The sequence below is a fragment of the Bombina bombina genome, chromosome 3 (assembly GCF_027579735.1).
Source record: "Bombina bombina isolate aBomBom1 chromosome 3, aBomBom1.pri, whole genome shotgun sequence".
NCBI lineage: Eukaryota > Metazoa > Chordata > Amphibia > Anura > Bombinatoridae > Bombina > Bombina bombina.
Window position 1 is genome coordinate 105,249,782 of NC_069501.1, and position 72,089 is coordinate 105,321,870.

Below are 72,089 nucleotides of genomic sequence, written 5' to 3' on the forward strand. Positions count from 1 at the left end.
AAATTATTTAAAGGGACATGAAACCAAAAATTTTAGTTTCATAAATAAGCAAAAACATACCATTTTAAACTTTCCAATTAACTTCTATTATCTAATTTGCTTCATTTTCTTGGTATCCTTTGTTGAAGCATGTTCGAGCCAATAACATGAGGAATATATGTGCAGCCACCAATCTGTGACTCCTGAGCCTACCTAGGTATCCTTTTTAACAAAGGATACCAAGAGGACTAAATAAATTAAATAATGGAAGTCAGTTGGAAGGTTGCTTAAAATTGCATGCTCTTTCTGAATCATAAAGCAAAAATAAATGGGTTTCATATCCCTTTAAGCTATCCAAATGACATTAACAAAAGCACAGGAGAATCTGGTTAAACACAAGAAACATTCACAGCCATTTCACATGATCCTCAGGGGAGGTTGTCAGGGTTTTTTATACCACAAAAGCAAATGATAAATAGTCAAAGCAAAATGTAATCATTATGGTCAATTCAATATCGATAATCACTTCAGTATAAGATATTTCTCACTTAACTAATAATGCATGGAATGTGCGTTAACATTTGTATATGATTTTGAGTCATTTTATAATTAATAAATAAAGATTCTGATGATTTCAATCATTGCAGTTTAGCTGAGTACCTTTTATAGTTTGTGTGATTTATACTTTTTATTACACAGGGATAGTTTATGTTTATAAAAATGTGAACTGAAAGAAACTCCATGCAAATTATTATTATTCTTTATTATTATTCTTTATTTATAAAGCGCCAACAGATTCCGCAGCGCTAAGATATGCAGGTGAAACTGGACAAAAAGCATGGTTTATATTTGCTTAGGACACTGGTTTTCAAACCTGTCCTCAGACCTCCCTAACAGGCCAAATTTTGAGGATATTTGACCTAGAACACTGTCACAGGTGAAATATTCAGATGATTAGTAAACGTGGTTATTTTGTCTGCTCTCATCCAAGAAAATCCTGTTAGTGAGGCCTTAGGAAAGGTTAGACATTGTAAAATCTGCTTGATAGGGGATAGAAGGGATAAAAGCATTTCAGGATTCCATACACAAATAATAAATAAAACAGGTAAAATATTAGCAGGAAAAAAAGCTTATACTAATGTTCATAGTCTAGTTACCCTGTGTACTTTTGGCTTGAAAAAGATCTAGTGCAATACATTTTAATTCAATGGAAGCATGAGAACTGCATGACTAATACATATTTGTTAGACAATGCACAGGGGGGGGGGGGGTACCACAGTCTGCTTGTTGAAAGAGAACAATTTTTACACTTTCCTAAAACTGAAACTACATTTAGATGACAATGGTTTGTGTGTGCAAGACTTTGTATGCTGATGCAATTTGAACAGGAACTTTAACTGAACACAGTAACCTACAGGATTTGTTAGCAGAGCTGCTTCTAAGCAATAAAGCAGACTAAAACCTGAACACAGGATTGCAGCTGATACTTGTGTCCTGATGAAATAAGATTTTGCTGAACAAGCTTCCACAAAGTGTTTTGTCACCTGATGAGATGAAGTTCCTTCTGAATGTGATTACTGTGATCTACTTACCTACCCGTGTATTCTACCTTTAACAATTACCTACTTGAAGCTAATGAATGCTCAATGCTTTGTATTAGTATATGTTTTTGATAAAAAGTGATCTGATTTCCCAGCATTCCAGTGTCCTCCATCTTTCAGCAGTAATAGGAATACTTTGCTGTCCATGGTGCAAATGGTATTTCTGACTGGCTGTAATATCGCTGTGAAATCTTTAAAACCTCACCAGCCGCTTTCAGGAGTTGCGCTGATCAAGCGCTGTTCTATTTAAAGGGACAGTCAACAACAGAATTTTTGTTTTTTAAAAAGATAGATAATCCCTTTAATACTCATTTCCCAGTTTTGCATAACCAACATAGTTATAATAATACACTTTTTACGTCTGTAATTACCTTGTATCTAAGCCTCTGCAAACTGCACCCTTATTTCAGTTCTTTTGACAGACTTGCATTTTAGTCAATCAGTGCTGACTCCTACGCAACGCCACGTGTGTGAGCACAATGTTATCTATATGACACACATGAACTAGCCCTCTAGTGGTAAAAAAACTGTCAAAATGCATTCAGATAAGAGGCGGCCTTCAAGGTCTAAGAAATTAGCATATGAGCCTACCTAGGTTTAGCTTCAAACTAAGAATACCAAGAGAACAAAGCAAAATTGGTGATAAAAGTAAATTGGAAAGTGATTAAAAATGACATGCCATATTTTAATCATGAAAGTTTATTTTGGACTTGACTCATTCTCCCTAGTTAGGGTCCGTGCATAGGAGTATTCCTGGTTCTTGCTTCATATGGCTTATATTACTGTTGCCGACCTTAGCTTGTTTTCTGGCCCCTGCTTTGGACTGATTTAATTTCCGCTATTGACTTTGGCCTGGACTTTAACCTTTCTCATTGGATATTGATTTTTCCCTGTTCTTGCCCACACAGTATTGACCTTTGTCCTGGATTTTAACTGGGCGTTTAGTGTTTCCATCTTTAGTTGTCACGTCCTGGGCTTCACCCTCTGTGCTGGGGCAGTGTGTGTATTTGCCACTTCCCAACCTTAGGATTCTTTTCTGGACAGACTTTAACCAACCTCATGACACCCCCTACTTAAGGGATATTAATCCCTCATAAAGGGCTAGATTACAAGTGGAGCACAAAACCTTTTTAGAACGCCCTATACTTGTAATGGATAGTGCAGGAAGTGATATTAGTGCGCTTATTGTGCTCGTATCATTAGTGGTAACTAAGTTACAGAGTGCAGTTGAGCACAATACAAAATACCACTGAGGTAAACATTATTATAAATAGTTTGTGTAGCATCACCTTAGCACGCCATTGGTTTAGAACTCAAGTGATATCCAACATGAATTTTACTGCACGCCCCCATAGAAGTCCATTATGTGATGGAATAAGTGCAATTACTCTATTGCTTGAGCACTGAAAAATGAGCACAAAAATAGCAGTGATTGTACTCAAGTGATGTTAATGCACAATAACGTTAATATTTTTCAGCCACAATGTTTAAAGGGGCATCAAAAACAAAATTAAAGTTTCATAATTCAGACAAGTGGTGTCACCAGAAAGTATATATAGGGGGGGGAGGACTTCCTGGAGTCCTATTAGCTTTTTGTGGGCGGGACAAAAATGGGAGGGACAGAACTGTAGAGTCAGGGCATGCCATGGGCTGGACTGGGTGGAGAAAGGGTGATTGGAAAACCAGCGTTGATCACATTTGGGGGGCTAGTGCCTCCTTGGTTCCCCCTGGCAACACCACTGATTCAGATGCAGTGTGCAATTTAAATATAAAAATCCAATTTACATCCATTATGAATGTACTTTGTTCGCTTGGTATCTTTTGTTGAGCATATCACACGTGCCCTGGGATGTGAATGTGTCATGAGCTTTAAATGGCAGCAGTGTTTTTAACAATCTATAGCATTTTATTCACTTGAAGAAGCTGGTTGTTTAGTTGTTGGTATCTGTTCTAGAAGAGCTAGTGCAAACAAACTAATGTACAAAAACAGCTGCACATTTTTGGAATGTTCATACAGCTGCACACTTTCTGAGATACCAGCTCTACTGAGAAACATATATACATATAAGTCAGTGACAGGCTGATGGAAAAGAAAGGAAACTGTTACATTTGTCTGCATACAGTTCAGAATATGTATTATTGTTTTGTCTTTATGCATTTGTTGATTATGCAGTTCTGCTGTATTTAATTGTGCTCTGTGAAAAAAACAAAAACAATATACTTTCATTTTTTTTATTTTGCCTGCTTTTACTGTATTTTTTAATCACAGTTTTGTTGTTGCCCAGAGAGAGACAGGAGGTTACAAAATACAGAATTGTGACCCTTTAACATGCTAAAAAGTAATTACTTGATCAGTGATGGAGCTCATTTATATCCATCCATAAATGACCAGAAAAAAAGAAAATGTTCAGGCTCTGTGTCCCTGCAAAACAATGCAAAATTTGCTAACACAATTACATTTTTAAATTAGTTTGAAATACAGGTAGCCCTCAGTTTACGCCGGGGTTAGGTTCCAGAAGGAATGGTTGTAAATTGAAACCGTTGTAAATTGAAACCCAGTTTATAATGTAAGTCAATGAGAAGTGAGGTAGTTAGGTTCAAGGCCCATCTCAAAATTGTCATAAGTAACACCTAATACATTATTTTTAAAGCTTTGAAATGAAGACTTTAAATGATAAACAGCATTATAAACAGTATCAAATAATCACACAACACAAAATATATAATTAAACTAAGTTAAATGAACAAAAACATTTGCTAAATAGCATTATAAACCTAATAAAATAATCACAAAACACAGGCTTCACTTGCATTTTTCTGCAAACAGTTCTTTCTATGCATTCCAATCTGGACTGATTTATAGACAGGAAGATCTTGTTCCTTTGAAGATCTTGTTCCTTTGAAATCTGCTCGATAGCTAAGGTCTAGTTAAATTGATTCATTTCGGCTTGCTTTGCTTTGCTGCAACACAAGCGGACAGCTCCACCTACTGGCTATTTTAATCAATGCACTGCTTCTCAATGCTTTTCAATAGCAGTCACATGACTGGAAAAAAAGGTTGTTATTCTGAAACGGTGCAAATTGAACCGTTGTAAACCGAGGGCCACCTGTACTTTATTTTGTATGCAGTTTTTTTTGCAGTGATACCTTTCTGATGTTGATAACTTTAATGACCATTAGCATAACAGATTAAGCTCTCTTAGTTTACTTTGTAAAACAATTATTAATATTTGTAAAGATTTACAAAACTCTGCAGCACTGAATATATGATTATTGGGGTACACAAGGAGACTTGCTAATGTAATTTATACAGCAGGAGGAGAGCCGTGCACTGAAGACCACATTATCTAGGTTAAATGGACATGAAACCCAACATTTATCTTTCATAATTTAGATTATTAAATGTACTTCCTTCTCATTGCATACTTTGTTGAAGAGAATATCTAGATAGGTAGCGTGCACGTATCTGCAGAACTATATGGCCTCAGTTTTGCAAGAATGCACTAGATGGCAGCTGCCTGCACCATGTATAACATTGTAAAAAGCATTCTTGCAAGATTGCTGCCATATTGTGCTCCTGAGACGTGCATGCTCCTGAGCATACTTACCTGTTTTTCAACAAAGGATTCCAAGAGAAATACAATGTAAAATTGAAACATGAAATAAAAATGTTGTGTTTCATGTCCCTTTATCTAATGTCTTGATTAATTACTGTTCTAGTGTTAGTTTTCATTGTTAATTTATGTTGCAACGACAAACAGAAAAAAGTATGATTTTCATTAAAACTGGAAGTAAGTCATATACTCTAACCCTCAGCAAATCACTACAAAATGTCCCATAACGATAAAAAAACTATGTATTCAGTGTGCATGTGTGTTTGTCTGTTAACCCTTTGAGTGCTAATGACGGTTCTGAGCCGTCACAGAGTTTCCCACTCTGGTGCTCAGAGCCGTCACTAGCACTCTCCCACCTTGAGGGAGATCTGGGGGCTCCCACCTGCTCCTACCCTGGCGATTGTGCCTGTAGAGTGACAGGCATCGCCGGGGCTTTCCGTTTTGCGTGGTGACGTCACGCGCAATAACGTGATGACGTCACAGCGCAACTTTATTTATACTTAACAATGTAAAGTATAGGAGCAGAGGGCATGCTGCTTAGAAGCCTGTATCTCAGGCATCTAAGCAGCTATAGATCCCCAAGACCCACCATTGGAAAGGTAATCGCCTAACCTTTCCAACAGTGTAAGTCTTGGGGGGTCTGAAAAAAATAAAAAAAAAGTTTAAAAAAAAATTGTTTAAAAAAATAAAAAAAAAACATTAAAAAATCTTAGCACCCAGGGGGGAAAGTGCTTAGCACTCAAAGGGTTAATGTTGATACCACAACAATATATAATTATGATGATGTCAATCTCATTACTTAATTTAAGGTTTACTAGTTGTTGTGGGCTTGCGGCTGCTGCCTCATTATAAAAGCTAAAGAGCAAAATGACAAACTTGTTCATGTTCTGGATACAGTTACTGCCAAACTGTTCAACCGCAGTCAGTCTGTCGTCTCCAAAACAGCCACAAAGTTTCAGGTAACTGTGGAAACAAAATTTTGTCTGCATGTTCAGTCTCTCGTAGGATAACAATCTAGCTGTGTGTCACTGTGATGCTCTGACAGAATTTCCACTGACCGAGGGATAAATTCATCTCATATCGGCAGCCGAGTGATACTATTCCAATCAACACAACTACTGCAACTCAGCAAAAACAATTCCCAGTTCATGAATATTTAAACATGGAAATTTTATGGAAAGGGAATTTTAATGTTACTAATATTATTTTATCTGTGCAACATATTTCATTTAAACTCCGGCAAAGTAAAATAGTAGTTTTTCAGTGCAGTTTAAGAGGAAATGGAGGCTAAAATTAAACTTTAATGATTAAGAGAGAGCATTTTATTAATATATATATATATACTGTGTATATATATATATATATATATACACTAGTCCTAAAGCCCGTGTACATGGGCCATTTTTTACAGTACAGCGGTCCCACCCCTGGCTCTCTCTCTCCCCCTCTATTTTGCTCCCTCTCTCCCCCTCTCTTTTGCTCTCTCTCTCTCTCCCTCTCTTTTGCGCTCTCTCCCCCTCTTTTGCGCTCTCTCCCCCTCTCTTTTGCTCTCTCTCTCCCCCCTTTTTTTGCTCTCTCTCTCTCCCCTCCTCTCTTTTGCTCTCTCTCCCCCCTCTCTTTTGCTCTCTCCCCCTCACTTTTGCTCTCTCTCTCCACCCTCTCTTTTGCTTGCTCTCTCTCCCCCTCTCTTTTGCTCTCCCTCTCTCCCCCTCTCTTTTGCTCTCTCTCTCTCCCCCCTCTCTTTTGCTCTCTCCCCCTCTGCTTTGCTCTCTCTCTCCACTCTCTTGCTCTCTCTCTCTCCGCTTTCTTTTGCTCTCTCCCTCCTCTCTTGCTCTCTCTCCCCCTCTCTTGCTCTCTCTCTTATCCCTCTATTTTGTGCTCTCTCCCCCTCTCTGTTGCTCTCTCTCCCACCTCTCTTTTGCTCTCTCTCTCTCCCCCCCTCTTTTGCTCTCTCTCTCCCCTCCTCTCTTTTGCTCTCTCTCTCCCCCTCTCTTTTGCTCTCTCTCTCTCTCTCCCCCCCCTCTCTTTTGCTCTCTCTCCCCCTCTCTTTTGCTCTCTCTCCCCCTCTCTTTTGCTCTCTCTCTCCAGCTCTCTTTTGCTCTCTCTCCCCCTCTCTTTTGTGCTCTCCCCTTCTCTTTTGCTCTCTCCCTCTCCCCCTCTCCTTTGCGCTCTCTCCCCCTTCTATTTTGCTCTCTCTCCCCCTTCTCTTTTGCTCTCTCTCCCACCTCCCTTTTGCTCTCTCTCTCCCCCTCTCTTTGGTGCTCTCACTCCCATCCTCTCTTTTGCTTTCTCTCTCCCCCTCTCTTTTGCTCTCTCTCTCCCCCTCTCTTTTGATCTCTCTCCCCTCTCTTTTGCCCCCCCTCTTTTGCTCTCTCTCCCACCTCTCTTTTGCTCTCTCTCACCCTTCTCTTTTGCTCTCTCTTACCCCTCTCTTTTGCTCTTTCTTACCCCTCTCTTTTGCTCTATCTCCCCCCTTATTTGCTCTATATCCCACCTCTTGTGCTCTCTCTCTCTCTCAAGGCAGGCGGCCGCTCCTGCCCGGACCCGCCCAGCCCCGCCATGCTCGCCCAAACCCACCTTGCCCCCCAGTCCCATCATGCCCTAGGTCCGCCTCATCACGCCCGCCGGCCATGCCCCCTTCACGTCCAGCCAGCTGTGCCCCCTTCACGGATCAGGTGCCAGGTCAGTTTGTTGAAGGCCAGGTGTGTTTGTCTTTGCACAGCCTCTACTGCGCATGACAGCTTCGGACAAACCCACTTGGCCTTTTATATTATAGGATATATATATCTATACTATAATGGCATTTGTAAAGCATCTGTCGATGTTGCCAAAAAAAATTTGGCTGCACGAGGCAGCCAAAAGAATGTTTGCTGCGCACGCAGCCAAAAGAATCAACCCAGTGGATTTTGAAAATGGCAGGGGATTGCGGGGATTCTTTCACCCTTCCGGGGATTCTTTCACCACTCTGCCATTTTCGGAATCCACCTGGATGCAGAGTTGGCAAACCTGAAGCCTTAAAAAAAACGCAACCGCCCGCACAAAATATAAAAAAAACACGTAACCGCCGCAAGAAATAAATAAAAAACACATAACCGCCCGCACAAAGTATAACAAAAAAAAACCCTAATCTCCCGCACAAAGTATTAACAAACACCTAAACCGCAAACCCCCAACTGGATGCAGCGTTGGCAAACCCGAAGCCTTAAAAAACAAAACAAAAACCACGTAACGGCCCGCAGGAAGTATAACAAAAAATACCTAACCTCCTGCACAAAGTATTAACAAACACCTAAACCGCAAACCCCCACAACGCAAAATAATAAAGTAATTAACTCCTAATCTGCAAAAAACATAATTAAAATATTAACCCCTTAACCGCCAACCCCTCACATCACAATAAACCTAATTAACCTAATAACCCCTAAACCCCCACTTCACAATAAACCTAAATAACCCATTAACCCCTAAACCGCCAACCCCCACATCGCAATTAACCTAATTAACCTATTAACTCCTAAATCAGCAAACCCCCACAACGCAAATAACTAATTTAATTACTAAACCCCCTAACCTAACATCCCCTAAATTAACCCCAATACTAAGTTACACTTAAATAAAACCTAACATTAAATTACAAAAAAATAATATAAAATTACAAAAAATAAAAAACAAAATGATCAAAAATAAATAAAATCAAACCTAATCCCTATGAAAATAAAAAAGCCCCCCAAAATAAAAACACCCCCTAAACTAAACTACCTATAGCCCTTAAAAGGGCCTTTTGTATTACAATGCAATAAGTTAAACAGTTCTTTTACGTTTAAAGTTACTAAATCCCCCCTAACAGTAAAACCCCCCACCCACCGAACCCCCCAAGATAAAAAAAACTAACACTAAAAAAACCTAAAGAACCCATTGGCCCTAAAGGGGCATTTGTATGGGCATTGCCCTTGAAAGGGCAATCAGCTCTTTTTCATCCCTAATCTTAAAAAAAAAAAGACACTAAGCCCCAAATAGGTACTCCCCCCTCTTTTGCTCTCTCTCCCACCTCTCTTTTGCTCTCTCTCACCCCTCTCTTTTGCTCTCTCTCACCCTTCTCATTTGCTCTCTCTTACCCCTCTCTTTTGCTCTCTCTCACCCCTCTCTTTTGCTCTATCTCCCCTATCATTTGCTCTATATCCCACCTCTTGTGCGCTCTCTCTCAAGGCAGGCGGCCGCTCCTGCCTGGACCCGCCCAGCCCCGCCATGCTCGCCCAACCCCGCCATGCCCCCTGTCCCATCATGCCCCAGGTCCGCCCCATCACACCCGCCGGTCATGCCCCCTTCAAGTCCGGCCAGCTGTGCCCCCTTCACGGATCAGGTGCCAGGTCAGTTTGTTGAAGGCCAGGTGTGTTTGTCCTTGCGCAGTCTCTACTGCGCATGACAGCTTCGGACAAACCCACTTAGCCTTTTATATTATAGGATATATATCTATACTATAATGGTATTTGTAAAGCATCTGTCGATGTTGCCAAAAAAATTTGGCTGCACGAGGCAGCCAAAAGAATGTTTGCTGCACACGCAGCCAAAAGAATCAACTCGGATGCAGCAAAGCTGCATCCCGGTGGATTTAACCCCTAAACCCACAAACTCCCACATCACAATAAACCTAAATAACCCATTAACCCCTAAACCGCCAACCCCCACATCGCAATTAACCTAATTAACCTATTAACTCCTAAATCAGCAACCCCCCACAACGCAAATAACTAATTTAATTACTAAGCCCCCTAACCTAACACCCCCTAAATTAACCACAATACTAAGTTACACTTAAATAAAACCTAACATTAAATTACAAAAAAGTAATATAAAATTACAAGAAATAAAAACAAAATGATCAAAAATAAAAAAAATCAAACCTAATCCATATGAAAATAAAAAAGCCCCCCAAAATAAAAACACCCCCAAAACTAAACTACCAATAGCCCTTAAAAGGGCCTTTTGTAGGACAATGCAATAAGTTAAACAGCTCTTTTACGTTTAAAGTTACTAAATCCCCCTAACAGTAAAACCCCCAATCCACCGAACCCCCCAAAATAAAAAAAACTAACACTAAAAAAACTTAAAGAACCCATTGGTCCTAAAGGGGCATTTGTACGGGCATTGCCCTTAAAAGGGCAATCAGCTCTTTTTTTATCCCTAATCTTAAAAAAAAAAAGAGACTAAGCCCCAAATAGGTACTCACCGTTCCTGAAGTCCGGCGGAGAAGGTCTTCCAGGCGGCTCCATTATCTTCTATCTTCATCCAGAGCTAAGGCGGGGCGGAGCGGAGGTGTGGAGCTGGCTTCCCCGATGGGTGGATCCTTAGCGGCGGTGCTCAACGGGAGTGGTCTTTGGCAGCGGTCTTCGGCGGCGCTGGTCCTCAGCGGCATGGAGGCTCCTCTTCATGCGATCGTCCGTCGCACACTGAAGATTGAATGCAAGGTACCCCATATTTATTGGGGTACCTTGCATTTCCATTGGCTACATTTTTTAAATCAGTCAATAGGATGAGAGCTACTGAAATCTTATTGGCTGATTTGAACAGCAATAGGATTTCAGTAGCTCTAATCCTATTGGCTGATTTCAAAATTTCAGCAAATAGGAATGCAAGTGTAAGGTGTTGGTTTCATGGGGGGAGTGTCAGGTCAGGCCAAAGCCTCGGGCTCACTGTATCACCTGGAGCAGATGTAGATTACCTGATAAGGATATCCTTAGTACAAACTCAGACCACGCAGCAATGATCCAAAACTATTCGGTTTATTGCAAGTTGAAAGGCACTTTTTATAGCCAAGAGTTACAGAATATCGGGTTAACAAGTGACATATTCATAATTACATAATTTTACATAGTATTTCTGCAAGAACAAAGAAACTCATTTAAAATATAATTGGAAGAAAAGGAGTGTTAGGGAGTCATTTCTACAGGCATACCTAACTTCAGATAGCAGTTACTGGGCCTCATAGCCCAGCACAAATAAAAGCCTTTTTACATCTTGTAGAGATAACAATGCATCCAAGCACATCATCAGGGTCATTCTCAGGTCTATTCTATCTATGCAAGTCTCCCTAACATCAGCATATTTCTCACTACATAATAAACCATTATAATAAAAGATTAATTAGACAAGATGGATGCCTAAGACAAAATGGCGGCGAAGAACAAGATGGCGTTAGTCATGCTAACAATAATTCCTAACATACCACCCTTTTATTCTAACAGAATAACATAAAAATAGACAGGCGCAGAAAATTAGTAAAGCCTTTAACAACAGTATAAGCTTAATACTACGGTAACAGGACATATGTGAGAATACTATAGAGCAAAATATTCACATGTCGTGTTATTATTTTATAGGCTAATAGGGCACAATTTGTCACTGCACATAGGTGCGGCCTCTCCAATACTCTCCGTCTACCCTCCAGCATCCCCAAAACTACCGGTCTATCTGCACAAAGACCCAACCAGTCCCCCATCTACCCCCAAACAACGTTGCATCTTTTATTTCTCCACTTGCATTGCTAGCACCCCCCAATATGTCCAACAGTTCTTTCTCCACAGTAAAGCATGACATGGTAACAGCACAACTGTCTCTAGGTGGCCTCTGATCACTTTAAGAACAGTCTTTGTCCTCCTAGAGTGCTCCATCTTCCTCAGACACTTTGCATTAATACAGTTCATTTGCAGTAGGGGTGCTTATCCAGTGTTCTTCCACAGGGAGATGCTGGAAATCTGATGGTTTGTTCATGGGGTAGACAAGGCAGCCAGTGGATCCCCATAGCATGCAGACGCTCGAGTCACAAGGAGTCTACGAAGGGAACAGAAACAGCACAAGATGAGTACACACCCCAATACAATCACAATTATGTCCATATAAATCTTTTTTTTAAGCATCACAATTCCTTTAGCTTAACTCATCCTATGTCATTTAAAACCAAGAAAAAATATTGTTGATATATAATACAAACTAAATACATTGCTACTTTACAGAGAATAATTCACAGCTTCTCTATACAATTTAAACAATACTTCATGAATACTAAGCAAGTGAAAACTGCTAGACTTCATCAAGAGGCTGAATGTCTATGCTAAAACTTATGCTAAGGCCTGCCTGTAGCAAAAATGGAAAAAAATAAAACAGTCAATACAAATATTTTCTTAAAAAAAATGAATCTCTTTACATGGTTACTTGGAACTACAAAAAATAAAAGAATCTAGTGTTGCTTTATTCTGCACAGCTTCTATCTATAATGTTTATAATTCTCCAACTATGATCCTAATAGTCATTGGTCAATAATCTTATCTGATATAAACACTACTAGTTTACTAATTATTTTATGCAACCTAAATTATCTCACACTCCTGTATGAGGAAAGAATACAATCATAACATTATTTAAAACTACAAAATCTCTTAAAGGTAAACACATCTTTATGGTAAGATAAATCCTTTCTTTGACAAACATCTGGAATTACCAAATTCAAATTGCAGATACCATACCATAATAAAATGGAAAAATACATTTGCTTTCATAAACTATAATTATGCTGCTCCCTAAATAAATATTTCTCTGTATGATTAATATAAACTTCTAGCTGAGACATGTCCTCATTGTGTTCTATAGGGTGAAGGGTCTAAAATATTCTGATATATTGTAGCATTTTCTTTAAACTATAAAGGTGCAAACATATTTGTTTATACTCAGTGGGCCATTCAATAGGTTACAATACTGCAAGGTTTAGAGTGACGCTTATCTAAAGGGTTACTTTGTTTAAATACATAAACTACAATGTGCACTAATACCAATAAGGCATGCTTTTCTGTAGACAAAACTATATGACTTCTTATAACTAATATGATCAAGAAAATATAACACCAATACAAGAGCATACAAAACAAGAAATATAAGTACACGAGTTAAAACAATACTCCCCTAATTTAATTGGTTGACCCTGTAACAGCATAACAGGTCCTCAATATCAACCGGCATGCACAGTCCAGAGAAGGATAGTCTTTATGTTCTGACGACACACATCAGAGGAAACAGTCATGGATTACCCAGAGTCCAGTTCTGGGGCTGGTACCAGCATGCAAAGCAAAGAATGGATCCAAAGATAGTTCAGCAACTTTTACTGCAGTATGGTGGTTAAAACAAGCTTGACAAAAGGTCTTTTATCTTAATTTTTTCTCTTTAAAAGGTTTACTTGCATTCAATCTTCAATCTTTGGAAGAGTGCACTTATGGAATTTTATCTGTACAGATTTTACCTAAATATAGAAAACTCAAAAATAATTCAGTTAGTGTCTTTAATCTCTGGATACAGCTGCATGATCTCATCCTGCAAATACAAATATTGTGTTAAGAACAAAAATAGAAAAATAAAAACATTTTAGGTTCACTTTCTTACTTAAAATACTTAAAATAATAATCACCTAACTCACACAAAGTTACTCATCAATACTTCACCTTTGTTTACGTGAAACATCCCATGTGGCACGCAAACACAATATAACAATAAACTAAAAGATAAATCATGCACTCCACTCATGCATGCAGAATACTATTCTCAATAGCAAGCAAAATCAAATACACCTTACTACTCAATATGCCATTCATACAGCACGCTTCCCCACACAGTCACAAAAGAGAAAAACATAACAATCTCTTATAAAACAGTTAAAACCACTTGTCCATTCCACACAACAAAACATTAACAGCCGACACAAACTTTAAACAACCACAATTAACCTGAAATTCAACACATATACTGACATTCACTGAAACACAGCACTCGCAAAACACTACAAATAATTAAAATCCTAAAAGAACCATCTATACCCTGGTTTGCAATTTCTACTATGCACAATACTATGAGATCATACTAATGATACAATCACTGCAGATGCTCAATAAACTCCAGTTGCATATTTACAAATAAAATCCCTAACCATAAATTTACAAAGGAACACACAAATACCTAAGTATCCTATTTTGGGAAAGATTAGATAACAATGGTACAGCCACTGTTCTATATAGCTCCTGCTCGCATGCACCATGCAAATCCACTGTTAAAGGGACAGTCTAGTATAAATTAAACTTTCATTATTCAGATAGGACTTTAAATTTTAATCAACTTTCCAATTTACTTTTATCATCAAATTTGCTTTTTTCTCTTGGTATTCTTAGTTTAAACTAAACATGGGTATGCTCATATACTAATTTCTAAGCCTTTGAGGGCTGCCTCTTATCACAGGCTTTTTACATCTCTTTTCAACACAAAGAGACAAAGTACATGTGGGCCATATAGATAACACTGTGTTCAGGCACAGGGGGTTATTTAAGATTTAGCACAAAACAATGCTAAATTTAAGACAATAGATAATAAACAGTCACAGTCATGTCATCAGGGGGCTGGAAGAAGGTTCTTAGATACAAGGTAATTACAGAGGTAAAAAGTATATTAATATAACTGTGTTGGTTATGCAAAACTGGGGAATGGGTAATAAAGGGATTATCTTTTAAAACAATAACAATTATATGGTATACTGTCCCTTTAAATAAATCAGGTGTGGCACAAATAATTTGTGAAAAGCTTCTAGAATCCAGTCTATACTTTTACATAACCAAAATTTTAATAACAACACAATTATTTGATTTAACTTTGTTTATAATCTGATATTCACCATTCTGCAGCTCTCTAGCCAAATGTAACAAATGTGTATAACAAAAAAATAAGCTTTCTACTAAAGACTAATAATAAAATTTCCCTTTTAAATTGTTCCCAATGATCCATTGGCCTTACTTATAACAAAAAATGTATACTGACGTTCATTAAATAGCCTAAGCAAGCATAACCAGCATAAAAACACACTCACAGTGGGGTGTAGGCTAGTTAAAGGGACATTTTACCAAAATTAAAAAATTATCTTTAATTGAAACTGCTGACACAGTTAAATATACTAGTGTTAGGCTTACAGTAACCCTTTAAATATTTTCTCTCCTCTTTTTTTTTTATCTCACAGATCACAACACTAAGATTGTAGACAACTTAGTAGTTCAGCTTGCATTACAGAGAGAATTAAGTTACACTGCGTGAATATCTGCTATCTAAACGGCAGATTTAAAAAGAATCATACAAAGAAAGGTCTCAAAAAATTATATTTTGCAAACTACTAATACAGTGCTATTGCTGCTCATGAACTCCTTTCACATGAGTGAACTGGTCCTTAAAAATAAAATGGCAATTTCTATTGCTCTGTCTAAGCCCTAAGCTTCGGTTTTACAGACAAATATAACACAATAAAATATACTTATTACCTGAAATTCAACCCAGTGCAATAACTGTGTCTTGAAAGCACAAAACTAGCTACTTAATCTACACAAACAAACTCATAAATACTATTCAGCTTGTATAACAAGCCATTGACAATACCTTAATATCAAAACTATGTTACAGTGTACTGTCCCTTTAAGGACTAACCATTTATCACGTAACACCCATGTATATTAAAACTTCTACTGAATTCATTTACTTGCAACAGAAATGGACCCAAATACTTTTAGATACATTTAATGATATGCAGCCTATAACCATATTTTATCTTTTCCACTAACGCTGTGCACAGATCTTGCAAATACAATGTTAATCTTTTTTCATTTACATCAATCAAACTTCAAATACCTCATTACAACGTCTGATTTCTTAGTTAATAAACTAGCTTAAATAATTATCATACAGAAAGCAATACATACACACAAGCTCATCTCCTCTCACATACCAGAGATACACTCCCTCTTTCCTTCCTTTCATTCTCAGGAAAACATATATTTCATAACATACTAAAGATATATCAAAATACAATAAGATTAAGTTTCCACCAAATTTAAAATGTATTTGAAAGTGTCCGAATTTGCAGAGAATGGCCATTTCCCCACAAATTAAGAAAAACACATTTCAAACAGGATCAAAAACATCCTCCGTTCTTCTCTTTGTTTTTTTATTTGTGATCTAAATTCTTCTACACGTGGTAACAGACACACCACACATGACACATCAAAATATACAAAATTTCCTTTTCATTACTGCAAACAAAGAAAGAGTTTTACAAACAGAGCTGCTGTAATAGTTTTTTTTCTGTTCTCTGATCTGTGTGTGCGCTCGGTGGCCCCCCTTCTTTTGCCCTCAACATTCTTTAACACAGAGTTTTCTCTTTGAATCTACACAGCAGTGCTTACTGACAGTATTTTTATGATCCCCCTCCCTTTCTAGAGTGGATGTCTCTCTGCTTGAAATGTTTCTGTCTTTAACAGAAACTGTTAACCCTTTGTAGAAATTAAATTTGTAATCTTCTCTGTGCATTATTATCTATTTGCAGACCCCATTCCTCAACACAATAATAGCAACAATAATAAAATGCATAGCCACTTAATATTTTCTAAGCACAGCACAATTTTATAGCAATAAAAGCAAGCAAGCAAAGCAAAGCATCAGATATCAAACATTAGATCCAGGTGGGTAACAAAACTCTATTATAGAAATGGATATGGACAATTTCAACACACGTGGGACTCAAACCCACGTATCACAAAGCGATGCCACTTTCAAGTGCATGCCAACTTTTATCTTGCACGGTTACCAGACAGGACTACAATACCTGTCTTAAACTAGCACAGGACTATTAACCTGTCTAGAGGGATTATCAAAAATGCAGACAGGACTGAAACCTTCGCACAAACCCTGCTTCTTTCTTTACTGCAGGAATCCCTTTTAACCCTTTATCATATATTACCAACACCTATTAGAAGACTAAATTTAGGTTCAGATTCCCAGAGGGAAAGCAGAGTAAAAAAACACTCATACTCACCAACTGCGAATCCCACGAGCTAACACCAGAAACTGTAAGGTGTTGATTTCATGGGGGGAGTGTCAGGTCAGGCCGAAGCCTCGGGCCCACTGTATCACCTGGAGCAGATGTAGATTACCTGATAAGGATATCCTTAGTACAAACTCAGACCACGCAGCAATGATCCAAAACTATTCTGTTTATTGCAAGTTGAAAGGCACTTTTTATAGCCAAGAGTTACAGCATATCAGGTTAATAAGTGACGTATTCATAATTACATAATTTCACATAGTATTTCTGCAAGAACAAAGAAACTCATTTAAAATATAATTGGAAGAAAAGGAGTGTTAGGGAGTTATTTCTACAGACATACCTAACTTCAGATAACAGTAACTGGACCTCATAGCCCAGCACAAATCAAAGCCGTTTGACATCTTGTAGAGATAACAATGCATCCAAGCACATTGTCAGGGTCATTCTCAGGGCTATTCTATCTATGCAAGTCTCCCTAACATCAGCATATTTCTCACTACATAATAAACCACTATAATAAAAGATTCATTAGACAAGATGGATGCCTAAGACAAAATGGCGGCAAAGAACAAGATGGCGCAGCAAATTGATTGCGGTACCTTGCATTCAATCTTTAGTGTATGATGGACATCGGATGAAGAGGAGCCTCCATGCCATCGAGGACTGCCGCTGAGGATCCACACGTATAGGAAGACAGCTCCGCACCTCCGCTATGCGCCGCCATTGAGGACCGCCGCTGAGGATCCACGCATCGGGGGATGACAGCTCCGCACCTCCGCTCCATGCCGCTGGTGAAGACTGCCGCTGAGGATCCACAACTCCGCACCTCCGCTCTGCGCCACCTTTGCTCCGGATGAAGATAGAAGATGCTGGAGCCACTTGGAAGAAGACCTTCTCCGCCGGACCTATTTGGAGCTTAGTGTTAGGATTTGTTTTTATTTTTGTTTTTGTGTTTATTTTTAAAATTAGGCATTTAATGGGCTGGAAAAGAGCTGATTGCCCTTTTAAGGGCAGTAAAAGAGCTGAATGCCCTTTTAAGGGCAATGTCCATACAAATGCCCCTTTAGGGGTGATGGGTAGTTTAGGTTTTTTTAGTGTTAGTTTTTATTATTTAGGGGTGTTTGGTGGGTGGGGGTTTTTTACTGTTAGGGAGTAATTAATAATTTGTTTAGGTAAAAGAGCTGTTTAACTTAGTGCAATGCCCTACAAAAGCCCTTTTAAGGGCTATTGGTAGTTTAGTATTAGATAAGGGGGTGTTTTTATTTTGGGGGGATTTTTTTTATTTTTATAGGGCTATTAGTTTAGATTTAGATTTTGGATAGCTTTGTTTATTTTTTTTCTGTAATTTTACATGTTTTATTTTTTGTAATTTTAGCTTGGCACTTTGTTGAAACATAGATCTTATTTATGAGTGTACTGAGTATGCATATGCATGGTGCTGAGATTAGCAGCTTGTGCACACAAATGATGCCAATGTCTGTGCTGACAGGGGTACTGACTGGCAAATATATGTTGTGCACAGTGCATATCCAGCTCTCATGTAAATGCACTTTGATGGTTATGGATTAAATGTTAAAAAAAGGCTTAGTGAAGTTTTTAAAGGTACATTAAACTGTTTGGCACAACTATAGAGATGGGGTTATTACACACTATACTATTGTTTTACTTCCTGTGCCAGCAGATAGTTTCAAATAAATTCTCTTATTTTACCTCTTAGTGGCGGCAGTTGGTCCAGATCAACATTTTGCTACTGAGTTTCATATTCATGTATTCTATGGCAGAAAAAAATGCACATTCACAGATTGGTGATGTGGCAGGCTTAGGGGGTTTCTTGTAGTGGGGTTAGAGTGGTTTAGGGGTTAATAGTAATGGGGGTTATGTCTGTTTAGGGAAAATAGCTGTAGAAATTATGATGATTTAGGGGTTAATAGCTGTAGAAGTTAGGGCTGTTTATGGATTAATAGTTATAGGGGTTAAGGCAATTTAGGGGTTAATAGCTGTAGGAGTAAGGATGGTTTAGGGGTTATTTTAAGTTTAAAGTAAACGCATTTGCTAAACATGTATGTTTTAATATATATATATATATATATATATATATATATATATATATATATATATATATATATGGGTTTATATATATGAGCATATATTTATAAATACATGTGTACATACATATATACACAAATAAACACACATATACACACTTTTGTGCCCTTCCCCTCAATCACCTTAAAATATGAAAAGTAATTTTTAATTAATTTTAATATTTAACAATGGTTTTTGCTGTTTATTTAATGTAAATATTTTACATTCCAATGTTCTGCACATAGTAAAAAATGTTCTTTGTATTTAAAAAAATAAATAAATTTTATATATATATATATATATATATATATATATATATATATATATATATATATATAAACTGTATATACATATATACCTGTATATATTCATATATTTAGTATATATATATATATATATATATATATATATATATATATAGTTATAGATATATGTTTTAACATTGGAATGTATAATATGTAGAACTACCTTCAGGTTTTGCGCTGTAGGTCTACTGCAGTGTTAGGTTATTGCACAAACGATAAGTGTTAGTTTTATTTTTAATAGTGTGCTCCATTGAAGTCTAGATGAAGAAGATTTTAATGCGGTTGTGATATCTGAAGTCCAGCTGTTTCTCTTGTGTGCAAACAATTTAGTTTGAACTTGTAATATGAACGATAATCTGCTCGCGTTAAACGTTTACTTTGGGTGTTGTTTGCGTGCAATCGAAAAATGTATCTAGCACGCCACATAACTGGGGTTAGTAATGCAAACATTAAGGCTGTGATTACAGGTGGAGCACTATTGATACAGTGCCCTATTGTGGGCCGTGCTCGGATTAGTGCACCATCTGGTATTACAAGTGAATGGTAAAGCAGTATTACCAGAGAATGTTTAGCGAGGTTGACATCTCTATAGCACATTCTATGCTCTCAATGGATAGTAGTTAGTTATGTATTGCTCCCAAGGGGAGACCTGAAGAAAAGTGTGAGGGCTAACAGAACACATAAAAAACATTTTAAACTAAAGTATTGCACTCATATATACACATACTCATATAAACACTCATATATACACATATGTAAATTATTATATATTGTAATTATTGAACTTTATATTTAAAAATTGTTTTAATATGATATGGTATATGACTGTATTGGACTGAGAAGGGCTCAAAGGTGTGTGTGTGTATATATAGAGATAGATAAATAGATAGATAGATGATATATATATATGTGTGTGTGTGTGTGTGAATTGCTATGTACATATATGTATGTGTGTGTATGTATGTGTGCGCATACATACATGCACACATACCAATACATACACGCATATATATATATATATATATATATATATATATATATATATATATATATATATATATATATATATATATATATATATATATATATATTTGAGCCCTTCCTAGTCCAGCTCCTTGCCATATACCATATAATTTTAAAATACTGTTAACACCACTTTTAGTTTCTTTCTTTTTTATGAAATAGTTTAAATGCCTTTGTTCTTCACTCAGAAGGAAATGTTATATCTATCTATCTATCTATCTATCTATCTATCTATCTATCTATCTATCATGGATATATTGATATAGAGATACAGTGAGGGAAAAAAATATTTGATCCCCTGATGATTTAGTAGGTTTGCACACTGACAAAGAAATGATCAGTCTATAATTTTAATGGTAGGTTTATTTGAACAGTGAGACAGAATAACAACAAAAATTTCAAAAAAGTTATAAATGGATTTGCATTTTAATGAGTGAAATAAGTATTTGACCCCTTTGCAAAACATGAATTAGAACTTGGTGGCAAAACCCTTGTTGGCAATCAGAGAGGTCAGACGTTTCTTGTAGTTGGCCACCAGGTTTGCACACATCTCAGGAGGGATTTTGTCCCACTCCTCTTTGAAGATCCTCTTCAAGTCATTAAGGTTTCGAGGTTGACGTTTGGCAACTCAAACTTTTATCTCCCTCCACATATTTTCTATGGGATTAAGACCTGGAGACTGACTAGGCCACTCCAGGACCTTAATGTGCTTCTTTTTGAGCCACTCCTTTGTTGCCTCCACAACCCATTTTAAATGCCCTGGCTGAGGGAAGGAGGTTCTCACCCCAGATTTGACGGTCCATCGTCCTTTTGATGCTGTGAAGTTGTCCTGTCCATTTTGGAGAAAAACACCCCCAAAGCATAACGTTTAATCCTTCATGTTTGACGTGGGGATAGTGTTCTTGGGATCATAGGCAGCATTCCTCCTCCTCCAAGCACGGTGAGTTGAGTTGATGACAAAGAGCTCAATTTTGGTCTCATCTAACCACAACACTTTCACCCAGTTCGCCTCTGAATCATTCAGATGTTAATTGTCAAACTTCAGACGGGCCTGTACATGTGCTTTCATGAGCAGAGGGACCTTAAGGACGCTGCAGGATTTCAGTACTTTACAACGTAGTGTGTTACCAATTGTTTTCTAGGTGACTATGGTGCCATCTGCCTTGAGATCATTGACAAGATCCCCCTGTGTTGTTCTGGGCTGATTCCTCACCATTATTATGATCATTTAAACTCCACGAGGTGAGCTCTTGCATGGAGCCCCAGACCGAGGGAGATTGGCAGTTATTTTTTGTTTCTTCCTTTTGCGAATAATCACACCAACTGTTGTCACCTTCTCACCAAGCTGCGTGGCAATGGCCTTTTAGCCCATTCCAGCCTTGTGTAGGTCTACAATCTTGTCCCTGATATCCTTGGACAGCTTTTTGGTCTTGGCCATGGTGGAGAGTTTGGAATCTGATTGATTGCTTCTGTGGACAAGTGTATTTTATATAGGGAACAAGCTGAGATTAGGAGCACTCCCTTTTACGAGAGTGCACCTAATCTCACCTTGTTACCTGCATAAAAGACACCTGGGAGCCAGAAATCTTGCTGATTGATAGGAGTTCAAATTATTATTTCACTCATTAGAATGCAAATCAATTAATAACTTTTTTGAAATGTGTTTTTCTGGATTTTGGGTATAGATATGTATTTTGCATGAAAAATACAAGAAAAATATTTAAAAATATATTTTTATAAAGGCATATATAAGTGCATTGAAGCCCTTTGCAGTTAAGTAGCTAAAAACATGTAAAATCATTTTTATGCACTATTCATATTTTATAAAGTGTTTAACGGAATTTGTAATGTAAATATTTCACATTCCAATGTTCTTAACATAGATGAATATGTTCCAAGTATTTTTAAATAGATATTCCTATATCTCAATATATCTATACCTATATCCAATCATATATATATATATATATATATATATATATATATATATATATATATATATATATATATATATATATATATATATATATATACAGTATATATTTAGTTGTAGACATATACTGTACCAAAAAAAAATCATATATATTTAGAAATATATATTTATGAATAAATAGAACATATTCTGCTATCTGAAGAACATTGGAATTTGAAATTTTAATATTTAATGTCAGGTTAGCACACTTGAGAAAATGTGCATACTCATATTTAGATATGTATATGTATGTATGTATCTCTATGTTAATGCCGTTTGCAGTCATTTTTTTCCCTAACACCTCATATCTTTTGATCCCTTATAACTTTTTATTGCAATATTATTTTTCAATTATTTTTCAGGCAGTGTTATTATGAGTGTAAATGCACTTTTAAATGTATTTTTTATGTTTTTGTGACACTTTTTATTTGAGCAGTTAACGAGAGCTCTGCAGTCACTCTAACCCAACGCACATTACATTAAATTGAGCTTGAGGTAACGTGTTTACTCTCAACTAATACATGCACTACTACTGTAGCGCACAAACACCCGCGATGATCCCAGTATCGATGCGCGCGACAGCACGCCACATGTAAACTGGTCCTAAACTGCAAGTTTCTTCTACCATGCGGATTCAAAATAAAAGTATAAATCTTGTTAAATTGTTAACGGATAGCAAGACACCATTTAAAAATTAAAACATTCATAAAGTTATATTTGTATTTATATTTTTTGCTGCAATATATAGCAATCACATATTTCTAAGTACTGTGTTCTATTATTTTGCTAGCCTGAAGTACATGCATATGTATATTGATAATCTGCTATCAGACTGCCCTAAACAAATCTCTAGGATCAGTTCATGTAGAGAAATTGATCTTGGTAGGTTTGTGGTTATGCTTTTGATACTCAAACAAACCAAATCTTGTTAGTTATCTATATGAGAAACAGAATAAAACAATATGTCAATAAAACCACAAATGAAAACCAAGCGAGGCCTTTCCTGAGGTAGCAATGAGGTCAAGATTATTGCATCATGAACCAAAGAATGAAAATTATTTGATACTAATTATATTCTCTTTAAATAACAAATTATTAGCATCCACTTGCAGGGGATGTGTAGTGTTTAGCAAGAATATACTGTTTTCCTGATAGTTTTAATATCTTTACTGTGACAAAAAATGTGTAAATCAGCACTGAAAAATAAATGAACCATCTATATACCTATATACTATATTAAAGAACTGTTTAGTTGAACACATTTTTATTGTGTGATGAGATCATCATGATTTTCCTACACTTCTAATGATGTAGTATTTATTTTGGTTTTGAGATAAAAATATTTTTTTTTCCATTTAACAGGAATGTGTGAAGGGAATACTTGGGTTTTGACTGCAGGGAAGAACCAAAAGTCCAATGTCCATAATGTATGTATGAGAATGTATGGAAGAAAATGAGCACTAGACAAACAGTGTGGGAGACTTAGAATGTCTGTGATGAGCATAAGGGGCGCGATCCGATATAGATCGCAATTTGCGGCGCAAGCGAGGGAACCGGCGTCGCCCGCAGTTTCAGCTCGCAACTCGAGCTATCCTATATAAGTCGCCGTCAGATGCTAACGTGCCGTAAGTCTGACAAACCAGCGATGTCCAGAAATCTGCGCAAGTACAAATTTCTGGCGTCGCCAGTGACTTGCGGCACGTTAGAAACTGCCGGCGCCTATAAAACCTGACTAAAGTCTAAAACACCCGCACTGTCTAACACGCCTCCCTAACATAGCCCGACAAGTCTAACACGCCTCCCTAACATAGCCTGACACGTCTAACCCTCTATCCGCTATCCCCCCTCACTATCCTAACAATAAAAAAGCTATTAACCCCTAAACCGCCGCTCCCGTACCCCGCCGCAACCTAATAAAGTTATTAACCCCTAAACCGCCGCTCCCGTACCCCGCCGCCAGCTATATTATATCTATAACCCCCTAAAGTGAGCCCCTAACACCGCCGCCATCTATATTAAAATTATTAACCCCTAATGTAAGCCCCTTACACCGCCGCCATCTCTATTAAAATGATTAACCCCTAATTTAATCTACCTACCCCGCCGCCAGCTATATTATCTATATTAACCCTAAGTATATTATAGTTAATATAGGTATTACATTATATATATTAACTATATTAACCCTAATTATATTAGGGTTAATATAGTTACTATAGTATTTATATTAACTATATTAACTCTATCTAACCCTAACACCCCTAACTAAATTTATATTAAATTAATCTAATTCATTTATAAACTAAAATATTCCTATTTAAATCTAAATACTTACCTATAAAATAAACCCTAAGATAGCTACAATATAATTAATAATTACATTGTAGCTATGTTAGGGTTAATATTTATTTTACAGGTAAATTGTTAATTATTTTAACTAGGTATAATAGATATTAAATAGTTATTAACTATTTAATATCTACCTAGTTAAAATAATTACCCAATTACCTGTAAAATAAATCCTAACCTAAGTTACAAATACACCTACACTATCAATAAATTTAATAAACTACAAACATCTATCTAAAAATACAATTAAATTAACTAAACTAAATTACAAAAAAAAACAAACACTAAATTACAAAAAATAAAAAAAAGATTACAAGATTTTTAAGCTAATTACACCTATTCTAAGCCCCCTAATAAAATAATAAACCCCGAAAATAAAAAAAATTCCCTGCCCTATTCTAAATTAAACAAATTTCAAAGCTCTTTACCTTACCAGCCCGTAAAAGGGCCTTTTGTGGGGCATGCCCCAAAGAATTCAGCTCTTTTGCATACAACAAATACAATCCCCCCCCCATTACAACCCACCACCCACATACCCCTATTCTAAAACCACCCAAACCCCCCTTAAAAAAGCCTAACACTACACCCCTGAAGATCTCCCTACCTTGTCTTCACCACACCGGGCCGAACTCCTGATCCGATCCGGGCGATGTCTTCCTCCAAGCGGCAAAGAAGAATTCTTCCTCCGGCGATGTCTTCCTCCAAGCGGCAAAGAAGAATTCTTCCTCCGGCGACGTCTTCCTCCAAGCGGCAGCAAAGTCTTCATTCTTCCGGCGGCATCTTCAATCTTCTTTCTTCGCTCCGCCGCCGCGGAGCATCCATCCCGGCCGACTGCTGTACTACGAATGAGGTACCTTTAAATGACGTCATCCAAGATGGCGTCCGCCGAATTCCGATTGGCTGATAGGATTCTATCAGCCAATCGGAATTAAGTTAGAAAAATCTGATTGGCTGATTGAATCAGCCAATCAGATTCAAGTTCAATCCGATTGGCTGATCCGAACGGCCAATCAGATTGAGCTCGCATTCTATTGGCTGATCGGAACAGCCAATAGAATGCGAGCTCAATCTGATTGGCTGTTCGGATCAGCCAATCGGATTGAACTTGAATCTGATTGGCTGATTCAATCAGCCAATCAGATTTTTCTAACTTAATTCCGATTGGCTGATAGAATCCTATCAGCCAATCGGAATTCGGCGGACGCCATCTTGGATGACGTCATTTAAAGGTACCTCATTCGTAGTACAGCAGTCGGCCGGGATGGATGCTCCGCGGCGGCGGAGCGAAGAAAGAAGATTGAAGATGCCGCCGGAAGAATGAAGACTTTGCTGCCGCTTGGAGGAAGACGTCGCCGGAGGAAGAATTCTTCTTTGCCGCTTGGAGGAAGACATCGCCGGAGGAAGAATTCTTCTTTGCCGCTTGGAGGAAGACATCGCCCAGATCGGATCAGGAGTTCGGCCCGGTGTGGTGAAGACAAGGTAGGGAGATCTTTAGGGGGGTAGTGTTAGGCTTTTTTAAGGGGGGTTTGGGTGGTTTTAGAATAGGGGTATGTGGGTGGTGGGTTGTAATGGGGGGGGGGGGATTGTATTTGTTGTATGCAAAAGAGCTGAATTCTTTGGGGCATGCCCCACAAAAGGCCCTTTTAAGGGCTGGTAAGGTAAAGAGCTTTGAAATTTGTTTAATTTAGAATAGGGCAGGGATTTTTTTTTATTTTGGGGGTTTATTATTTTATTAGGGGGCTTAGAATAGGTGTAATTAGCTTAAAAATCTTGTAATCTTTTTTTTATTTTTTGTAATTTAGTGTTTGGTTTTTTTTGTAATTTAGTTTAGTTAATTTAATTGTATTTTTAGATAGATGTTTGTAGTTTATTAAATTTATTGATAGTGTAGGTGTATTTGTAACTTAGGTTAGGATTTATTTTACAGGTAATTGGGTAATTATTTTAACTAGGTAGATATTAAATAGTTAATAACTATTTAATATCTATTATACCTAGTTAAAATAATTAACAATTTACCTGTAAAATAAATATTAACCCTAACATAGCTACAATGTAATTATTAATTATAGTGTAGCTATCTTAGGGTTTATTTTATAGGTAAGTATTTAGATTTAAATAGGAATATTTTAGTTTATAAATGAATTAGATTAATTTAATATAAATTTAGTTAGGGGTGTTAGGGTTAGATAGAGTTAATATAGTTAATATAAATACTATAGTAACTATATTAACCCTAATATAATTAGGGTTAATATAGTTAGTATATATAATGTAATACCTATATTAACTATAATATACTTAGGGTTAATATAGTTAATATAGCTGGCGGCGGGGTAGGTAGATTAAATTAGGGGTTAATCATTTTAATAGAGATGGCGGCGGTGTAAGGGGCTTACATTAGGGGTTAATAATATTAATATAGCTGGCGGCGGTATAGGGGGATTAGATTAGGGGTTAATAATTTTTATATAGGTGGCGGCGGTGTAAGGGGTCAGATTAGGGGATAGATAAGGTAGATGGTGGCGGTTTTAGGGGCTCACAGTAGGGGGTTAGTTTATGTAGATGGCGGCGGGGTCCGGGAGCGGCGGTTTAGGGGTTAATAACTTTATTAGGGATTTCGGGGGGGGGGGGGGGGATCGCGGTTGACAGGTAGATAGACATTGCGCATGCGTTAGGTGTTAGGTTTATTTTAGAAGATCGCGGTTGACAGGGAGATAGACATTGCGCATGCGTTAGGTGTTAGGTTTATTTTAGAAGATCGCGGTTGACAGGGAGATAGACATTGCGCATGCGTTAGGTGTTAGGTTTATTTTAGCAGCCAGTTTAGGAAGTTACGGGTCTCCAATAGTCAGCGTAAGGCTTCTTACGGCTGCTTTTTGTGGCGAGGTGAAAATGGAGTAAGTTTTCTCCATTTTCGCCACGTAAGTCCTTACGCTGCATATTGGATACCAAACTGCGCGGGTTTGGTATACCTGCCTATAGCCCAAAAAACTACGGGCGACGGCAGAAATATACGCGCGTAACTTCTAGGTTACGCCGTATATGTGATACCAAACCCGCGCAAATATTGGCGTCGACCCCAAGGCTTTTTATACAAGCTACATATGTTGACACGTTAAGTAAACTTTGGGCAGACTTGTTGGGTCTATGGTTCTTATCTGCCATCAATATCTATGTTTCTCTGTTTGTATATTCTCAATATACAGTAGGGTGCAACAACTCAGCCTCACCAACTGTTTTTTTTAATCATTTATTAAAAGGTAATAAAATATTGTAATTAGTAGATACTTAAATGTATAGGAAAGTCAAAATTAAACTTGCATGATTCAGATAGACCATGTGATTTTCAGACACTTTTAATTTCACTTCTATTTTCAAATCTGCTTTGTTAATCTTGATATCCATTGTTGAAAATAATATGCTCATATCCTACACTAGTGGGAGCTAGCTGCTAATTGGTGCCTGCACACATTTATCTCTTGTGATTGGTTAACTAGATGTGTTCAGCTATCTGCCAGTAGTGCAATGCCGTTCCTTCAGCAAAGGATAACAAGATAATGAAGCAAATTTGATATTAGGTGTCAATTGGAAAGCTGTTTAAAATTATATGTTCTATCCAAATCATGAAAGAAAAAATTGGGGTTTCCTGCCCCTTTAATATTCAAGAATACATTATTTAAAAGTGAGACAAATTAACCTCCTTGTTACAAATTCATGTGATATTGCCAGTTGTTTGAATATCCTCTTCACACACCATTTACGTATACATTTTCAAAACTATTATGATGCTAAATTTTATTTATTTTTCATACAAAGGATAACAGTGAGTTATATTTGTCTTGTAACAATTATCACCTGATAATAATTATATTAGTGTAGCCCTGATAGGTCTTCTGCAAGTGCTCCTATTTGAGCCTTTGAAGAATCATGTCAGTTACTCAGTGAACCAATTCAAGGACAAATAGCTTTTATTATTTTTTTATTTTCAGGTATTTGTAGAGCGCTAACTGGTTCCGCAGCGCTATGAACATAGGTGGTATAACAAAAACAATTACAGGGATCAAATGGGTAGAGGGTACTAAAACATATTTCCATTACTAAACTACAGCTAAGCTGAATGATGCTAATTGGCAGTAAAACACACACTGAGATTTTTAACTAACATTTATGAAATAAAAGAGAATAGAACAGATAATAACAGAATCTGCAACCTCAATTCAAGCCCAGCTGAACCGGAAACACACAAAAAGCAAAAGTCCAAAAAAAAAAAAAACCCTGCAAAAACCTGATCTTGATGGGTGAGTAGCAGTCTTCAAACCACTCCTGTACTAAAAAAGTCTAAACGTTTAAAGGGACACTGAACCCAATTTTTTTTCTTTCGTGACTCATATAGAGCATGCAATTTTAAGCAACTTTCTAATTTACTCCTATTATCAATTTTTCTTCGTTCTCTTGCTATCTTTATTTGAAACAGAAGGCATCTAAGGCAGCTAAGGAGCCATCCAATTGTTGGTTCAGACCCTGGAGAGCACTTGTTTATTGGTGCTGTCCAATCAGCAAGGACAACCCAGGTTGTTCACCAAAAATGGGCCGGCATCTAAACGTACATTCTTGCTTTTCAAATAAAGATATTTAGAGAATGAAGAAAATTTGATAATAGGAGAAAATAAGAAAGATGCTTAAATTTCATGCTCTATCTAAATCACGAAAGAAAAATATCCTGTTTAATTATAATTAAAAGTTTTATTTACTCAGGGCTAGATTACAAGTTATTGCTATTGCTGATTTATATTTATTTCTCCCGCTCGTGCGTTAACTCTGCTAGAAGTAAGCTTTTTGCGCGCATTGAGTAGCACTCGTATTGGAACATGAAAGTGAAAAGTTTTTGCTTGCACGCTAACATGACGCATGCAAAAAGCCGAACTCTGAATATCGTGACCAAGTTAAAGCATTCTCTCATAGAAGTCAATGGAGCATGAAAATTGGAAAAAATCTTAACACCCTTCTTGCACACAAACCAGATCGCATTTTCTCAAGTGCGCTAACCCAACATGAAAATATTTATATTTCACATTCCTATGTTCACATAGAAGAATATGTTCTATTTATTCAGAAAAATCATATTTCTATACATATATCTGGTATTTTGTTAAAATATATTTCTATACCTTTATATATACATGATTATATATAGGTATAGATATATACAGATAGATATAGGAATATGTATTTAAAAATACTTAGAACATATTCCCCTATGTGAAGAACATTGAAATGTGAAATATTTACAGTAAATACATAGTTAAACACTTAATTAAATATGTATATCGCATACATATGCTTTTACATGTTTTCATCTCCTTGACTGTAAAGTGCTCCAATGTGCATATACAGGGAGTGCAGAATTATTAGGCAAGTTGTATTTTTGAGGATTAATTTTATTATTGAACAACAACCATGTTCTCAATGAACCCAAAAAACTCATTAATATCAAAGCTGAATATTTTTGGAAGTAGTTTTTAGTTTGTTTTTAGTTTTAGCTATTTTAGGGGGATATCTGTGTGTGCAGGTGACTATTACTGTGCATAATTATTAGGCAACTTAACAAAAAACAAATATATACCCATTTCAATTATTTATTTTTACCAGTGAAACCAATATAACATCTCAACATTCACAAATATACATTTCTGACATTCAAAAACAAAACAAAAACAAATCAGTGACCAATATAGCCACCTTTCTTTGCAAGGACACTCAAAAGCCTGCCATCCATGGATTCTGTCAGTGTTTTGATCTGTTCACCATCAACATTGCGTGCAGCAGCAACCACAGCCTCCCAGACACTGTTCAGAGAGGTGTACTGTTTTCCCTCCTTGTAAATCTCACATTTGATGATGGGCCACAGGTTCTCAATGGGGTTCAGATCAGGTGAACAAGGAGGCCATGTCATTAGATTTTCTTCTTTTATACCCTTTCTTGCCAGCCACGCTGTGGAGTACTTGGACGCGTGTGATGGAGCATTGTCCTGCATGAAAATCATGTTTTTCTTGAAGGATGCAGACTTCTTCCTGTACCACTGCTTGAAGAAGGTGTCTTCCAGAAACTGGCAGTAGGACTGGGAGTTGAGCTTGACTCCATCCTCAACCCGAAAAGGCCCCACAAGCTCATCTTTGATGATACCAGCCCAAACCAGTACTCCACCTCCACCTTGCTGGCGTCTGAGTCGGACTGGAGCTCTCTGCCCTTTACCAATCCAGCCACGGGCCCATCCATCTGGCCCATCAAGACTCACTCTCATTTCATCAGTCCATAAAACCTTAGAAAAATCAGTCTTGAGATATTTCTTGGCCCAGTCTTGACGTTTCAGCTTGTGTGTCTTGTTCAGTGGTGGTCGTCTTTCAGCCTTTCTTACCTTGGCCATGTCTCTGAGTATTGCACACTTTGTGCTTTTGGGCACTCCAGTGATGTTGCAGCTCTGAAATATGGCCAAACTGGTGGCAAGTGGCATCTTGGCAGCTGCACGCTTGACTTTTCTCAGTTCATGGGCAGTTATTTTGCGCCTTGGTTTTTCCACACGCTTCTTGCGACCCTGTTGACTATTTTGAATGAAACGCTTGATTGTTCGATGATCACGCTTCAGAAGCTTTGCAATTTTAAGAGTGCTGCATCCCTCTGCAAGATATCTCACTATTTTTGACTTTTCTGAGCCTGTCAAGTCCTTCTTTTGACCCATTTTGCCAAAGGAAAGGAAGTTGCCTAATAATTATGCACACCTGATATAGGGTGTTGATGTCATTAGACCACACCCCTTCTCATTACAGAGATGCACATCACCTAATATGCTTAATTGGTAGTAGGCTTTCGAGCCTATACAGCTTGGAGTAAGACAACATGCATAAAGAGGATGATGTGGTCAAAATACTCATTTGCCTAATAATTCTGCACTCCCTGTATATATATATATATATATATATATATATATACTGCACATACATATGTATTTATGTGCTTATATTTGTAACTATGTCTGTAAATACATTTATGCACATATAAGTACATAAATACATATTTACACTCATATACATATATTAAAAATTAGCATATGAGCCTACCTAGGCTTAGCTTTCAACTAAGAATACCAAAAGAACAAAGCAAATTTGATAATAAAAGTCATTTGGAAAGTTGTTTAAAATAACATGCCCTTTCTGAATCATAAAAGTTTAATTTTGACTAGAATGTCCCTTTAACCCCTTAACGACTGAGGACGTGCAGGGTACGTCCTCAGAAAAAAGGCAGTTAACGCCTGAGAACGTACCCTGCACGTCCTCAGTGTGGAAAGCAGCTGGAAGCGATCCTGCTCGCTTCCAGCTGCTTTCCGGTTATTGCAGTGATGCCTCGATATGGAGGCATCCTGCAATAACCTTTGTAAGCCATCCGGTGCAGAGAGAGCCACTCTGTGGCCCTCTCTGCACCGGAGATCGGTGGCTTACTGCGTTGGTGGGTGGGAGCCGGACCGGGAGGCGGGTGGCGGCCATCGATGGCCCTGGTTATGTGAAGGGGGGCGGGATCGTGGGCGGGGGTGGCTGGGGGCGCGCACGGGCGTGCGCGCGTGCACGGGAGGGTGGGGGCGGGCGCGTGCACGGGGAGGGAGCGGGTGGGAACCGCTACACTACAGAAAATGTTGAAAATTAAAAATGTTGAAAGTCAAAAATTAAAAAAAAAAAAAAAACGATCAGCAAGGTGGTGGGGGTTTGTCTGTGTGGGGGTGGGGGGAAGCTACACTACAGAAAAGAAAAACAAAACAAAAAAGCACTTTTTATTGCACTTTTTATTGCAAACTGGGTACTGGCAGACAGCTGCCAGTACCCAAGATGGCCCCCAATAAGGCAGAGGGGAGGGTTAGAGAGCGGTTTTGGGGGGGATCAGGGAGGTTGGGGGCTAAGGGGGGGATCCTACACAGTAGCATATGTACATATGCTAAAAAAAAAAATTTTTTTTTTAAAAACCCTTTTATTTTAGTACTGGCAGACTTTCTGCCAGTACTTAAGATGGCGGGGACAATTGTGGGGGAGGGAAGGGAAGGGAGCTGTTTGGGAGGGATCCGGGGGTGGGATGTGTCAGATGGGAGGCTGATCTCTACACTAAAGCAAAAATTAACCCTGCAAGCTCCCTACAAACTCCCTAATTAACCCCTTCACTGCTAGCCATAATACACGTGTGAGGCGCAGCAGGATTTAGCGGCCTTCTAATTACCAGAAAGCAACGCCAAAGTCATATATGTCTGCTATTTCTGAACAAAGGGGATCCCAGACAAGCATTTACAACCATTTGTGCCATAATTGCACAAGCTGTTTGTAAATGATTTCAGTGAGAAACCTAAAATTGTGAAAAATTTTAAGTTTTTTTTAATTTGATCGCATTTGGCGGTGAAATGGTGGCATGAAATATACCAAAATTGGCCTAGATCAATACTTTGGGATGTCTACTAAAAAAAAATATATACATGTCAAGGGATATTCAGGGATTCCTGAAAGATATTAGTGTTCTAATGTAACTAGCGCTAATTTTGGAAAAAAATGGTTTGGAAATAGCAAAGTGCTACTTGTATTTATGGCCCTATAACTTGCAAAAAAAGCAAAGAACATGTAAACATTGGGTATTTCTAAACTCAGGACAAAATTTAGAAACTATTTAGCATGGGTGTTTTTTGGTGGTTTTAGATGTGTAACAGATTTTGGGGGTCAAAGTTAGAAAAAGTGTGTTTTTTCCATTTTTCCTCATATTTTATCATTTTTTTTATAGTAAATTATAAGATATGATGAAAATAATGGTATCTTTAGAAAGTCCATTTAATGGCGAGAAAAACGGTATATAATATGTGTGGCTACAGTAAATGAGTAAGAAGAAAATTACAGCTAAACACAAACACTGCAAAAATGTAAAAATAGCCTTGGTCCCAAACGGACAGAAAATGGAAAAGTGCTGTGGTCATTAAGGGGTTAAAATGATACAATTCTTCTTAAAGATTTTAAAGGGACAGTAAAGTCATAATTAGACATTCATGATTTAGGCAGAGCATACAATTTTAAACAACTTTCCAATGTACTTATATTATTTAATTTGATTTCTTCTCTTGGTATCCTTTGCTGCAAGGTTTATCTAAGAAAGCTCAGGAGCAGCAAATAACCTAGGTTCTAGCTGCTGATTGGTGCCTGCATATATATAATGATTGTCATTTGCTCATCCATGTGTTCAGTTAGAAACCAGTAGTGCATTGCTGCTCCTTCAACAAATTATACCAAGAAAATCAAGGACATTTGACAATAGAAGTTAACTGGAAAGTTGTTTAAAATTGTTCTACCTAAATCATGAAAGAACAATTTTGGTTTCATGTCCCTTTAAGTCTTACAGTGTTTTACTGAAGTTGTATCATTGCTACAGAAAAGACCTGCTGGTGCCAATACCAGATAAGTCCTGTACTCTTGTGCAAAATTAATTATTAACCTCTCCTTTTCTCTCCAAACTCTCCAGTTACCAAACTTACCATATTATTCAAGGCTCCTTTATTCTTTATGGGTTCCATAAAGTAACCTAGGAAATCATCCCTCCCAACATTTCCAGGACTCTGCAGGGCAGAAATGTGAGAGAGACTTGAGGACAGTGGCGTTTTTGGGTGATGCCACGTCAGGAGTGGAGTTGTGATACCACAGGCATGTTATAAATAAGAAGGCGGGCATGCCATGGGTGTGTTAGAGTAAAGTTTGTGGGAGTGGCCAAGGGCAGTTTGCTCTGATGGGGAACTTGCAGGAGAAAGAGTAGGCAATGAGAATCTCACAAAATCTGGGAATTGGTAAGACTGAAGTGGCTGAATTGAGTCCACGGTTTTATGTCAACAATAATCTGCTTTAACATTACCACTCTAGTTATAAAAAAACATAATTGTTTGCTTTATGAATATAAAGGAATAGAGTGATACAAAATAGACCAATGTGTAGCATATGTGGTCATCTGAGCAAATGACATTCAAAACACCTCACCTTTTTGCTTTTTAAGACATGACATTACTCATTTCCACATGTCAGTCTGGGTAGACCTCGTTAGCACATGATATGCTTTCTACTTGCTGTAAAAGCCGCTGTAGGGCTTTCAAACCAATCACTAAATAACTTATAGTTTTATTGAGTACAATCCTTGTGATACATATTTGCTTTGGGTATTGTGCAGTACCCCTTGGGATTGCAAACCGTTTTGCTCCCAGGTGCTGGAACATTGTGATTTTCTAAATAACTTATAGTGGTAAAAAAGAGGAGGGAAAAAAAACATTGATCTGTAAATACAGTGATATAAATTAAATATAAAATGAAATATTGTATAATCTATCTAGATATGCAGATGTGCTATGCAATGATTTTTTTTGAGTTACTGTATTTAAAGGGACATGAAACAAAAAATAATCTGTTGCATCTAGATATGAATGTTTTAAAATATATTACAGTGCTTTTTTTGTTTTCATGTACAGTACTGAATAAACCAACTTTTTATATGGAAGCTGCTCCTAGTAGCGAATGAGCAATAAAGCCCCAGGACTCAGATAAATAAAATCAAGCCTTCATATTAGTTTTACCTGAATAAAACAACTTTTATACAACAATTTTTACACAAATAAATATGTTTAGTAGCTGCTCAATCATTTGCATGATAGAAAATAATGAGAAATATATCCCTTTAAGGGGTGAAGCTTTTTCTACCATAGTAATATAACATAATGAGATTTTCCCAAAAATATTATTAATCAAATACTTGTTCATTTGTTTTGACTTAATATAGAATTTGATAGTTAAAGCAAAAGTAAAGTCAAAGTTAAACTTGTATGATTCAAATAGAGCAGGCAGTTTTCCAATTTAATGTTCATATCAAAATTGTTTTGTTCTCTTGGTATCCTTTGTTGAAGGGTCAGCTCAGAAGCAGCAATGCACTACTGGGAGCTAGCTGATTGCTGCTCCCAAGCCTACCCTAATATGCTTTGCAAAAACAAAGGAATCATTTTTGATAATCTAAGTAAACTGGGAAGTTGTTTAAAACTACATGCTCTGGCTGAATCAGTAATTCATGATTTTAACATTTTTATTTGATAGCCTTTATTTCTTAATTTGTGTTGCTCTGTAATTTAAAATATAAATACAATCTTATTGTAAATGAAAAAAATAATTCATGACTAAAACTCAAGGAAAAGAATCATATGTACAAGACAGGGTTGTAACTAGACCTAACTAGACCTAACTAGACCTAACTAGACCTAACTAGACCTAACTGTGCCCCTTGGCTAAGACTGTGGCAGGAACCACATTTAAACAGTGCTCTTTGTGGCTGTTTGCACTCAGCAGAAACTGAGCCAATGGCCACATAGGAGCAACAGGAGCTGATTCTTTATGATTGTGAGTATGGACTTCCTGTACAAATATGGTGACAGGCATTTCTGTATAGCAACACTGTGGTGCCAGGACAAACACGATTAATTTAGAGACCATCCTGGAGTCATTTGATCATCATCAAACTACTTTAGAAGTCATTTGCACATCTTCAGACATCATCAGGCTTGTAAAGTCATCAGCTAAGGTAAAAATGTCTGGTAGATCACTTCAGAATGATTAGCAGATTACCTTACTGATTACTTCACAAGTATGAACAGCCAGTGATTGCGTCTAGAGTCCTCTCATTTAATTTTTCGGCCTGTGGGCATACTTCAAGATGGCTTCTGATGACTAGTCTGGAGTCATTGATTACTTCAGAATAACTCTAGGAAGATCATCCTTTTTGACTAGGGGTGGCCATCTTGGAAACCCTGCCACGAAATTTGTAAAGACAATCCAAACACTTTCTTTACACTGCGAGTCCTGTTTTTCATGGAGCACACAAAAGAGTAAGACAGGAAGAAGGTAGAGCCTAGGACCCATACGGTTCCCTGTAGCAATATCCCTACTGATTGTAGGGCTAGATTGGCCCTCTAGAGGTGGAGGCCTGACCTCAATTGAAACTTCAGAGACTACTGTAATTACGCCATTAGTACAAGATATCAGCCATACAATAGAACATGCTCTGAGTAAAGGTAATATGCCTTAAACAGGAGATATAGTTGAAATCATTTAAATAATCTGAAATACATTTCAATTTCAATTATATCTTACTCATTGGTTTAGTAGACTCATGATATAATTGTTACATTCAACTTTCTAAATAAATCTACATTAGTTTTCCTCTGTGGCATTTATTTATAAGGTGTAGTGTTTTCCCCTTCAAAGAGATGCATAATGTAGGATATTAATGTGATATATTTACAATGCTGACATAACGTTTTGCTTTCTATATAATTCAGATTCTGTATTTTAATGTATGTAGCAACATGGCTAGCTCATCTGTGCTACCCGTCTTGGTAAGACAAAACCACGAATACTGTAGGTAATATGTCTGGAATAAATGAGACACTATAAAGTCATTTAGAGAATATGCATTTATTTCGAAGGCAAAACATGAAGTCAATTCACTTATTTGTTTTGGATTTATTGCTATATTTTTTATTGCCTGTACTTGCTTATTTTATTAAGTGCATTGCCTAAATTATTTTCTAATTAGGAGAAACGAAGGCTACTCACTAAAATATATGTAAGATAAATATGTTTCCCTAATGCATCAACATAATGAGCATATTGTAAGTCACAAAAGTCATTTTGCCCTGTTTTTGATTAATGGTTTTTATTCTATAAGTGTTCCTGTTATTGTAAAGAACCTAAAGGCAACATCTTTCTACTTCTTTGTCAGGGTAAATACAGAACTCAAAACTGAGGTGGACTTAGTGTACTATGGGAACGTCAGATTACCTAATTAAAGTGAAGGTAAATTTGGAACATGTTGAAGACACAAAGCAATAATTCTATACTATAATAACCTAATCGCTAACTTTTTTCAAAAAATTATTCTATATTAGGGAAATAAAACATATATATAAACCCATACCATTGCTTTCTTTACTCCTCCCAACCGCTATTGTCGTATTTTCTAATAAGTGACGTATAGAGCAGTCCCACCCGCTCTATGCGTGTTCACGATCCTCCGATCAACTGCGCATGCGGAAATCCCTCCCTCTCCGTTTATTCGATTAAAGCAATGCAGGGAATAGTGCAAAAAGGACAAGCGTATTAGCCAAGCTAGGTTTTGGCAGTAAGATAGTTCAATATCTCAGCAAGTTAAACCCTTCACTAGATGAGGCCATAAACTAGAACTAGTGCACATGCGCAAAACGGGAACGCGCATTTACTCAGGTGAAGAATTAGCCTTTAGCGCATGCGCATTTCAGCAAGTAGGCTTATAACGTGGGGTCACGGCCGCCTAACGGTCAGATTTTCAACTGGCTGATCTAAAAAAGTGACCAAGAGATAAAAAACAAAACAAAAAAAAAAGGGTCGTTTTTGCGGAGCGGAAAATAGGGAATTAAAACTGAGATTACTGGATTTAGAATAAAAATGTAAAAAAATAATGAATGAAACTCCTATTAATTTTTAACAAAGAATTGGATTGTGGATCAGCGTCAAGGTAACTTTACCTTCACTTTCACTTTATGTTTTTGCTGGTTGTTTGTCATAAGAAGTGATATTGAAGTTAAAGGTAAATTAAAGTAAATTGTTTATTTAGGTATCAGAAATATATTACTGCATTGCAAAAAAATCTACTTGCAAAATGAAAAAAATTATTTTAGCTGTGATTTTGCATACATTGTTTTGCAGGATATACCCTTCGAAAAGCCAATTGAATACTGTTTAACTGTCTTTTCATGCTTGTTAGGTTGCACTTGTATTATGAGCTGAAAGCAAACTGTTTTCATTCTTGTGCTAACCCGATGAGTGCAAAAAAACAAAGTTAGAGTATCACATGTGTTCACGTATTCCCCCATAAAAGTCAATGGAGAAAAAAAAGTGGAAAAAAACCCCTACCCTACTCTTGCGCAAACCCAATTGCATATTCTCATGTTCGCTAACCAGACATGGAAATATGAATATTTCACATTCCAATGTTCTTCACGTAGCAGAACATGTTCTATTTATTCATAAATACATATTTCTACATATATCTGATGTTTTTTGGTAGTACAATATATATTTATACCTGATATATGATTATATATAGGTATAGATATATAAAGATATATATAGAAATGTATATTTATAAATACATAGAGGACATATGTATGTGTGTGTGTACATATCTATTTAAGTATTTATATGTGTATTTATGTCCATATCAGTGAGTACACCCCTCACATTTTTGTAAATATTTTATAATATATATACATTTTCATGTGACAACACTGAAGAAATGACACTTTGCTACAATGTAAAGTAGTGAGTGTACAGCCTGTATAACAGTGTAAATTTGCTGTCCCCTCAAAATAACTCAACTCACAGCCATTAATGTCTAAACCATTGGCAACAAAAGTGAGTACACCCCTAAATGGAAATGTCCAAATTGGGCCCAGCTAGCCATTTTCCCTCCCCGGTGTCATGTGACTCGTTAGTGTTACAAGGTCTCAGGTGTGAATGGGGAACAGGTGTGTTAAATTTGGTGTTATCAATCTCACACTCTCTCATACTAGTCACTGGAAGTTCAACATGGCACCTCATTGCAAAGAAATGTCTGAGGATCTGAAAAAAAGAATTATTGCTCTACATAAAGATGGCCTAGGCTATAAGAAGATTGACAAGACCCTGAAACTGAGCTGCAGCACAGTGGAAAAGACCATATAGTGGTTTCACAGGACAGGTTTCACTCAGAACAGGCCTCGCCATGGTCGACCAAAGAAGTTGAGTGCACGTGCTCAGGTTCATATACAGAGGTTGTCTTTGGGAAATAGACGTATGAGTGCTGCCAGCATTGCTGCAGAGGTTGAAGGGGTGGGGGGTCAACTTGTCAGTGCTCAGATCATATGCCACACACTGCATCAAATTGGTCATCCCAGAAGGAAGCCTCTTCTAAAGATGATGCAAAAGAAAGCCTGCAAACAGTTTGCTGAAGACAAGCAGACTAAGGATATGGATTACTGGAACCATGTCCTGTGGTCCGATGAGACCAAGATAAACTTATTTGGTTCAGATGGTGTCAAGCGTGTGTGACGGCAACCAGATGAGGAGTACAAAGACAAGTGTTTATTGGCTACAGTCAAGCATGGTGGTAGGAGTGTTATGGTCTGGGCCTGCATGAGTGCTGCCGGCACTGGGGAGCTACAGTTCATTGAGAGAACCATGAATGCAAACATGTACTGTGACATACTGGACCAGAGCATAAACCCCTCCCTTCGGAGACTGGGCCGCAGGGCAGTATTCCAATATGATAACAACCCCAAACACACCTCCAAGATGACCACTGCCTTACTAAAGAAGCTGAGGGTAAAGGTGATGGACTGACCCAGCATGTTTCCAGACCTAACCCTATTGAGCATGTGTGGAGCATCCTCAAACAGAAGGTGGGGGAGCGCAAGGTCTCTAACATCCACCAGCTCTGTGATGTCGTCATGGAGGAGTGGAAGAGGACTCCAGTGGCAACCTGTGAAGCTCTGGTGAACTCCATGCACAAGAGGGTTAAGGCAGTGCTGGAAAATAATGGTGGCCACATAAAATATTGACACCTTGGGCCCAATTTATACAGGCTGTACACTCACTACTTTACATTGTAGCAAAGTGTCATTTCTTCAGTGTTGTCACATGAAAAAATATAATAAAATATTTACAAAAATGTAAGGGGTGTACTCACTTTTGTGAGATACAGTATATACACATATAAATACATAAATACATATGTAAACACACACACACACACATATATATATATATATATACAGTATATATATATATATATATTTATATAAACTTCAAACAGAGAAGAGGCACTCACAGGACTTAATGAACAATATTTTTATTAGTATTTCATCAACAAGGTTCAGTCAACGTTTCGGTCCTCACAGGGACCTTTGTCAAGACTGTTTCGTAGTCAACATACATGGAATATGCTCAGCGGTGAACACTTGTATGTCCGTTACACTCTTAAGTACTCTTTGGACTGAGAGATGCTGATGTCTCTCAGTCCTAAGAGTACTTAAAGGGACATGAAACCCAAAAAATGTATTTCATGATTAATATAGAGAATACAATTTTAAACATCTTTCTAATTTACTTCTATTATCTAATCCGTTTCATTCTCTTGGTATCATTTGTTGAAGGAGCAGCAATGCACTAATAGTTTCTAACTGAACACATGGGTGAGACAATCACAATTGATATATATATGCAGCCACCAATCAACTGCTAGAACCTAGGTTCTCTGCTGCTTCTGAGCTTACCTAGATAAACTTTCAGCAATCGATAACAAGAGAAGGAAGCAAATTAAATAAAAGAAGTAAATTGGAAAGTTGTTTAAAATTGTATCTTCTATCTGAATCATGAAATAAAATTTTTGGGTTTCATGTCCCTTTATGAGCGGAACGGACATACAACTGTTTACCGCTGAGCATATTCTATGTATGCTGACTACGAAACAGTCTTGACAAAGGTCCCTGTGAGGACCAAAACATTGACTGAACCTTGTTGATGAAATACAAATAAAAATATTGTTCATTAAGTCCTGTGAGTGCCTCTTCTCTGTTTGAAGTTTCTAACTATCTACCATAGAGAACACCCAGGCAATTCACCAGTACAGTGAGTGCTCGGAACCCAGAACTACATATATATATATATATATATATATATATATATATATATATATATATATATATATATATATATATATATATATATACGTATACTAACTTACATATCCATCTTTAGACTTGTGTATGTTTGTATCTCTATGTTAAAACCATTTGCCTGCCTTTTTTAATTTTTATTAGTGTTATTATGAGTGTAACTGTACTTTGTATTGTACTTTTTAAGTGTTTTATGACACTTTTTATTTCGCAAACTATTAACCAGAGCTCTGAGGATGCGGTAATTATTCAAGTGATCACGTTTACTTTCAACTCATAATATGAGCATGAAGCCCAACGAGTGCAAACACCCACAATAAACCCCCTTATTGATGACGCACAAACGTTTGTGCTCTACTTGTAATCTGGCCCTTTATTTGCTGCGGTCAATTAAGGATTAATATAAACAAGCTCTAGAACATCTCAACCAATAACTGTGCAGCATATAGGAGTGTCCACTGAATGCATGCCAGACCGGGGGGCGGGGGGGTTCGGGACTGGGAACATTTTCAGAGCTAAATTACAGAAAAAGCAGGCAAAATAAATAATAAAATTGCATTGTAAAGTTTGTTAATTATACATAACTAAACATGTTATAAGGGGAGGGAGTATGAGGTTTAATGTCCATTTAAACATTTGTGATGCATAGTGTACAAAAAAATAAAAAATTCAATGTTCTATATTTTTTAATTGTAGCTCTTTTTCATGAGTGCACACTGTAATAACTTGGGACCATTCACAGCCATGAGCATTACTTGTATAGCATTGTTACAAAATACTGTTACTGTCATGTACTGCCTTAGATATGTACCAACCCCAGTATGCAAAATAAGGATACAAAGCAAAATAAGTAACTTTTGCATAGATTAAATAGGAGTTTTTTTTGTACGCTCTGAACGATAAAAGTTTATTTTTTACTTATTTATTTTTTATGTATATATCATATATTTAATAATTCCCTTAATTAAAGGAACACGAAAGTTATTTTTCATAAAACCATCAGTTTTGAAGCTACATTTTGTTATAACTACGCAATATTACCTTACAGAAAATGTCTGCCTCACTCCATGCAAAAGCACCAAGCACTATCCAGTGCCACTAAAAGTGCACAGCCTGAGAATACCTTTGTATTAGCTATGTGTTGGCTGTTACAATGCACATTATGCAGTTTCCCTATTACTTTTAACACAGAAATCCTAACTCTAGATCACTGTTTTTCAAACCTATTCTAAGGCCTCCCCAACAGGCCAGGTTTTCAGGATTTTGGATGAGAGCAGGGTAAGTATCCATGTTTTCTATTCAGCTGATTATTTCACCTGTGCTCCATTCAGATATTCTCAAAACGTGGTCTGTTAGGGATTGCTGAGGAAAGGTTTGAAAAACAGTGACTTAGACTGTAATGATTAGTTTTATATTTAAACTTTGATTTGAAACTCCTAAAACCACAACTATTTTATGTAAATCTGTTCAGTATTTCTAGAGGACAAATGCCAAAGAAAACCAATCCTGTTTTCAAACTTTTATTTACTCTTGACCCAAACACACAATTTAAACTACATCCTATTCCTACTTATAACAATAACAATTTGCCTGTACATTTCCTTTTCTTTCAGACTTTAATATTTTCTTTGAAGATTGCTTTTAATTTTCATATCCCTCTGCCTCTTCCAATACTTTTAACATAATGTAACTAGATTTGTTATTCTGTAATATAAGACAATGTACCTTTCTCTTGTCTGCAGTGTCATAAAAATCCTATCATTTATATTTTTACAGCATATTTTTTCATATTTCTGCAATATTACTTTAATGTAACCTAATGTAACATATGATGTGTTGTTTTTTTAATTGTAACATATTGTAGTATATTGTGATTTTCATTGATGTTTCACAAAACAAAACACAAAAAGAACCTTTGTAAATACAAATTATAAAACCAATTTTAAAGACATGAAAATACAATCTTTTCAATTATATAATAATTTATTTAATCAACTGAACTGAACAATTTCATTATCATAAGGTGTCTGTTATTCATTGTAACATATCTAACACCCATCTGACTACTAAAAGGTTAATGGTGTAACAATATATACCACGGACTGCAAAGTGACTTAAAAAAGGGCAATTCTCCTTTTTTGTGCTTTTTAACAGATAAGTAGCCTAGAACCATTTAATCCAGCGATGGTCTAAATTACACTTTGCTTCCCCTTGAGAGTATCGTAGTTCACAATGATTGATATATTTTCTCAATTACATTGCGGTTTAAATTTTGTTCAAGGTCATTTCATAATGTACACTCGGAAACACCCATCCAATAGAATTTTTTTTCTTGTCTTCTTACTAATTCTATATCCTATCTTTAGTTTCCTACTTATAAACTCCAGTCATTGTTCATTTTGTCACATGCATTTATTTCCAAATATAATATCCAGGATCTCTTATTGAAAGTAACTCATGTGCCTATTCTATTTAATGCTAAATATATATTGCAATGACAAGTAGTAGCTAGCTATACGATAAAAAGGTAACTTGTGCAGACTGTTTCAACCATTGTATGCTTTGTAAAATAGACTGGGTTGTTATAAGTAAAAATGTTTATTATTAACAGTAGTATTGCTATTATTTATGTGATTAAATGTAACACTTGGGGGCTTATAAAATGATCTTGCCTGTTTTTCAGTGGTATATGTACATATGCTGTCAGACAGGGGTCAAGTCCTTCAAAAAAATGTGTGGGAACTCACCAAGACTTCCACCCCCTTACAATTAATATTGTTTTATACACACACATGCACACACTGTATTTATATGTATATAAGCTATACACTTTAGTTAATGAAAGCAAATTAAAACCAATGAAGGGTTGAATGGTTGCATTTGGGCCTGAGATTTCTCCTCTGTCTCACCCACTTAAGGTGCAATAGTCCTATTTCTCCTGAGAGCTAAATAACCCCAGAGCAAGCCACAGAGAAATATAAGCATCATGTGTTCCCCACAGTGCGGGATGATCACACAGCAGGGCCGCTGACAGGCTTCCATTTAGTGTATTGTTGGAAGTGTTTCTACCCATTACTAGAGGATCTCACTATCCCTCTAACCAGACTATGCTACAGCTCCTCCCACCAACAGCAGCAGTGTTTACTGAAGCATTTCTGTTCTCTTTCACAGGGAACTTAGTTCCACCTGCAAAAATAGTACAGGAACTCTGTTCCCATGCGTTCCCATTTGGCTTGACCCCTGCTGTCAGGGCACCAGTATTCAAGCTCACAGAGCTTGCAGTGGTGTATTGTGTTTGTGAAGACTTCATTTGTGTCATACAAGTCACTGCAACTCTCAGAGAAGGTGTAGTGTTTGTGTACTGGTGCACGGCCCTCACAGCATATGTGTGTATGCTGCTGAAACACAGTAATAACTTTTACTTCACACATTATTGCAATATACTTCTTATTACCAAAAGTGCTTCTAGTAAAGGTTATTATTGTTTTTCCTAGGCATACACACATAGGGATGAATTTAAAAAGGGCCAAACAGACAGGGGTGGACATCTCCGCCCCTGTCCCCCTGGCATTCCCGCATTTATCATTGCATCACCTGCCTAGTGTGCAACACCACCGCAATCACGTGCGAGCAGGGGCTGTCAGTCTTTCCAGTCAGAGTAGTCTGGTGAGATTGAGAAATGCCACATTCCATGTGGTGTAGCAGGTTAATAAGCAGTGGTCTTAACTCTCGGCTGCAGGCTCACTTTGAAGCTGCATTCGTAGCTTGTTAAATGGAACCCATAAATGCTGTGAGGGCCTGCCATGTGCAGCTTGGTTACTGGTGCACAGGCCCACCCATGCACATTTGAGTGTTGAATTTTCTATCCCTTTAAGAGCCAGCAGCCTAAAACATTGTCTCTCTCAATACATTCTCATCACAATTCATCCTGCAAATAACAGATTGCTTAGAACTCTCTAGAAAAGCTATAAGCCGCATCATTGCATGGAAATTCAAGATGGCTACACAACAGCACTGCAGCCTCATAAATATGTGAACTATTATTTTCTCTTGGACCTAAAGCATCATTATTCTAGATCCTATAATGCACACTACAATAAATCATCATTGCACACTGTTATCTAAATTCATTGTAGGGTTTACGTGGTGGTTAGTTTTATTGCCAAGATGTGAATATTAGGAATTCAGCACATGCTTTTGTGGTCAAGTGGTTGAGATCACCTGCACAGAAGGAGAGGATTTGATGAATTCTGCCAGTCTCTCAGCACCGAGCCTTACGTACTGCGGCTTGACCATAGGCTCATGACCTTGTAAGTCAGGATGACAAGCACATAAACAATTTATATATTCCAATATTTGATAAAGCTTCTGCCTTGCTAAGTTTAATTCTATTGTCTGTCTAGTTTTGATCTGCAATTAGTTTTGCAGCGGTGAATACCTCTGTGGTCAAAATACTTACATTTTGCATATGCTAGTTCTTAGCAGAGTAAGTTTGTTTAGTGTAAAGTCTGTAGGTTATATTTATTTATTTGATTTTATTGTTAAAGGGAACTGGGAGTAATAAGAAATTATTAAAGGGACAGGGTGGGTAACTTTTTCTATATTTAATCTAAATGTATTTCATTAATAAAAAAAACAACTAAAGATCTTGTCTAGAATACATTAATTCTTCTTGTCTTACTAAGGTCCTGATATTCAAATCCTCGCCAGTCAGGCAAAATATTCTAACGAGTCATGTTGGTACGGTGATGCCCTTAATGTTCTTTAAGTAAATCAGAGACTATTTCATTAAAATACAAGGTAAAAAAGATTTTGAGTGATTTCTCTTGATCCTGCAGAGGTTTTGAATATTAGGCCCTTACAGATGTGTGTCTATCTTCCTCAATAAAGCGTTAATGTCCATATCAGCTAGTGATGATTAGTCAGGAGTATTGCTGTATTAGAGTCAATTTATCAGCTTTTATTTAACATTGTTTTGGGAAAGTAATGTCAACAGTGTTAACATGGTCACAATATTCAAAGTTTGGCTGGTTACTTTCAATTTGTAATAAAAGCGCTACAAGACGCTTACAAAAAACCTCCGTCTAGCGACGTTAAAGTGCGAGCAGGAGCGCAAAGTACCGCTCCATTTATAAGCAAATGTATACAGTCTTGTTACTAACTATCCTAGTTAACTCTGTCCTTTCTCTATTTAATTATTGTAAATGAAGATATTATTATGTAATTGCACTGTAAAACAATACAAAGCACAATACAAAGCAGAAGTCCTTGAGAAAGGCCCAACCATCGCCGTGTCACTGATGCCTGGCTCAAAAAGAAAACCTCATGCTTTCAGCCTGCAAGACGACAACATAAATCTCTATGATCCAAAAATGAGACTTGATTGATATGAGACTGGTAATAAAATGTCATTCCATATAGATGTGCAACGGCAGTAGTGCCAGTGATAAAGTGAGATTGGTCAGTTCTGACAAACATGCATCATAGACCTATTATTGACCAAGGTAGATGGTATTGATTAAGCTGCCAGACGTATCATATTACACAATTATGATATTAGATTTGCATTTTTAATTCATTTGGAAAGAATTGGCTTTCGATAATTATGGCTGATATATACTAAGATGGAACCAACATCTACAATAGGCAGAAACTGGAAGCTTTTAGGAAGATGTCAATGTCAGGGAAAAAAAAGTTTAGCTTAAGAAAACCATGACAAGGGAACAATGAAAATGTAAAACCACTGTGATCTAAATGGCTTTATCAAGGCATGTGTCTCTCTAGGGAAACTCTGGATTATCCTTGGTAAGAAACCGGCATAGAGAAGAAAATTATAGCAAAAGATGCTTGCAAACAACAATAAACACAGCTGTGACCAAGATAAATGCAGAGAAAAAATATAAAAATTATGTTAAATACTGAATATTAAAGATTTAAAAAGATGATAGATAGATAGATAGATAGATAGATAGATAGATAGATAGAGATAGCTAGAGATAGATAGATATACAGTAGATAGACAGACAGACAGATGGATGCAGAGAATTAAAGATTTTTTTAAAAAAGATAGAGATAGATAGATAAATAGATAGATAGATATAGACAGACATATATACAGATATAGATAGATAGAAAGATAGACAAACAGACATATATACAGATATATAGATATATATAGACAGACATATACACAGATATAGATAGACAGACAGACAGACAGACAGACAGATAGATAGATAGATAGATAGATAGATAGATAGATAGATGATAGATAGTGTGTGTTTGTGCAAAAAAGCCAACAAACTTAATTTTAAGAAATAACAACCATTTTCAGACATGCTTGGGAAGCAATATCACAGGCTTCATTATTTCTAAAATATTTCAACCATAAACTGGTTTATTTAACTTCACTTCAATCGTTGGATAAATCCTTTTGGCTGATTTGAACAACCAATAGAATTTCAGTAGCTCTCATCCTATTTGCTGTTTTGAACAGCCGATAGGATTTCAGAAGCTATCATCCTATTGGCTGATTTGAATTTGAAGAATCAAATCAGCCAATAGGAATGCAAGGTACGCCATTTTGAAACGGCTACCTTGCATTCAACTTAAGTGTACGGCGGTGACCGTATGAAGAGGTCACTCCGCGCAGGATGGGATCGGCTTCCAGGATGGCTCCACTCCACGCCACAGGGATGAAGATAGAAGATGCCCACGGGATGGATGAAGATATCGCTGCCTGGATGAAGACTTCTCACTGCCTGGATGGAGATAGATGACCGGACTTCAGGAACCGTGAGTACATTTTATGGGGTTAGTGTTAGGTTTTTTTGGGTGTTTTTTTTTTTTTAGATTAAGGCTTTGGGCTTTTGGAAAAGAGCTGAATGCCCTTTTAGGGGCAATGAAAACGAGCTGAATGCCCTTTAAGGGCAATGCCCATACAAATGCCCCTTTAGGGGCAATGGGTAGCTTAGGTTTTTTTTAGAGTTAGGTTTTTTATTTTGGGGGGTTGGTTGGGTGGTGGGTTTTACTGTTGGGGGGACTTTGTTTTTGTTTTTTACAGGTAAACGAGCTGTTTAACTTAGGGCAATTGGTAGTTTATTGTAAGCTAGGGGTTTTTATTTTGGGGGGCTTTTTTAATTTTATAGGGCTATTAGATTATGTGCAATTTATTTTATTTTAAATAATTTTGTAAGCTTATTGTTTTTTATTGTTTTTGTAATTTTAGATTTATTTTTTTCGTAGTGTTAGGTTTTTTTAAATTTGTAATTTAGATTTTTTTATTGGTAGTATTTTTTTATTCTATTAGAATAGTAATGTTAGGTTAATTTATAGTTTAATGTTAGGTTTATTTTTGTTTCACAAGTAAGTTTTTATTTATTTTAAGGTAGTTATATTGTAATTTTAATTTTAAGTTAGGGGGGTGTTAGGTTTAGGGTTTAATATTTTAATTTAGTGTTTTGCGATGTGGAGGGCTGGCGGTTTAGGGGTTAATAGGTTTATTTAGTAGCGGCGATGTGGGGGGCCGGAGGTTTAGGGGTTAATAGGTTTATTTAGTGGCGGCAATGTCGGGAAGTGGCAGAATAGGGGTTAATAACTTTATTTAGGTGTCAGCGATGTTGGGAGCGGCAGAATAGAGGCTAATAACTTTTATTAGTGTCAGCGATGTTGGGGGCAGCAGATTAGGGGTGTTTAGACTTGAGGTTTATGTTAGGGGGTTAGGCTTAAATGTAACTTTTTTTTACCCATAGACATCAATCTGGTTGCGTTACAGAGATTTTTCATTCCGCACTTCAGGTGTTTTTTTCTAACACTCTCTCCCCATTGATGTCTATAGGGGAAAGCGTGTACTAGCACGTCAAAGCAGCCCTTGGATTTTGTGCGGTATGGAGCTTAACGCCACCATATCGTATGCACAAGGCGGCTTTTCAGTAACTCGCAATGGCAGCGATATGGAGAGTGAAATAACTTTTTTGGCGTTAGTTTTGCACCCTGTTTAGCGCAAAATTCGTAATCTAGGTGATAGTCTGCATAAAAAAATGCTCCATAAATACTACATTTTAGTCAAATTGTATTTTTGCAATCCAGAATCATAACATTTCAAGCTCTTCGTCTCTAAATTATTTTTTTTTAACCCTTTGCTGCTGTTTCACACCGCTGTGCTAGAGGTATTTTTAGTTGCTTGGTCCTCATTGCATTTAAACTTAAATTTCAACTTTTTTTCTGTGAGGTACCCACACAAATCAGACTTAATTTATCAGCAGACCAAGCTTTTTAAAAAAATAACTTTAGTTTCCATAAATAAGCAAGTTGGAAAGATGGTGTTTTCTCTTGGAAAGTCGGGAACCTCATTATTTGAAATACGAGGTCTAATTATATATTATTATGGTTATAGGGTAATAAAATCCTTATAAAAAGTAACAGAACCCCTCAAAGTGATTGACATTTTGTATGGCAAGCATCTGCTATCTAAAAGAACAGGCGACTCCTCATTTAAAAATGGGTAACCACTTCTTTAATGTGAGGGCATCTATGAGGTCACTACCCCCTATACAGTACAAATAGATACGTACATTTTCATTTTTATGCAAATCACAGAGGTATAAAACAGCACATTGGAAAGAATGTGTTTTCTTTTTTAAACATAACCGTCTGTGTTTAATGGGGGCAATGGGGTTCCCTTCGTACTCTGCACTGCATGGAATTGTGCTTAGATAATGTAATTGTCATTACCTTGGTGATTACCTGAAAATTAGAGGGGATGTGACCATCTTTCTCGTTGCCTTCTAATTAAATCAGAAGGGGGTATATGTGAATTAAGTTGTCATGCCTGCTTAATTTATCCTATATAATAAATGGCCAAGTATGTTTGTCAGATGCAGTCATGCGCAGTAAAGACTGCACATGACAAACATACCTGGCCGTTTGGATCCTGAGACTCAGCACAGAGCAAGGCTGAAGAGGTCAAGAGGTGTGTCAAGGGGCGTGGCCAATGGGAGCGTCGCAATAGGGACATGGCCGGGTGCAACGAGGGGCGTGGCCGGACGGGTGCCACCATGATGGGGCGTGGCCGGGCGGGGTGCTGCGATGGGGGCATGGCCAGAGAGTCAAAGGGTTTGAAAGACAGAGCCAGAGAGGGAGCAAGAGAGGGGGGAGAGCAAAAGAAAGGGGGGAGAAGGACCAAAGAGGGGGGAGAAGGGCCAAATAGAGGGGGGAGAGAGCCAAAGAGGGGGGAGAGAGAGAGCAAAAGAGGAAAGAGAGCCAAAGAGGGGAGAGAGCCAAAGAGAGCAAAAGAGGGGGGAGAGAGAGCAAAAGAAAGGGGGTAGAGAGCCAAAGAGGGGGTAGAGAGAACAAAAGAGGGGGCAGAGAAAGCAAAAGAAAGGGGGGAGAGAGCCAAAGAGGGGAGAGAGAGAGCAAAAGAAGGGGGAGAGAGCCAAAGAGGGGGTAGAGAGCGCAAAGGAGAGGGTCGAGAGAAAGCAAAAGAGAGGGGGGAGAGAGCAAAAGAGAGGGGGGAGAGAGCAAGGGGTGGGACCGCTGTACTGCAAAAAATGGCCTGTGTACACGGGCTTTAGTACTAGTATGTTAATAAAAAAAAATGGTGTAATACATAGTTCAAAATGATATCTTAATTTTTTATTTAATTTTTATCTATGAAACTAGGTACTCAAATTATATATGATCATCAGAATATTCCTATATGATTGCAATGAAGTGGTTGGATGTAATCAGGGCCGGTACTACAATAGAGGCAGCTTAGGCGACCGCCTAAGGGCACCTCTGCAGGGGGGGGCGCAAATTTGGTGCATTATTTTATTATTTTTTTAACAGACATATATTTATTTATTTTGCTGCCTAGCATTCATAGTAGGTTAAAATTTCATCCATCTCACCCCTGATAGACTATACCAAGTACAGGGGGTGTTCGGGATGGCTGGTATGTTCACTACAGTAAGTAATACTGCTAGCGATGACTAACATGTGCTCCCTATTTTACTTTTAAGTATCTGAGCTCCTTGTCACTCAGCCCCGCCCCCTCCACACTCCCCCAATTAGACCTGTATCCCCACAAGTGAAGCTCCCTGCTTCTTCCGGGCCCTTGCACCCACATAGTGTTCAGCATGGAGGAGGACTGGCCAACTCAGAGCTACCCGGGGAGTCTTCTGCAGGACTTGCAGCTACACGTAACTACATAAAGCAGCATAGTTAGTTGTGACATGAGGAGGCGGAGGAAGAGCTGACTGAAGTGGTGCTTAAGCTCCTATGAAGCAGATGAGTCAGAGGATTTTTGAGGGGTACTCACTGTGGGAAAGATTGGAGGTGAGACTATCTGACACACTAATATAATGAGGAGGGACTTGTTATCCATTGCACTGTTTACATGTTAATCCCGAAGTGGGCGTAATGCTTATTATACTGGTGCCTAATATGGGTGATATTTATTTGATGATAATGGTACAGTGAATGATAACACTGACATGTTTAAAAAGAGTTAAAAAGCAAAAATTACATTCTCAAAGTTTATTTCAGGCTCCAAATCTATTATCTATATATTTTTTGCTCCTTCTGTTGTCCCTCTTTTGCTAATAATTAACCCATCAGTCCCATGACTATGTATTTGTGTGTGTGTGTGTATATATACTGTATTATATATATATATATATATATATATATATATATATATATATATACAGTATATATATATATATTATATTTATATATATATATATATATATATATATATATATATATATATATATATATATATATATATATATATATATATATATATATATATACAGTATATATATACACACACATATACATTATATATATATATACACACATACATATTCATACAAGAGAGGAAAATAACATTATAGTTTACCAGTTTATGGTAAAAAATATGTCTGTTAGGAAATACAATTCTAGTCAACTCAATACTAAAAATAGACTTTTTTTTACTCATCCATGTAATCTTTTTAATATCCAAGAGTATTGGAAAATGTCATCCTTGTTTGTATGTTTCTATATATATACAAAATGAAGGATTTAAATCCAAAAATGCTTTTATAAAGATTTAACACACTTATAACAAATTTTATAAGTAACATATTTTAAAATGTACAAACATTTAAAGGGACATGATTTAGATAGAGCAGTAACTTTAAATACCTTTCTAATTTACAGCTAATATCAAAATGTCTTTGTTCTCTTGGTATCTATTGCTGAAAAGTAGGGGCATAAGCTCAAGAGTTATCTATTGCTGCTTAATACATTACTAGAACATTTGTTAAGAAGCAGTAATGGCAGGATATATTATTTCTATGAGGGGGCAGCAAAATGTGTCTTTGCCTGTGTAGCCAAAAATCCTAGCACCGGCCCTGTATGTAATTGTAAAATTACTCAAAGTAATATAAAATATTAAGTGCATACATGCTGTGCATTCCTAATAATGATTAAAGAAAAAATGCATTTAAACATATCAAGCCACCATCTTGAATTAATTAGCTTCCATACCTCCTGCTTTGGTTGAGTATCGTTTTGTTTTTGAAAATTGATTGAAAAGCCTGAGATACGTTTCTCTTAGTTTATAGATTATTTTTGTGGGTTTAACTAAATCTTTCTAATATATAGTATACAATCTGAGCATTTTTCATAATTCTCACTGTGGCTCTTCTAATGGATTGGAATGGCTTTGAATAAGCAAAAGCTGTTATGAAAACTCATGGATATAAGAATAGATGAACTAAAATCCTTCTGTGAAACAAATGTTTTATAGAAAAAAATTGCCACAACATCCAACTCAAAGTGCATTGCAGAATTCATAAAGATCTGTACCCGCTGCCTGTTGCAGCCTCGAGTTGCTGGCAACTCTCCCTTATAATAAGTGGAGCAGTATGCTTTTCATAACCATTCATGTTGTGTGGGAAATAATGACTTCCACTGTGATGTAAATGAAAAGAATAAAAAAACTCAATATAGAAAATGGCCCATTCTAACCTGAACAAAAGAAAACTTGAAAACCGTTAAAGACCACTTCATCAGCTTTGAATTAACAAGACACTACTGTGAGACAAGATACTTCACAGACACCTAGATTATGAGTTTTGAGAGATATAGAGAAATTAACAAATGCAACAAAAGTTACGTTACTTAATTTCCTATAGCACTGCCATTACAAGTTTTCAAACATACGCCTTTTGCGTGTGATATGGTTGCGTTGAGCTCAATACCGCACACAATCAGAGCGCTGCTAAGACATGCTCATGCACGATTTCCCCATGGGGAGAGCCAGCAAAAAAAAAAACTAACACCTGCGATCGCGAAAATAAAAGTTTCGTAATGCAGCCCCATTGATGTCTATGGGGAAATAAAAATACAGTTTAAACCTAACACCCTAACATAAACCCTACGTCTAAACACCCCTATTCTGCTGCACCCTAACATCGCTGACGCCCGTCTACAGTTATTAACCCCTAATCTGCTGCTCCCAAAATCGCTGCTACCTAAATAAAATTATTAACCCCTAAACCACCAGCCCCCACATCTCAACAAGCTTAATTAAACTTTATTAACCCCTAACCCTAATGTAACCCTAACCTTAAAAGGCATTTAGCTCTTTTACTGCCCAGACCCTAAACTAAAAAATAAAACCCACCCAATAAACCCTTAAAAAAGCCTAACACTAACCCCCTGATGATCCACTTACAGTTTTGTCCCGCTTGAACGATCTTCATCCAGGTGGCTTCTTAAATCTTCATCCCGGCGGCGACGTTCTGATCCAAGCGGCGAGAAGTCTTCATCTAGACAGCCTCTTCAATCTTCATCCAGGTGGCATCTTCTATCTTGATCCAGGAGGTGTGGAGCGGGTCCATCCTGAAGAGATCCGGCGTCGAGGATCATCTTCATATGGTTGCCCCCGTACACTGAATCTTCAATGCAAGGGACACAATTCAAGATGACGTCCCTTGCATTCCTATTTGGTGGAAAAATTTGAATCAGCCAATAGGAATTAGGGCTGTTAAAATCCTATTGGCTGTTCAAATCAGCCAATAGGATTTAAGCAGCTCTCATTCTATTGGCTGATTTTCAGCCAATAGGAATGCAAGGGATGCCATCTTGAATCGCATCCCTTGCATTGAAGATTCAATGCCCTTTTAAGGGCAATGCCCATACAAATGCCCTTTTCAGGGCAATGGTTAGCTTAGGTTATTTTAGATAGTTTTTTTTTATTTGAGGGGTTGGTTGGGTGGTGGGTTTTACTGTTGGGGGGTGTTTGTATTTTTTTTACAGGTAAAAGAGCTGATATCTTTGGGGCAATACCCCACAAAAGGCCCTTTCAAGGGCCATTGGTAGTTTATTGTAGGCTGTGGGGGGTATTTTGGGGGGGGTCTTTTTATTTTAATAGGGCTATTAGATTAGGTGTAATTCTTTTTTAGTTTTGATAATTTGTTTGTTATTTTTCATAATTTAGTGGGGTTTTTTTGTAATTTAGATAGTTTTTATTTTTGTAATTAGATACTTTTTGTAATTTTTATAGTAGTGTTAGGATTTTTTTATTGGTAGTTTAGTTTTATTTAATTGGTAGTTAGATTAATTTTATTTTAATAATTATAATAGTTTAATTGTTAGTTTAAACATTTTTTTTTTAATTTGACATGTAAGTTTTAATTTAATGTAAACTAGGGAAATTGTAACTTTAATATAAAGTTAGGAGGTCGTTAGGTTTAGGGGTTACTAGTTTAAATTAGTTTATTTTATTGTGGGGGGCTTTCGGTTTAGGGGTTAATAATTTTTTTTAGTATATTTCGTTGTGAGGGGCTTGTGGTTTAGGGGTTAATAGGTTTATTATAGCGGAGGTGTAGGCGGATGGCAGATTAGGAGTTAATAATATTTAAATAGTGTTTGCAATGCGGGAGGGCAATGGTTTAGGGGTTAATACGTTTATTATAGTGGCGACAATGTCGGGGAGCGGCGGAATAGGGGTTAATACTTTTTTAAGTGGCGGCGATGTCGAGAGCAGCAGAATAGGGGTTAATAAAGTTAATATATTGTTTGCGATGTGGGAGGGCCTCGGTTTAGGGGTTAATAGGTAGTTAATGGGTGTGTACTTTGTAACACTTTAGTTATGAGTTTTATGCTACAGCTTTGTAGCGTAAAACTCATAACTACTGACTTTAGATGGCAGTACAGATCTTGTAGTTTTAGACTGTAACGCTCACTTTTTAGCCGTACCGCAAAACTCGTAATACCGGCGCTATGGGAATCCCATCAAAAAACTTAATTTTTACGTGTGCAGGACTGACGTTGCGTTACAGCCTAAAAGGTGTGCGGTACAGCTATACCGACAAGACTTGCAATAGCTGCGGTGCTGTTTTAACGCTAAAAATGCCATGTTTCCAGCGTTACAAGCCGCAACGCAAAACTTGTAATCTAGGTGAGAGACAATAAAGTCTTTATGAAGTCAGCATTCTGGGCCAAGGCTTAGGGGACCAAGTTCTTAAATGTCCCAGAATGCCCATGTCCAGCCCTTGGAGACATCTTAATTTCATCCCAGGATACTACTTCACTATAACAAAACAGATGTGAATATTTTACAATTATTAACATTTACGTTAAATTTTTGTACGTGTGTTTCTGGGTGAAATTGTGTTTTTTTCATGTTGCTAGCAGTTTGTGTTTGATATGCGAGAAATAATGTACTGGGTACCTCAGCTAATTGTAGATGTAATGCCCACTAACAAAACACTGGAAAAGATAAGATGTTTAATTATAAACATGATCTTGGCTTTACAGTGAAGCCAATAGGTAACCTCGCAAGTGTATATGAATATAAACTCATGTCTAACACTGAGAAATTGTTCCAACGGAAATGAATGACAGTGTTGTTATGTTTATGAATAAAAAAAACATGGCGTACTGGATGGAATTCATTTAAGATACTTAGGTCAAAAAAGTAAATTTCCACTTAGTCCAAAAAAAGAGGATGAAATGGGATATTATTTGTATTTTATTAGTATTTATTGGCTATTGTTTTTTCTACAGTATATTTGCATCTGGTGTGCATATTTTATTTATCTAATATGTAAATCAAAAGCAGCGACAAAGAAATGGTTTTAACTTTTTCTCATTAGTAAAATTACTTTTTTACTCTGTAAGGAAAACAGCTTTACTTTAGGACAGGATCATTTACTTTCTTTTGCTGTAGCTTTTGCATGACTTTTTTTTCTTCTTCTTTTTGGTCTTTCCTAATTGCTTTTAAAAGGCTGATAGCTCATTAACATGAAGTGCTTGTGTAGAGTGGATAAAGCTCTGCATGAGCTACTGTATAATGTTACTTTATATGCGGCTACAGGTCACCGCAAATGTGTACACTACATTGGGTTTAGCTTATCTCCAGACCCTAATGGGTGACAATAAAATTCCTTTGATAGGAAACACTCTAGAACAGAAAAAGAAAACAGATTTCCCTCTTTATCATCGTTGAATGTTAATTTACTGACAATTATAGTGTCTTTACTATACACTTAGAATCTCATTTATTCACACTGCAGGAAGAACAAATACCTTTTATGACTTATTTTATTTAAATTATTGATGCCCGAAACCAAGAGTCCTTCATTTCCTGCTTTCACAGCGATGCTAATTGCCGCTAGTGAGTCAGGTGAGTGTAATGCTAAAGAAGGCTGGGTATCAGTGCTGGTAATGTGTTGTTATTTTAGAGGGAGTACACTTATAATTGAATCTCAAATAAAGAGAGAAAATGAAGGGGAGTGTCTAGTAAGAAAAAGATGTCAATTCTAAAGTGCTCAACCGCTTTATCCACTCTTAATAGCATGACCTTCTTTAACCACAAATATAATGAGAAAAAAACAACATTTGTGTGTATGCTGGTATATTTCTTTAAAGGGAAAGTAAAAACCTTGAGATTTTAATATGAAGAGCTTAATTATGCATAGCTCTCATTTTTTTGCCCCCTTTTCCTGTAATTTAAGTCTGAAAACTGAAACACATGGCAGTATTCACAAATCTAACTTTACCACAATTTTCAATTTGTTATCTTATCATTTCTACTTAAGCCAAATAATGTTGATTTTGTTAACACAATGATAGTGGGAAGCCTTGTCTTCTCCAAACTCAATACTAGAATGGCTCTTCTAGATAAGGAAAGTGGTGGGTGGCGTTTGACCATTGACAATTGTACCAAACAAAGGGTTAATGTATTCCAAAAACTTTCAGATAGCTGATATGTAAGACTGCAGTTAAAATGCGGTAATTACAAGGAGTTCACTGTCCCTTTAATGCGGCATATTTTATTTTATTATGATAGTCAATCCATTACAAATCTGCCACAAAAAGAATGCATTATGCCTGTGATAAATCTGAAACATGGCATGTGTGTCTCAGCTAGAGAGTACACAAAAAAACCCAACAACTTTTCAATTTACTTATGTTATTTAAATGTACTCCTTTCTTTTTGTTTACTCTTTTAATGAGGACATACAGAAGTAGGCTCAGGAGCACATATATATAGCGCTGTATAGCTAGAAGCACTGTTGAATAATGAAGATGTTAACTCTATATTAATTATGAAAGTTTAATTTGACTGATATGTGCCTTTAAGCCAACTAGGAACTATATGAAACAGGTAGTATATGCTTTTTGCAGGGTGTTTGCACAAATTTTGACAGACCTACATGGAAAAAAATATAAGTAGCCAATGTGTATTAAAAATATAACTACTTTTTGTGTTTGCAAGCTGTTTTTTCTTTGACTAATACTATTTAATCCTATCATGTGATTAACAATTTTATATCATGTTGTGAATTTTGTAATATACATTTTAATTTAAAACTGTCTAATTAGTTACAATGAAGTATTAGCATACAGTTGATAATGTTTTATTTCTGAACATGTGACTTTTTATTGAAACATGGCTCCGTTCTGTTTATTAAAATGTGAAATACATATGCAAGAGGGTAAGGCTGTTGTTTTAAATAAATTAAATTAATAAATAAGTATATGACAGATTTTGTAAGTGGAAAGTCAAGAAAAAATATTGAAAAATACTTCAGAACCCAGGTTTTCTGATGAATTTGAATAGCCTCAAATACTCGCAAAGCATAAACAACAGTACAAAAACCCAAATGTCTTGTTACAGAGATAAAGTGGTGTGTTCTGATATTCTTAAAATTGTCTTTCATGATTTGGATAGAACATACAATTATAATCAACTTTCCCACTTAATTCTATTATCACATTTGCCCAGTTCTCTTGTTATCCTTTGCTGAAGGAACATTGACAGCTAGCTGAACATATCTAGTCAGCCAATCACAAATGTGTGCTTGCACCAATCAGCAGCTAGATCCCACTAGTGTAGGATATGTGCGTATTCTTTTTCAACAAGAGAACAAAGCACATTTGAAAATAAAAGTGGATTTAAAAGTGTCTTAAAAATAACCGGCTCTTTCTGAATCATGCAAATTTAATTTTGACTTTCCTATCCCTTTAAAAAAATAATCATTTAAACACACTCTTTTTTGTCAAAAGTCCATTGCAGGGAAAAAAGATTGTTCCTCTTTTAGAAACCATGTAAAAGTTCACTTCAAATAATGTCAAATAAAATATAAGAAAACAAAGAGGTCTCCTCATCATGTAAAAGGTCCATACAGGGTTCTGCTTACTAAAAGTGAATGTTCACAAACCAAAATGCACAAATATTTGTAAGAAATTTATTTTTAGCTCTACTGGATTTTTTTGAGCTAGGGATATCAAAAAAATAAGAATTTTATTAAAGATAGAAATTTAGATTTCTTTTTAAAACAAAATCTTCTCAAAATGGTTTGTTGTTAATAGGAAATACTCTTTTGTATGTCTCAATATAATAGTAGTAATTGGTATACAATTACCAAAAGAAAGAAAAAAAGGTTAGGCTAATGAAAAATAAACTAGAATAAAGTCCTTTTGATGTGTATGTAATTCTAGGACCAGAGTTGTGTAATACCACTGCTTTTTAAAATCTAATCTTGAAAACATTGTTACAGCTAATAGACATTTTCAAAGTAGTTAATTAGTTCTTTATTTTTGAAGATGATTGCTTTACAACTAGATAGCTCCTATTATGTTGTCTACACTTAGTAGTTTGCCAGGTCCGTTTAAACAGACTAATATGCTGTTAATATAGAGTAAGGTGCCATTTACATTTTATGTATTATTAATATTTTAGAAAAGGATTCTTATGAAAAATCTCTTTCTTGCCAAACTTGGAAATAAAAAGAAAGATGGATGTCAGCCAAGCAAGGTAAATATAAATTAATGTGGTGTACAGAGCTAAAAATGAAGAGATAGTTGTATGATCAAATTGTAATAAAAAGCATACTGAATAGCTTGATTAGGTTTGGATAATCCCTCAATATATGGGCACCATCTATTTTTATTTATGTTTTACTTGTTTTAGCATTGTATCTTCTACATCTGCCAAAATGTGGTACTATCTGAGCTTTCTTTTCTCTAACTTCATCTATACAACACAATTTTAAACTGTATTATGATGAGCTGACTTATACCACACTTCCATAAGTTTTACAACACTATTTGAAAAGGATATTTTTTATTTTAAAGAGTGGAGCAGGAATGATTTCAATGACAGATTTTTAAGTGTTAGAACCAAGCAATATTTGGACACCTTTTAAGTTGGTTGACTAACTAAGATCTGTTTTTATAAAATATCTGTATAATAAAGACATGTGCTTTTATGGAGGCAAAAGGGAGAGGCAGATAAAATTAAAAACAGAAAGAAAGATTTCAATATCAAGACTATACACTCTTTTTGTCTTTGCATAAATGTTTTGTAGAAGATCTATTTATATAGCCCATAAAGTTTTGTTGTTTTTAAATGTATAGTTTTGCTTATTTTTAAATAACATTGCTCTGATTTTCAGACTCCTAACCAAGCCCCAAAGTTTTATAAGAATACTGTCAGCTACCTTCTCCAGCTTGCTCCTGTTTGTGTTAAGGGTTTTTCATATGCAAAAGAAGGGGGAGTGTCTTATCTCCCACTTGCAGTGGGCTTTTCCAACTATCTTTTCAATAGAACTAAACTGAGAGCTTCTAAGTAAGTTTTTAAACAGTTTTAAGCTGGATTTTTATATCAGTGTCTGTGCATCTTATTCTTTATAGTAGTGTCTATTACATGCAGTTATATGAAAATCAGTGTATACTGTCCCTTTAAGGGAAATACGCCTTTCCTGACTCCCTCCTTTTGAAGGGCTGCAAACAGAAAATGCCAGACTTTACAAATAATAGCATATATTTAGATAGCCAGAAGTTTGCCTTTAGGGCATTGTGTGAAGTAAATAAGAAAGAGAGAGATGTGAATTTTGCTGGCTCTGAGAAATGTTTCTAATGAAGAAACAAACACCTGTTTTATGTGCACCACTAAAACCTGAGGGGTCGCCATTTTATATGATCAGTAACAGCAGCAAATAACGTTACTAATGTCACTATTTGCCACATCTTGAAATGTGAGGTGAGACATCTAATTTCTTTACAAATTGCCAACTATGCCTCATATTAACAGTAGTACAACCTGCAGCATTGCTTCATTTGCTGTATAGATAAGTATTAATATTTGCCTATTGTAATCAAGTGCTCTTACAGAAAATGCAATTTGATGCATCTTTGGGAGGTTACTTACAATGGAGTCAAAATATATTGCAGTATAAACCAGGGAAAAAAGTTATATATTAATATATACCCGATAACCCTTGCTAATAGAATTCCCATGATTTCTAACAAGAGTTTATGCATCTTTATCTTGTGCAAGAAAACGTGAAAAATATCTTTTTAGCCTTTCTTTGCTTTCTTTTTTTTAAGTCCAAAGAGAGAAGTAGGTGTGAAAAAATATGCAATAGATTTATAGATGTGTAAATATAAATAAGCAAAATGTATGATCGGTGTTTAGGACAGGTAAGGTCTTTAAACAACTGAAAATTGATATGCAAATCTAACAGCTCATACCCAGTAACTGTAAATAATTGTGCAATAGGCTTACATAATTTATGCGTTTAAAGGGACATTTTATTGGAAATTTGAAAGACACATGAATGCTTTTCAAACTTTAATAAAAGTTTTTGTTGCACAACACATGTACAGGTGTACCTTGTTTCATTGCGCTTTGCTTTATTGCGTTTTTCAGATAAAGCATTTTTTTTTGGCAAATTTAAGGTTTGTGGCAACCCTGCGTAAAGCAAGTCTATCAGTGCCATATTTACACATATAAACACATAAATACACATATAAGCACATACACACACATTTATGTATATATATATATATATATATATATATATATATATATATATATATATATATACATATATACACTCACACACCTAGCAAAAAGATTATTACTCGCTAAAGGCTCAGATGATGGTTAGCATTTTTTTTACAATAAAGTATTTTTTAATTAACAAATTACATTGCTTTTTTAGATATAATGTTATTGCACACTTAATAGACTACAGTATAGTGTAAATATAACTTTGTATGCACTGGGAAACTTAACAAATTTGTGCAACTCGCTTTATTGAGATATTTGCTTTATTGCGGGGGTCTGAAACTGAAACAGCAATATCTCCGACGTATTAACAAAATGTTTCTAGTAAACCCTAGCACTGTTTTATTTTTACTGTGCATTGGGACATAGGTGTAATCCATCCATATGCCTCATGCACCTGCAATCAGAGATTGGGCTTTTAAAAGAAGGCCAACATTAACACGTATGAGATCGGTAAAGTTTTACCAGAAGCATTTGTCCTAATACAAGATTGTTTAAAAAATTCTTCTATGCAAAACTGAAATGCATGTAATCCATTTATTTATAGAACAAGAAAGTTCCTTTAACACTGAATACTATTTTTCAAAACTTTACAAAGAATTGTTAACTGTAGAAACTCTTTCTGCCTTGCTCTGAGCATTTGGCTGTGAACGTTCGACAATTCAAATTGTAATTTCCGATTATATTTGAACTTGAAGAACACTGCAGTTGTTAACATAATTAATTGTGCCCAAGTTTATGTCAAACATATATGTGCTGAATATACTGTGTAGAGTATTATGGCACAGATTATACATCATGCTGTTCTTGTGAATCACACTCTCTGTCTATGTTCCATATATCACTCAGAGCACTTGACTATAAGAGGATAAATAATTCATTTTATGAGAGACTTTTGCACATTGACAATAATATCCTAATCTCTCCTCTGGGTATAAGAAAGTGTGATGTGGCTCCCATCAGGGTCATTAACATCCTAATTTGACCATCAGGTGGCACTGTAAATTTGCTTTATAGGATGGATGGCTTTAAATGAGTAATCTAGGCAGCTAACTGCAGCTGTTTCTGCAATACTGAACCTGGACAATGTGAGGAGGAAACTGACAGATGGATTTGAGAAATAAAGATTTGTTTCTTAAAAGAAATATAAGCAATTAAAACTTTTAAACATTTTTGCCAGTTTGTTTCAAACTCTCATGTTTACTCAAATAGATTTCTCTCAGAGCTCTATGTATAATTGGGGCTAATTCTAATAAATGTGCCGGTTTATACAGGGTTTTCCACGTTAACACTTGCAGGGGCAGCCCTAGGGAACAGTTCATAATGGAGGACAAAGTACACATGGAGAACCCGGCTGTATAAACTTTAATATTACACCTAATACAAATAGAAATGACACTGTTTTCAATGCACTGTTCCTTAAAATCACCGTTATTTTCAATTACATAGGTTTTCCTTTCAGGGTAATTAGTGTTTTGAGTATTTTGATAAAAGCATGTCTCCTTTTAAATTGCGAGAAATAAGAATGAGATCTGTAGGGCGAAAATGTTTACAGAAATACGTTGGGATTTAAGGGACAATGTAATTTATGCCCATGTAACATGGTACACCCATTTTACCGAGAAAAAAAACAATTACACTTTGTATTTTGTACTTATAAGTATGAATTTCTATGTGTTTTTGCACATCCGTTGTACTTAAATTATGATTTACACTGTGCGAATTTAATACAATTTATTCCTGTGTAATTTACATACAAATATTATGTTTTTGATAAAATACCATTTTGGTGAACAATTTTGTTATGCTTTTTGATGCACCTTAGCGATACAATTTTTTGTTAGTGTATATTTGTGTGAATGGTTCAATTATTCATTTTGTATGAATTTACGATTTTCATTGTGCACTTTAGTAATCTAGGAATCTCCTTCCCATAAGAAAATGCACTATACGCCCCTTAGCAAGACACCCTGTTTACAAGGTAAAAAGAAGCTTTATAGAATTGCACCAGAGAAATAAAAGTACTGGTGAGCAATCTTAAATCATTTCACCGGCCCAGAGAGCTTTATAGAATTGGGGCAAGAGTGAGGTATGGTTCTGAAATCAGAAGGTGTCTACTAACAGAGGCAAAGAGCAGAAACCGGAGGTGCTTGGCAACCAGGGATAAACCACTTGAGTCATATTATATAAAACTCTCTGCTGAGGTAAAATTATTTAAAAGTATTTGTCACTACTACAAGGTCTATCAAGAAATTCTGGACACAAGGTCTATCAAGAGATTGTGGACTAATCCAGCGCTACGGAATTTGGCGGCGCTATACAAATAAATGATAATAATAATATAAAGTAAAAATCATAATGGAAGTACAAAACAGAAAATTGTAATTAAGCACAAAGTAAAAATTGTAATTTCATAATAGAAAGTAAAATTCTGGTGTTAATCACAATCTTGTACTTGATTGCAGTATAATGTCACCTAGTATTATCAATAATCACTATCCAAGAATGCTGCTGCGGTTAATATTCCTCAAATACGGAAGTGTTAGCTCCTGAAAAACAACACATCATTATCTGCATCATTAATCTCTCAATTTCTTAATACAAAAATTAAATCAAACAATTAAGGACAAACAAGATGGGGATTGGGGGGAGGTTAGAGATATCTCAGGTTTAAGGGTCTGTATGTGGACTGATTCTTTTTATTAGTGTGTAATGTGCGTCGAGATATATGAAATCTGGAAAGTTAAAGGGACAGTGCACGGTAAAACTGTTTTCCCCTTAATGTGTTTCTAATGACTTATTAAACCAACAGCAGAGTAAAAAAGCAGGGTTTTTTTTTGACACCACAACCTATTAAAGGGTCAGATTATGAGTGGTGAACTAACAGTTTAGTGCGAGCAATATCAGGATTATCGTGGCTGTTTGTGTTTGTAGGGCATGTATTACAAGTTGAAAGTAAACGCATTCGCTCAAGCATAACTGAATTTAACGTGTTAAATTAGCGTGACCTCAGAGCTCTAGTCAATTGTTATGCTCAAATAAAAGTTTGCACAAAAAAAAAAAAATTAAATATATATATTACAAAGTACAGCTTCATAACACTGTCTAATAAACATTATTTAAAAATGCAATAAATAGTTATAAGGGCTCAAAGATATGAGGTCTCAGGTGTTAGAAAAAAGAGACTGCAAAGGGCTTTAACATAGAGATACATACATACACCTCTCTAAATATGCATATGTATGTACTGTATATATACAGTATATATATATGTTTATATGTGTGTACAGATGTATTTATATGTGTATAGTATTTACAGACATATATACATAAATACATACATATATATGTGCATTGGAGCCCTTTGCAGTTAAGTAGCTGAAAACATGAAAATGCATATTTATGCAATATTCAAATTTATTAGTGTTTAACTGTGTTTGTACTGTAAATATTTCACATTTTAATGTTCTTCACATAGGGGAATATGTTATATGTAGATATTCCTATATCTATATCTGAGCTAGCTATACCTATATATAATATATCTATCTATCTATCTATCTATCTATCTATCTATCTATCTATCTATCTATATACTGTATATAGGTTTAGATCTATATTTTACCAATAAAACATCAGATATATGTAGAAATAGTTATTTATGAATAAACAGAACTTATTCCTCAAAGTGAAGAACATTGGAATATGATCGGGTTTGCGTGACTTGATGGGCGTTAGTCCCCCCCCCTACACACTTTTCGCGCTCCATTAAAGACTATGGGAGAATACGTTAGTGCAATCACGATATTGGAACTTTGGCTTTTTGCGCATGTCAGGTTAGCACGTCAGCAAAAACCTTTTACTTTCAACTTGTAATATGCGCGCTTTAAAATTAGTTCAAAAAGCCCCCCACTTTTCACGCTCCATTAAAGACTATGGGAGAATGCATAGCGCAATCACGATATTGTAACTTTGGCTTTTTGCGCATGTCAGGTTAGCATGTGAGCGAAAAACTTCAAAGTATTTCAAAAAGCTGAAGTCGAGCGCAGTTAGCGTGCGAGCGGGAGTGATAAATAACGCTCCACTCGTAATCTAGCTCGAAATGGGTTGAGCCTACAGGGAAATCATATCTCCTTATTTTATCACTTTCTGTACACACATGCTTTCTTATCTGTTCAAAGCCTAATACTTGGGGCCTGATACTACAAACCTTGCCGCTCAGGCGAGATATTCTAAGAAGTCTCGTTGGTACGGTGAGGCCCTTAAAAAAAATTTAGAAACACAAATTTTATCTTAAGAATTGTTTGTTTGCTATGTAGTGCTCTTTATGTAAAACAAAGACTCCTACATTACAATGCAAGTTAAAAACAAATCCCAAAGTTTTTGTGTGATTTCCCTCCAATGCCGGCAAGGTTTTGTATATCAGGCCCTTAGAGAGAACAATTGAAAATTAATATTTTATTACTTATCTCCTACCTCTCACTGTCATTTCTTCTGCTGGAAATGTTTACAAAGCTTTTTTATAGCCAATACTTAGACATTTAATATTTCAGTATAGATGAAGGTGCAATAGGAAAAAAGCTGATATTCCAAATGCTAAAACTATAACTGAAAACAAATTAAAGGATAGAACATTTTACAGTACACTGTCCCTTTAACTTTCAATATATGAGGAAAGAGATTATTTGAAACGTTATGTAGAAGTCATTTCCAAGGCACCCTCCTCTATTTAACCACTGTCCTGCAAATTGATGTCTTAATAGACTTTAGGGAAAGTGTGCCCAAAAGGTAGATCAGGATCTTACAGCAGATCCCTTAGTGCTGACCAGTTGATCAAAAGATTGTTGTGTGGTTTTGTATCCCCCTCTCAGACAGTAGTGATAGTATGAGATGTAAAGATGCATATTATGCAGGAATATTCTGCAAGCTACAATGGCCTCATTTAAAAAAGGTTGATTTAGCAAAATGATATTAGTTCCTGTGTTAAAGGGACATTAGGATGTTGGGTACAACTACAGTAGCATAGTTACCACCCAGCTTGCTATTGTTTTGGTCTCCTCTGCCTGTAGCTCTCTTCAGAGCCATTTTATTTTTTTAACTGTTGCTGATTATTGAAGCTCTACATTTTCATACCGTGTGCCGCCATCTCTAAGCTCATGTTTTGTTTTTACCCGTTGACACAAGTTGTAAAAGTTACATATAAAGAACATATACAGGCCACATTAATACAAAGTTGTAAAAGTTACATATAAAGAACATATACAGGCCACATTAATACAAAGTTGTAAAAGTTACATATAAAGAACATATACAGGCCACATTAATACAAAGTTGTAAAAGTTACATATAAAGAACATATACAGGCCACATTAATACAAAGTTGTAAAAGTTACATATAAAGAACATATACAGGCCACATTAATACAAAGTTGTAAAAGTTACATATAAAGAACATATACAGGCCACATTAATACAAAGTTGTAAAAGTTACATATAAAGAACATATACAGGCCACATTAATACAAAGTTGTAAAAGTTACATATAAAGAACATATACAGGCAACATTAATACAAAGTTGTAAAAGTTACATATAAAGAACATATACAGGCCACATTAATACAAAGTTGTAAAAGTTACATATAAAGAACATATACAGGCCACATTAATACAAAGTTGTAAAAGTTACATATAAAGAACATATACAGGCCACATTAATACAAAGTTGTAAAAGTTACATATAAAGAACATATACAGGCCACATTAATACAAAGTTGTAAAAGTTACATATAAAGAACATATACAGGCCACATTAATACAAAGTTGTAAAAGTTACATATAAAGAACATATACAGGCAACATTAATACAAAGTTGTAAAAGTTACATATAAAGAACATATACAGGCAACATTAATACAAAGTTGTAAAAGTTACATATAAAGAACATATACAGGCCACATTAATACAAAGTTGTAAAAGTTACATATAAAGAACATATACAGGCCACATTAATACAAAGTTGTAAAAGTTACATATAAAGAACATATACAGGCAACATTAATACAAAGTTGTAAAAGTTACATATAAAGAACATATACAGGCCACATTAATACAAAGTTGTAAAAGTTACATATAAAGAACATATACAGGCCACATTAATACAAATATAAAGTCCCCACTCTGTATCATGCTCGCTAACCCAAAGAGTACAATACAAAAAGCCTGCAACGCCACTGATCTAGTGCAGCACATCTGTCACAAAGTGTAAGGGTATAAGAGAATGACTCTAAAGAGAATTGCAGGTACATGAGGAAGTCAAATATCATGATGAGTTATAACCAATGAACTATAGTTGTGCCCAACAGTTTAACATCCCTTCAAATGAAGATTAAAGGGACATGAAACCTAATGTGTTTTTCTCGTGATTCAGATAGAGCATGCATTTGTAAATAACTTTCCAATTTACTTTTATTATATATTTTGCGTCATGCTCTACAATTGCATCATAAAAGAAAAAAATGTGTGTTTCATGTCCCTTTAATTTCCTCTGCAAGCTCAGATTGTATTACACTTTTCACATGCATAAATGGATCTTACTGACAAACTTACAAACAAGTAGACCCACCTCACTAAAGTATGGGCAACTCTCCTACAGATCACAGTATTTCAGCTTTATTCTGCATTATATTTATCAAAATACTAAACGAGGAAAGAACTCAGTTAATTGTTTCCTCTTTCTAATGCATACTGTTCCCATTTCAGTCCATTACAATCTGAAAACATCATAGCTTGGTTGATTAGTGGCTTCTGTTTGTGAGTCATTGCTGTCTATTTTTTCAGGGATTTTCCCAGACCTGTAAAAAATATGCAGCAAAATTGAAAGTTGGGTTAGTTTAGTTAATATTGATGATAACTGCTTAATAAGTCTGAATGCAGATACGTTTCACTTAACCAATAATGCGGTCATTTCCAATCTTTCAAAAACGATTGTTTAACGTAAAAATGGGATTGGCCTTTTCTTTATCAAAATAATCACAATCTTACCGAGTCAAACTCAGCCGAGCTTGAAATCTCGCACAAGATTCCATTTCCACACATTGTCAACATTAATAAACGATAATGGCGGATAATCTCCTACAACAGAATCAATACAAGGAGACGATACAAGAATCTCCTCTCTCTCATAGATAACAGGGGCCCTATCAGATAATGATTCCTTTTATAGTGGGTTAATGTGGTTAATTTAGCACATATTTGTGTAATAGAGTGTTCAGTATAGCATTTGGTGAGATTCCAACGCCATCAAAAAGGGTCATAGCCATTGGTGGTGTGGGGAGCGCCATCTTGTTTTACGGGTCAGAACACAACATTGTATTATTTAACCTACGTGTGTTATTGGTTGACCTGCATGTGTCGAGCATTTATCAAGTGTCTTTGGCTGTGTCCATTTTGTTGTTGATATTTAGTAGATAACTTTAGTTGATGCTGTGTATGCATCATTTGGGTGAGTGTTCAATATCCACTTTACCCCAATATAATATTTTTTAAATGCGTAAATAGTGTTTTTGTTTTGCATTGTGTTCATGCTGATGTCAAAATGGCAGATTGGGTGCTGTAAAACAGACAATAAACACAATCCACAAGATTGGAATCTACCCCTGTATCTGTTCATGACCTATAATTAACAATTTCATATGAGATTGAGAATATTCTAATTAACATCTTTTTAAAACCTTTAACATGGAGTTACAATCTTAATACACAGTGTGATCTCTGTATTGCATTTGTGTTTAAAAGTATGGTTAGAGTTATATGTTACCTTCTCATTAAACCAGCAGATGATGTATGTAAGGACATGTTTACTGAGTATGTGCCAAAACTTTTATGTTGAAGATAAGGGGTCAGATTACAAGTGGAGCACTAAATATCGCATCCATGAAAGTGATATTTGCGCTCCACTGTGTAATACCAGTGCACGCTAATGTGCGCTGGTATTACAAGTTGTCAGCAATGTGAAAGTAACCTCGCATTTGCATTGCTGGGAAGCATTACGCTCATGAGAGCGCGCTGTCATAGGCTCCAATGGGAGCCTCGTTCTGAAGCCATCAGAGACGGCATCAGAACCTAAGTGCAACGAAGGGGGTAGGAAGCGCAGCAATGGCAGCAAATATAAATATATATGTATATGATTATATACATATATATTTATGTGTTAAAGGGATAGTAAACACCAAAAATGTATTGTTTAAAAAGATAGATAATCCCAGAAAGTCACTGGAACAAAGCAAATTTAATAATAGAAGTAAATTGGATTTTTTTTTTTTAAATGTTATGCTGTTTCTGACTCACGATTTGTTTTGGGGGTTTCATATCCCTTTAAGGATGTAAGGGTATTAAAGGGACAGGAAACCCACATTTTTTCTTTTGTGATTTAGATAGAGAAAACAATTTAAAACAGTTCCCAATTTATGTCTACCAAATTTGCTTTGTTTTCTTCTTATTCTTTGTTGAAGAGATATCTAGATATGTAGCCTGCACGTCTGGAGCACTACATGACAGGAAATAGTTAGTGCTGCCATCTAGTGCCCCTGCTAATATATAACATTGTTGCAAAACTGCTACCATATAGTACTGCAGACACGTGCACGCTCCTGAACTTAACTTTTTGCTTTGCAACAAAGGATATAAAGAAAATGAAGAACATTTGGTAATAGAAGTAAATTGGAAAGTTGTTTAAAATTGTATGTTCTATCTGAATTAGGAAATATTTTTTTATACCTCACAGAAGGACTTAGGGGTCAATTTATCAAGCTCTGTACAGATCTTGATGCCCTGTGTTTCCAGCGAGCCTTCAGGCTAGCCGGAAACAGAAGTTATGATGCAGCTGCTCCATAACCTGTCCACCTGCTCTGAGGCGGCGGACAAAAATCAACCCGATCAAATACGATCGGCAGGGCTGGACTGGGAATAAAAAGCAGCCCTGGAAAAATATGAAGACCCGCCTTATTTTCCATTGAGTCGGTAGAATGCACGTGCCCCAATTTTTCTCAAAGGGGATTATTGGGACACTCCTTCACCAATATTTTTTTCAAAATTAAATAGCAACCCTACAACCCAATTGCATCCATTAATCACCCCTTTAAATTGTAGCTTTCCAGCCCCAGCTGCTGCAGCCCACCGGGAAATCTCCTGGTATCCTGGTAGGCCAATCCAGCCCTGACGATCGGGTTGATTGACAACCCCTGCTAGCGGCTGATTGGCCGCGAATCTGCAGGGGCGGCATTGCACCAGCAGTTCACAAGAACTGCTGGTGCAATGATAAATGCCGACAGCGGATGCTGTTGGCATTTATCGATCTGCATCGGACATGATACGCTACATCGTATCATGTGCGCTCGCACATGACCCCCTAAAAGCAATGTGATAAATCCACAGCATTATAAATGGGTTGGAACATCTTTGAATTTTAAAATGTAAAGAAAAGCCGTACCAGCTACAAAAACAAAGCCTTTTTTAAGCAAATGTATTTGTGCAGGTGGGTTAATTACAAGACTTAAGTACAGATTAATCAACATAATCAATTAGTAAGTATTTAGGGGTGAGTATGTAAAAATGCCCCTCTAGATACATCTCCAGAGTTAAACGTTATGCTTCATAATACCTCAGACATTTTTCTAAATTAAATTGAAATCTTTTTATATACAATTGGCAGACCCTAAATTCAATTAGCTTATTGGTGCTTTTAACTAAACATCTACGCAATACGATAAACAGTATTTCATAATTAAGAACAACACTTGTTCAATTCTGAAACTTGAATGCCAAAATGCTATATTCCCCATTGAATTTCTGTAACATTATTCAATCCCAAGAGGGTACTTAAAAGAGAAATTAAATTATATGATCAATCATCCGAGCTGAGGCCATTTTAACCAAGTTTGCCTATTGGAAGTATGATGCTCGACCCCTAATAGGACATGTAAGTGTCCTAATAACCAGGCTAACAATATACAGCAAACTCAATTTCAGCTCTAAGAATATTAGTTTTATTGATTTTTTTTCTTGAAAGAAAAAAACTCTGTTAAGTACAAAGAAGAGAAGGATTTTTTATTATTTTTTGTGCATTGGTACATGTTT

The 72,089-nt window shown here is 36.3% G+C and overlaps 1 long non-coding RNA gene across 1 annotated transcript; it reads right to left on the reverse strand.

Moving 5' to 3' along the window:
* Positions 1 to 10,955: 10,955 nt before the first annotated feature.
* Positions 10,956 to 37,939, reverse strand: LOC128651509 (uncharacterized). The gene is made up of 2 exons (XR_008401104.1): positions 37,842 to 37,939; positions 10,956 to 12,022 (listed from the first exon to the last, which is right to left on the reverse strand). It is a non-coding gene; the product is annotated as an uncharacterized LOC128651509 (long non-coding RNA).
* Positions 37,940 to 72,089: the final 34,150 nt, after the last annotated feature.